This window comes from Cnephaeus nilssonii, assembly GCF_951640355.1.
Source record: "Cnephaeus nilssonii genome assembly, chromosome: 14".
Classification (NCBI taxonomy): domain Eukaryota; kingdom Metazoa; phylum Chordata; class Mammalia; order Chiroptera; family Vespertilionidae; genus Cnephaeus; species Cnephaeus nilssonii.
The window spans coordinates 21,866,217-21,938,305 of NC_137085.1; the positions used below are offsets into that span (position 1 = coordinate 21,866,217).

General features: G+C 41.2%; 2 protein-coding genes across 2 annotated transcripts; both read right to left on the reverse strand.

Moving 5' to 3' along the window:
- Positions 1-16,243: 16,243 nt before the first annotated feature.
- On the reverse strand, positions 16,244-58,747 carry TMEM38B (transmembrane protein 38B). Its single transcript, XM_079789569.1, has 6 exons — positions 58,497-58,747; positions 45,465-45,621; positions 36,284-36,468; positions 35,378-35,465; positions 30,723-30,840; positions 16,244-19,946 (listed from the first exon to the last, which is right to left on the reverse strand). Exons 1-6 carry the CDS (start codon positions 58,606-58,608, stop codon positions 19,755-19,757), a joined length of 852 nt encoding a protein of 283 aa, XP_079645695.1. The 5' UTR covers positions 58,609-58,747; the 3' UTR covers positions 16,244-19,754.
- On the reverse strand, positions 19,969-30,840 carry LOC307110441 (cap-specific mRNA (nucleoside-2'-O-)-methyltransferase 1-like). Its single transcript, XM_079789568.1, is given in 3 exon segments — positions 19,969-26,180; positions 26,182-26,535; positions 30,723-30,840. Coding segments are annotated over 3 exon segments (2,682 nt in total). The 5' UTR covers positions 30,767-30,840; the 3' UTR covers positions 19,969-23,896.
- Positions 58,748-72,089: the final 13,342 nt, after the last annotated feature.

Sequence of the window (72,089 nt, forward strand, 5' to 3'; positions counted from 1 at the left end):
AACCAGCTAGGGCTGTTTGGTTTTTTAATCCTCATCAGGGACATGCTTTCCGATTGATTTTAGAGAGAGGAAAGAAGAGGGAGAGAAACATCGATGTGAGAGAAAAGCATCAACTGGTTGCCTCCCTGACTGGGAATCGAACCCATAACTTCTGTGTATGGGACAACGGTCCAACCACTGAGCAACACCATCCAGGGCTATATTAATATTTTATATAAACTTTAAAATGCAATACTTTTTAAAGTAATAGATTTTTTCATAATGATAAAAGAATATTTTAAGAGGGTGTTGAGAAAATGTAGTTATCAGAATAGTGGCTTAAAACTCTGTCCCATGGAGACCTGAGGTTCAGAGGGGGTGACTCAAGGATAAAGGAGGAGGAGGAAGGAAAAGACTCCCAGTGTTCCTGCCCTACTTCAGAAAAAGTATTGCCATTTTTACCTATTTTATATATTTGGGGTTTGGGGTAAGACTATCTGGAAAATGATCACCATACCCTAATAAAACTGTTTGAAACACAGTGTATTCGAGTATTTATACTTGGTTTACTCAGGGCTGCTGTGATTTATAAGTAGGCTTTGTTGTTTATTTAATAATCACTAAAGAGTTGGCAGCTTTTAACAACCAGAATGTATTACTATCTCCCAAAACATTTTTTTTTCTTCTTCTTCTTGAATGCACCACAGGTTTCTCCTGCCACCTGGTGGCAACATATGTGTATTGCAGGGGCAATTGCTAAATTTAGCTGGTACCAGCTGCAGTCGCATATACAACTCACAAAGCAATGAAGATTGGTAGAGGACTTTGTTTTTTAACATCCATTACAAGTTACAAGGCATTTCTCCCTCCCCAATGCTATATTCACTGGTTCCTTAGACTCCTAGCATTCTGGAGCTGGATGTGTTTATGATAATTAATTATCTTCCATTTCGGATTGTCCTCTGTGAGGATTCAATAAATAGTTATTAACCCACTTATTGAATGATTTATTCAATTAAATAATTAACAAATGGGTGTGTGATGCTAACAAAGGCATACCTGTCCCACTGTGTTCACTGCCATCATCGTTATTAGTCACCTGGATTTTTGTAGTGGCTTTTAACTGTTCTCCTTATATCTGTCTCCCCTTCCATTTTACCTCACGGCACACTTCCCGCTCCTCTGCCCAGAGCTCTCCAGAGGAAGAGCCAAAGCCTTCATCATGGCTTACAAACGCCTGCATGACGGGGCCTCTGATCTCAGCTCCACCACTCACTGCGTCCCTCACCCACTGCAACCACACTGCGTCCTGGTATTGCACAACATGCCCTCCTCCAGCTCCTCCGGGACCTTGTCCCAGACACCTGCCCGCTCACCCCTCCCAGCCGTCAAATCTTTGCTCCCGTGACACTTTCTCACGGAGGACTCCCCTGATTCACCAAGTCCAACGTTTTCAACATGTTCCTCCTTCAGAATTCCCTCTCCTGCTTTATTGTTCCCACCATACTCACTACTTCGCAATAGATGACCGAGTTCACTTACCTTGCTTCCTTTCTGTCTCTCCCAATGTGAGAAAGGGGGTGTGGTGTTTTGTTTATTGCTGTTTCCCCGTAGCTGGCTCTCAGGATTTGTGGAATGAAATCCTGGGTCCTCAAGTAATTTGATTCTAGCACCGTGTCTCATTCAACTAAACCAGTGGTCGGCAAACTCATCAGTCAACAGAGCCAAGTATCAACAGTACAACGATTGAAATTTCTTTTGAGAGCCAAATTTTTTAAACTTAAAACTTCTCCTAACGCCACTTCTTCAAAATAGACTCGCCCGGGCCGTGGTATTTTGTGGAAGAGCCACACTCAAGGGGCCAAAGAGCCGCATGTGGCTCGCGAGCTGCAGTTTGCCGACCACGGAACTAAACGAATCCAGCAGCCACAGAGAATCTGAAACTCCAATCAATCACAACCCAAGTGAAACCTCTTAGCATTCTCCTTTCCACCCTTTATGTTTAGGTTCCAGAAGCTGCTTCCTCTCACGTTCACTTCCACGTCTCTCCCTGAACCGTCCCCAGGTTCCCTGTCCACGTAGGTTCCTCAGGTTTCCTCCCTCATGCTCCACTCCCCGCCCCCCCCCCCCCATCCTCACCAGAAGTCAGGGCTTTCCACCACCACTGAGCCACCAGGATGGCCGGGGCCCCGTCTCTCTTGATGGAGGCAAGTGGGCCAAGACCTCTAAGAAGCAAGGTTCTCTCTCTCTCTCTCTCTTCCTTTCTCTCTCTCTCTCTCTCTCTCTCTCTCTCTCTCTCTCTCCTCTCTCTCTCTCCTCTCTCTCTCTCTCTCTCTCTCTCTTTCTCTCTCTCTCTCTCTCTTTCTCTCTCTTTCTCTTTCTCTCTTTTTTTCTCTCTATCTCTTTCTCTCTCTGTGTGTGCTTTTCCCAAAGTGATCGTAATAAATACATTTTTTTAGTAATACTTTTGTCTATTGTTACATATGCAACCTCAGACAGCAAACAGGCCAAGGGCCCCAATATTTTCCCAAGGAGTCACCATGTTGCTTAGTTGAGACACGTGTGCTGTTCTTGTTAACGTCTCTATGACCAGTTGGGTGGAGGTTAAAGACTTCCCTTCCCTCTAAACTCTAATTTGAGAACCTTGACCTTTCTGGGGAGATTGGAGGCTGGGGGACTCGAGCATTATGGGTTCCCCGAGAAGAGGAACTGAGTCAAACCCTGACAGCCTCACCCCCCTACTGAGGTGCTCAGCTCGCTAGAGAAACCTATTGCAGGGAGCAGCCAGGCTACAAAGCTTTTGGTTCCAGAGAACTCGCCATCTCAGCTGGCAGCCCAGACTCTGGAGTTAGGAGAAGAGGCCTTTACCTGGAGAAAACCCAAGGGTGCAGGACCTGAACGTTTCTGCCCTTGAATCAGGAGGAATAGTCAGCAGGGACCTGGGCCACCACGAGGGGAGGAGGAAGACGTAGGATCATAGCTGAGCCACGCACCCAGGAATTCCTCTGAGAGCAAGTCTTCGCAGCAAAGGAAACTTGGGAAGCAATGATGGTGTCGGCCAATGGGCACGGTGGGGTCATCTGGTCCCAGTCAGGCCTGGGGGTCCTGATGCTAATCATGTGAGGCGCCTACAGCAGAGCTGCTGATAAAATAGCTCCCCTGTTCAAAATGGGCACAAGATCTGGAGCAGAGTGAAGCCTGCAAGATCAGGAGACAGAGCAGCCAGAACACTCCATTCATTCACTCAACAGACACTGGCTGAGGTGCCTTCTCTTGTCAGGGGCTCTCCCTCCTGGAGCTGACATCCTAGTCAAATGACACATCCACTTAGGACAAATCACCACCACAGAACATCCCTGGCTCCTCCATACACGCTGCATCCACACCTGCGGTTAACTCTTTTTTAAAAAAAATATATTTTTATTGATTTTTAGAGAGAGGGGAAGGAAAGGGATAAAGAGATAGAAACATCTGTGAGAGAGAAACATCATCGATCAGCCGCCTCCTGCATACCCCCCTCCTGGGGACCAAGCCTGCAACCTGGGCATGTGCCCTGACCGGGAATCAAGCAGGTGGCCTCTTGGTTCATGGCTTGACACTCAACCACTGAGTCACACCAGCAGCGCTGTGGTTAACTCTTAAGACAAGCTTCGGGGAGTTCAGTCCCCTTGTACTAGAAACAGATTTTAACCCTAGAAAAACTTTACCAACCAAATCAAAATCATAGTGCCTTGAAAAAGAAAAGAATGCCCATGGCTGATTTTATTATTGCTATTTCCTAGAACTCTTGGCAGTCCACTCGGAATTCCAGGATTCCACAGAGTGCGATTTAACATCCTCTGTCCTCAGTCGGACTGACCTTCCGGGAGAGAAGTGGGCACACCCTCTCCCCGCTAGGCAGCAGCAGTGTGAGATCTATCGAGTGGAGTGAGCCAGGCTTCATTACCAGAGCTCCGAGGCCCAACAGGGGCCTGCCGGAGGGTCCACGCAGACTTGTAAATAGATGCAGTAAAAGAGTAAATAATGAATCTGCAATTGGAGGGAAAAGCTCCCAAGCAGCCCTGGTGATGCAGAGATAACCATGTTAGAAAGCGTGCCTGCGCGGGTATGCCACCCAGCAACGGTAATGGCTTCATATACATTCATGAGCCTGGGTCTCCCAACCCTTCCTCTCTCAATCACAATCATAAAAGACAAAGGCACAGGGAGAGGGGAGAGGAAGATAGATAAACTTTAAGAGTCCGAATTGCAAACACAACCCAGAGTTTGTAAATTGCTTGGAGACCTTTGGAGGGAGACTCGAGGAAATGAAAAGTAGAACATACAGGAATATTGCTGTTCAGGGGAAAGTCTCTGCCCGGGGCATAAAATCTTGTCTGGAGAATGGTCGTGAGGCGCAACAGGGGCTCCACGTGAGATTGCTTTGTATCAAGGACGCGCCTCGTGCTTTACCCTGTTCTGTTCCGCCTGCCTCCTGTGGCCACCTCGGAGGCCGTTTCCTTGTGGACGTGCCAAGGCGCTGTGGTTTTAGTTATATTAAAAACCGGGGCCCGGGAGTCCCGGCTGCGCTTGCTGGCCGCTGCTACTCGCCCTCCCAGATGGACCCTCTGCCACAAAGGCAGGGGTCTCAGAGCTCAGACCCTGGAGCTTAAATCCCAGCTCAGCCGCTTTTTGTGTGACCTGCTCCTTCTTCCAGAAACGATGTAAGATCATCTGCAAAAAGGCTTTTCGATGTTGTGCAATTTGTTACCTGGTAGTTAGAGTAGGGGGGTTTATTGTTTTTAGAAATACACACACACACACACACACAGACTGCCAGTCACTTGAGGTGCAGCTACTGTTACAGGCTGGGGTCTGGGGTCCTCAAAGGCTAGCATGTAGCTAACTTCTGGAAGGCACGCAGCCTGCGGCCGACAAGAGTGCAAGATCCCCGGCCAGCAGGCTGTGTGTTTAGAGACCAAAGGCGGCCGAGAGCCAAGCAGCCGGCTCAGCTGAGCTGGGTCACCGGGCTCCGCGGCCCCTTGCCCGCGAGGGAGCCTGACCCCGGGCCCCACAAGCTGTTAGGGGGCTCCGGGCCGCTGCAGGAGCAGCTCTTCAGAAGCGAGGCGAGATGAAGGTCGTACCTATTGGTGTTCAGCGCCGCCCGGCTGCCGCGCTGAGGAGCCCTGGCGCGGGGCCAGCGGGATAATTGCATTTCACCTGCCCGCGCTCCCCCTGGCTCCCCCCGGAGAGCCGCATCTCTTCCAGGCTGCCGCGATCCGGAACGTAAATACTCTCTGGAAGGCGGTATTCCATGCCGGGGCAGCTGAGGTTTTGTTCCTTAAAAGGAAATCTTCTTGCAACGATACACTTACTCTCATTCCTTCGTTTCTTCAGCAAACATTTATTAAGCAGCTACTTAATCAGTGCTCCACACTGTGCTGAGCACCGGGAGGTGGCGGCGGGGCATGAACAAGGCAATAAAGGCAATACATTTTTTTTTGGGGGGGGGGGGGGGGTTCCCTTAAGAAGCTCGCGGTCTTGTTTGAAGTCCATCGATATAAAGTAGTATTCGCCATTAAAAGTGGAACATGGCTGGAGAACCACAAAGAAAGGTTTTAAATCTCCTTAGAAAAGCCAGGGAAGGTCCCCAGGGTCGGGGATGTTGGAGCTGAGCTGTGAACTGGAACCTCAGTTAGCAGATGATGAAGAAGAAACTGCAAGGAAGGGGAGAGACGCAAATGCAGACCAGGGGGTTAAGCAAGAGGTCAGAGTGAAGAGAATCAAAGGGAGATGGCAGGGGTGCCTGGTGCGAGAGGAGCGCTAGGAAGAAGGGAAGTCCCTGCTTGGGGGGTGAGGAGCCTGGGATTTCACGTCCGTGGGTTTGGAGGTTTTTCAGCAGTGGGACAGCTCATCTAGCCACGTTTTGGCAAAGTCACTCTGCGGCAGTGTGGAGAGAAGAGCGAGGGAAGGATCAGAAACAACAGTGTGGCCCTCGCTGTCATCCGAAACCCAGGGGGAGGCAGGAGGAGAGAGGAGCAGGGACAATAGCATCTGGAAGGGAAATCCACGGGTTCTCGGCATCTGGGATGAACAGAGAAACAGCAGAAGAACCTAGAAGAGTGGGGAACTGGGTGGACGGTGACACTGTTAAGCAGGATGCCACAGGAGGCAGAGGAGGGGCATGAAGGGCGCGGGTGGGGGTTACGGAAGGCGGGTGGAAGTGTGGGTCTGGGCTCGCCAACTCCCAAGGGTTCTCTGTAGTGACAGGAGGCTGCATTTTATCGACGAATTCATCTCTGGGGACTCTTTGTCAGTGGCCTTCAAATCTGAGCTTAAGAATCACCTAAAGGGCTTGTTAAATACCGTATTTTCCGGCGTATAAGACGACTTTTTAAGCCAGAAAAATCTTCTATACGCCCAGTCATCTTATACGCCGGAAAATACAGTACAGATTGCTGCACCCCACCCCCAGAGTTTCAGAGTTAGGAGGTCTGGGATACCCAGCCCCAAAATTTGTATTTCTAGCCAGTTCCCTGGGACGCTGATGCGGCTGACCTGGAGCCCACGCTATGGAAACCTTGGCTCTAAACTTGTGTTTGGGCTGTGCTCCTCCCTCTCCCCTTGAGCTGAGAGTTCCTCTGGGTGGGTAACTAAAGGGCTAATACAGGTGAAGATGATCACAAATATTCCCATTTACCAGCATAATTCCAAGGATTATTTCTAACCATCTATAATAATAAAAGCATAATATGCTCATTAGACCAGACGTCCTTCCAGACGACCTTCCGGAGGTGAGGTGAGGGTCGAGGCGGCGCCATGGAGGGCAGGGGCCGAGGCAGGGGCAGCCGGGGTGGCAGCGGGGACCAAGCCCCTTGCATGAATTTCATGCATCGGGCCTCTAGTTAAGAATAAGTGTTTGGATTCGATGGCCAATCTCCCATTTTTTCTTATTCAAATGAGAGTTGTGTGTGTGTTTTTAAATCTTAGCCCATAAAAATAGGTGACATTTTTTGAGGACCTACTGTATGCCAGGCACATGACCTTGCTAAGCATGATCCATACGCTGCTCCTTGCATTCTATTAATAACCCTATAAAGAGAATAGCATTATAACCCCCATTTCTCAGATGAGGCACTGAAATGGTGAAAATTAGCCCAAGGTGGAGCTGCTGTTAAATGGCAGATTTACGACAGAGTCTATGTTCAAATACTCTAATATACTGCTTCCTTTACCATCCCATATTTTGTTCTATGAAATAGGCTAGCTTACTCCAAGACAGGAATCTTCCACAACTTATCGTGTCATTAACCTACAGTGGTTTCCTGAATCTGTTTTCAAAAAACCTGCCAGCACATCGCTGGCAACCACAATGCAGTGTAATAATCATCTCTCAGCGTCTTAATAACCCTTGTGCAGTGAACAATCAAGAGAACAGAAGGGTCAAGTGGAAGGCAACGCCCTGTAGTGCTGTGAATGTGTTTGAGGATTCTCTGCGCTAATGCCTGGGGGATACATGGGCATCCTCAGCATATTAGAGTGTAAGAGCCTCTCACAACATCTGTTCCAACAACATCTCTAGACAGTACATGCAGTATCGTCCTTAGAAGACAATTTTCAGAAAGCCCTAAACAATTGTTAAGATGTTTTTGGCCACCTCCAAAGAGGAAAGCAGACAAAACAAGCAATTCATTATCAGACTCTCTCTATAGAATTTATTGGTTATTTAGAACCTAGTAGTTATTGAGCCCCTCAGTTACATGTCTAGGCTGTAAGATCAGAGGACATCAGAAATTTGTGGCCTGTGTCCTAGCATTATTTTACAGTAAGGAATTTGTCTGTACATTTGAAGATTTTTTTAAGCAGAACAACTGCTATAGCTATCAGTGACTTTGGCAAAGTCACTCTGGGGCAGTGTGGAGAGAAGAGGGGGAAACTAAAGATGAAAATTCAGAAACAACAGTGTGGCCCCCTCTCTGTCATCCCAAAACCAGTGGGAGCCTGAAAACAAGGTAGCATTATTTTTTTTAATGTTTTTATTTATTTTAGAGAGAAAGAGGAAGGAAGAGAGGGAGAGACATAGATGAGAAAGAACCATCGATTGGCTGCCTCTTGCACACCCCCTAGTGGGGATCAAGCCTGCAACCTGGGCATGTGCCCTGACCAAAAATTAAACTGGTAACCTCTTGGTGCACAGGACAATGAAGGTAGCGTTATTTTAATGCACAATCCTACAAGCTGGGAATTGTGAGTAGGGCTGCTTGAGAAAGTCACAGGTGCCAAGATACCTCTCTCTGAGCAGATTAAGCTCTTTGATGGGCATAGGTGAGTACCCTTCTAGAAACGAGGGTACTCACCTAAAAGAAGTGCTAAAGAAAATTTCAGGAGGACCACCCCCAAACTATCACAGAGCCAAGCTTGGCCCACAGAATCCCAGGCCCCCCAACAGGGACATCTGGAATTAAGTCTTACTGTCACAGGCAGAAAATTCCCAAGGCAAGCCCTGACATGTGACCTTCTCCACCTCTCTGTCCATATTACTAGCCTTCCGTCTCACCACTGGACCCTGGACCTGTGTCCCAGAATCCTAAGTACTTATTTCTTAAGAACCCAGGGCCTGGGCCCTGGCATTCATAACTCTCACCACCACCACCATCTCCACATCGCAACTGGCTAATGCCTCACTCCCTACTGGGTAGGACCGTTCAAACCGAATGCTGCCTCCTGCCCGCCCCCCAGTAAAATCTTGGCTTTAGCTCCTGCTGCCCTGCGCCAGACACCACACCACTGCCCCTTATGCAGATGCGCCTGACATGGCCAGTCCTCACTAAATTCATTTTCTCCGCTTCTTGGGCTTCTAGCCCAGTCTCTCTTGCAGTTCCATGTGGTCATATGATTCAGTTCTACCGAATGTGAGAAGTGGTGGCCCAGGTCTAGCCCAGGAAAACTCCCATGTGCCTCTTTCCCCTTCCAGCGACTGGGTGTTGATTTCCAGGGCATCACTGAGAGCCATTCATTGAAGATGGGAAAGCCTATCAGCCTGGGTCCCTGAATGAATGCCTGTGCACATCCCCACCAACTGGAAATGTCTTGGGCTGTTCACATAAGTGAAAATGAACTTGAATGTATTTGAGTCATTATACAAACTGCAGTTGGACTATCCAACTAATATAAATAGATCAAGTCCCAATCTACTAATACCCTTTAGAGAATCCTCCACAAGGACCCCCTATTCTATGGATGAGGTCCCTGGCCCTGTACTTAGTCCTCGCTTGACGGGTTTTTCTACCATGCGTGGCTGAGATCCCGGCATCTTATCTGTCCATCCCATCTAACTAAGCACAGCACTATGGGCTCAGGGATGGGAAAGCTAGGTTTAGGGCAAGGAGATGAGCGAGCACGTGCACTGCCCTGTGCCTGTCTCTCTCCGTCTGCTCACCCAGAGACGGCTTGACTGGCATCCCTCAGTGAGGACAGTGCGAGTCTATAACGTCAGTGTCACTCTGTGAAGAGAGGAGAGGGTGCAAAAAAAGAATGCCCACGTATTACCCCCTTTCCTTACTTTTCTAGAGCAGATTTTTTTTTTTAGAGCAGATTTCTTAAAAAAAAAAATGGTTCTTGTGACAGGATATATGGAAAGTGCCACTGTGGAAAATCGTATGGCAAATCTTAAAAAAATTAAAAATAGAATTATGATAGGATCCAGCAATTCCTCTTTAGGATATATACCCCCAAAATTGAAAGCAGGATTGCAAAGAGATATTTGTACACCCATGTTCATACAGCACTGTTCACAATAGCAAAATGTATAAGTAACCCAAGTGTCCACTGACTGATGAGTAAATAAGCAAAATATGGTATACATACATACAATGGAATATTATTTAGCCTTAAAAAGGTAGAAAACACCGGCATATGCTTCAACATGGACAAACCTTGACATTATGCTAAGAAAAATAAGCCATACACAAAAAATAGAAGGGTGGTTGCCAGGGGCTGGGGAATAGGGGGGTGGTGGGGGAAAATAGGGGCTATTGCTTAATGGATAGAGTTTCCGTTTTATAAGAAGAAAACAATTATGGAAATGGATGGTGGTGATAGCTGCACAACATTAGGAGTGTATTTAAAACCATGAATTATACAATTAAAAATGGCTATATACACTGTTTTTGATAATAAAAAAAAAAGAGGGAGTTCTCTCTGTCTGCCTGTCTCCACAGTCTTGGGGTGGTTTGTCATGTTCTCCCCTTTCTTATGGATCTAAGAGTTGTTGTTGATTTTTCAATCTCTTAGGATCCAATGGTGACTTCTAAGCTCTTTACATGTTGAACTGGAAATTGGAACTCCCTCTTTTTTTATTGTCAAAAACAGTGTATATGGCCATTTTTAATTATATAATTCATGGTTTTAAATACACTACTAATGTTGTGCAGCTATCACCACCATCCATTTCCATAATTGTTTTCTTCTTGTAAAAATGAAACTCTATCCACATTTTATACAGCCCATTATGTCTGGGTATCAAGAAAAAATTAGAAGGTAAACCAAAAGTCAAAAAACACAATTTGGCCTGGCTGGTGTGGCTCAGTGGTCGGGTAACAACCCCTGCACCAAGAGATCACCGGTTTGATTCCTGGTTATAGGCTCGATCCCCAGCGAGGAAAGAAAATCTGACCTAGAGAATACATAAAATAGAATCCCCAAAAACCAAAAAGCAAAGAGACTAAAGACTAAAAAAAAGAAACAGAATATCCAAGGACTGTGGGAAAACCACAAAAAGTATAAAATACATGTAATGGAAATACCAGGAGAGAAAAAAGAGAGAGAGAAAGAAAACTGAACAGCATATGGGATAATAATAATGACTGAGAATTTCCCCAAATTAATGTCAGACACCAAACCACAGATCCAAGAAACTCAGAACACCAAACAGGATAGATGCCAACTATTTTGGAAAATTTTTTGAAACTATTTACAAAAGCTGAGTATGTTCACACCCTCATGACCCAGCACTGTCACTTTCACTCATAAGAATATACAAAACAAAAACAAACAAAACAACACATATGCACCAAAGATATGCAAAAGGATATTTATAGCATCAGTATTTTGTAATAGCCCAAAATGAAAAACAATCTAAAATTTCCATCAATCCAATGGATAGATACACAAATTGAGATGTAGCCCAGCCACTGTGGCTCAGTGGTTGAGCACTGACCCATGAACCAAGAGGTCACCAGATTGATTCCCAGTCAGGGCACACGCAGGCTCAATCCCTAATAGGGGGCGTGCAGGAGGCAGCTGATCAATATTTTTCTCTCTCTCTATTCCCCCCCCTTTTCCTCTTTCTAAAATCAATAAAAACCTTTTTAAAAAATTAAGGTGTAGTTATACAATACAATACTAGCAATGAAAATGAGTGAACTACAAGCTACACTAAGTAACATCTATGAACCTCACGAACATAATACACAGAAAATAAACCAGACACACCAGGATAAACACGAGTATGCTCTCTTTGTGATCAACTGACAAACAAATTTTGCGCAATTTTCAGAATGCTATACATCAATTAAAAGTTTTCAATGTAAATCTGATAAATGCTGTTTTGAAGAAATGTTACTGTTTCTAATAGAGGTTACTTGCCTTACCAGTTTCCTCACATCCTTGCCTGAACTGAACTGATGTTTGTTTCCTTTAGGTCGTGGGGTGCCTTGTCAGTTTACATGTGTATTTTAATTTCTCTTCTACAGTGAGCTGTCAGCTGCATTGTGAATAGTCAAGAACTAAAAATGACCTTGAAGCAGATCTTTCTTCTTCTGCAAAGAATCTCTTGAATTCCTGTCCTCAGAGACTTATGAGCAAAACTAAGCATTAGCAAACCTAACAGCATTTTGAATGGCTTTCAGTATGATCCCTTGTGCAGTCACCAAGCAGGAGGCAGAAATAAGGGTTCCAGATGTGTGTGCTGGAAGGTAGTGTTAAGGGAAACAAAGCGAGTGCACTGCTAAGAGGTCTATTAGAAAATTAAAACATCTCAATGGTCTATGACCCAGGATGACTGTCCTTCAAACAGGTGTGAAAGAACTTCACCTTGGCAGCCTTGATGGCAGCTAGAGCAGAGCTAGCCCCTGTCGCCTTATTTCAGATAAGGTGATATTTGGGGGGAACTGTGCCAGCACAGAAAGCACTTGTCCTCCCTGGAGCTTTCTTAGGAGCCTCATCTCTTCCTAGAAAACGCTCAACCTTGTTCCTGCTGCCCACACCTCCTGCCCCAACATTTCTCAACTGCTTCGCCCCACCACCTATCGACTCAAATCTTTACCACTTCTGAGGGGCAACCATCAACTCAACTTGTGCCATTCCCACTGCCTTAGGGTGGCCTAGCATGCCATGGATTTGGTTCAAAGAGGGAGTGGAAATTAAAGTCTCTGGACAGTTTGGCTTCAACGTCTCCTTCACAGACAAACAAAATAGGTCCAGATAAATGGAAGCACGGAACAGAATGACAGATCTCAGAGGGGAGGGGAGTGGAGAGGATGGGAAGAGATCAACCAAAGGTAATATATGCATAGCCCATGGACACAGACAATAGTGTAGGGAAGGCCTGGGAGGGGGCAGGGGCTGGGTGGAAGGGGCCAAAAGGGGGGTGGGGGAGAAGTGGGAGACATCTGTAATTCTGTCAACAATGAATTTTTTTTTTTTAAAGTCTCCTTCACTGAGAGTTCATTATCAACATTGCTCAAGATATGGAGGCAGAACCAAACCTGAAGGCTCGTGAACACACAACCACACTGGAGGGAGAGAGAAGGGTTCAAAGGGATTTAATTACCACAAAAGTTGTCATAACACATGGACTGCAATCACAGGGAAGATAATGGGAGCTTCTGAGGACCTGTAGCCAACTGAGAACATGAAAGGCCAGACTGTGACTGATCACTGGCACAGGAGTGCAGTGACAGAAATGACAGAATTAGGAAACTAAGGAGAAAATAAACAAATGGGACTACATCAAAATAAAAAGCTTCTGCACAGCAAAAGAAACCATCAACAGAACAAGAAAGCCCACTGCATGGGAGAACATATTTGCCAATGTTATCTCCAACAAGGGTTTAATCTCCAAATTTAACAGTGAACTCATACAACTTAACAAAAGGAAGATAAACAATCCAATCAAAAAATGGGCAAAGGACCTAAATAGACACTTTTCGAAAGAGGACATACAGAAGGCCAACAGATATATGAGAACATGCTCAAAGTCAATAATCATCCAAGAGATGCAAATCAAAACAACGAGGTACCACCTCACACTTGTCAGAATGGCTATCATCAACAAATCAACCAACGACAAGTGCTAGAGAGGATGTGGAGAAAAAGGAACCCTCGTGCACTGCTGGTGGGAATGCAGACTGGTTCAGCCACTGTGGAACACAGTATGGCATCTCCTCAAAAAATTAAAAACGGAATTGCCATTTGACCCAGTAATCCCACTTCTATCCCAAGAAAACAGAAACACCAATCAGAAAGGATATATGCACCCCTATGATCATAGCAGCACAATTTACAATAGCTAAGATTTGGAAACAGCCTAAATGCCCATAAGCAGATGAGTGGATTAGAAAACTGTGGTACATCTACACAATGGAATACTATGTTGCTATAAAAAAGAAGGAATTCTTACCATCTGCAACAGCATGGATGGAACTGGAGAGCATTATGCTAAGTGAAATAAGCCAGTCAGTGAAAGAAAAATACCATATGATCTCACTCATTTATGGATAATAAAGAACATTATAAACTGACTAGAGGCCTGTTGCACAATATTCATGCAAAAATAGGCCTTCCTTTCCCTGGCTTTGCTCCTGGCCGCCTGGGAGCCGCCAAGTCCCCGCTCCCGGGCCACCCAGGAGCTGGCAAGTCCTCCGCTCCCGACCAGAGCACTGCTCCTGTAGCTCCCTCTGCCCCCCCCCTATCCCCCTCATAGCAGGCGTCCCGCCCTGCCGCTCTGCACCTGCATATGCAAATTAACCCACCATCTTTGTTGGATTAATTTGCATACTCATTCCTGATTGGCTGTGGGTGTAGCAGAGGTAAGGTCAATTTACATGTTTGTCTATTATTAGGTAAAATTTACAAAAATAGATATAAGCATCGAACAGACTGTCAAACTACAGCGGGAAGGCTGGGGAGGGTTGGCGGGGGAGGTAAGAGATCAACCGAAGGACTTGTATGCATGCATATAAGCATAGCCAATGAATGCAAGACACTGGGGAGTGGGGGGGGGGGGGGCGGCGGTGAGGGCATGTGCCGGTGGGTAGGGAAGGCCGGGGGAAGGTCAATGAGGAAAAAAGGAAGACATATGTATTACTATTTGTAATACTTTAAACAATAAAATAAAAAATTTTTTAAATGATAGATTAAAATATACCAGTCAGAAGGCCACACACAATAACTGGGCTCCTCTGTAATAATACCACCCCATCATCACACCATCATAACAACAATAATAAAACACAGCAACAGTGTCAAGAGGAGAATTCTGAACTTCCTGTCTTATTGGCTTGTGGGGTTCAAGTATTACACATGGGAAATGACTGGCACACATTATTTGTGCTCCAACCTGTATAGACCTCTGGTTTCACCCATAAATTGACTACTCTTCTCAGTGAAATAACGTGTTAAAAACATTTTTTTTTAAATTTCTTTATTGATTAAGGTGTCACATATTTGTCCTCATCCCCCCATTCCCATCCCACACCCCTCCCCATGGATGCCCCAACCCTCTGTTGAACTTAAGCATTGGTTAGGCTCATATGCATGCACACAAGACCTTTGGTTGATCTCTCCCCCCTCCCCCCACCCTCCCCTATCCTCCCTCTGAGGCCCGATAGTCCGATCGATGCCTCCTTGTTTCTGGTTCTGTTCTTGTTCATCAGTCTATGTTGTTCATCATTTCCCCTAGATGAGCGAAATCATGTGTCACTAGAGATATACTTATAAGAATTGAATGTGCGACGAGCAATAATAGTTATGCTGACAGGCAAATGAATCAGTCTGTAGTGAGTTTCTTTCTGGACCAACAGTTCTTTTGAGACCCAATATCAATGTCCACCAGTTCCCTATGAGTACATGTCGGCACTGACCCCTCAGCTCTGGATGGTGGACAAATGGTGGTAATGCAGGTCCGACTCCCTCTGGTTTGGTCTCGGCCGGACCCAGGGGCACGGCTTCACCCGGATCCAGGGGCCAAGGCCTCACCCAGACCCGGGGCCAGGCTCACCCGGATCCAGGGGCCCACGGCCTCACCCGGACCCGGGACCCAGGCTCACCCGGATCCAGGGGCCCACGGCCTCACCCGGACCCGGGGCCAGGCTCACCCGGATCCAGGGGCCCACGGCCTCACCCGGACCCGGGACCCAGGCCCACCCGGATCCAGGGGCCCACGGCCTCACCCGGACCCGGGACCCAGGCCCACCCGGATCCAGGGGCCCACGGCCTCACCCGGACCCGGGACCCAGGCTCACCCGGATCCAGGGGCCCACGGCCTCACCCGGACCCGGGACCCAGGCTCACCCGGATCCAGGGGCCCACGGCCTCACCTGGACCCGGGGCCAGGCTCACCCGGATCCAGGGGCCCACGGCCTCACCCAGACCCGGGGCCAGACTCACCCGGATCCAGGGGCCCACGGCCTCACCCGGACCCGGGACCCAGGCTCACCCGGATCCAGGGGCCCACGGCCTCACCTGGACCCGGGGCCAGGCTCACCCGGATCCAGGGGCCCACGGCCTCACCCGGACCCGGGACTTAAAAACATTTTAACATACATTATCTTCAAAACAGTCTTTTCAGATCAGCAGTCATGGCAAAGACTGCTATTTGTCCTCTAACATGAATTACTCTCTTCCTCAGTCACATAACTCCAAAATGTCAGGCTGCTCAAAATAAAGACTGCTAATGTTTCATGAATTTTTGTTAATCAAAGTTTACTACAAAATGTGTATGCATATTTCCTTAGGCTTGAGCCTTATATAATTCTTCCCAGATGGATACTTACATTTTTTAAGCTGAATCATTTTTCCAAGCATATTTTTAATCCTTTATATCTTTCCTGTCATCACAGGCTTTCATAACACCTAGCGTCCTTTGAAAATTTAATCAAGATGCTATGTACTTCCTCTCACAGCTCATTAAGATGTCAACATAACCATGCTGCTTATCAGCCCCTGTAGCAGATTCCTTTTATTTCATATTATTCTCAAGGAAGGTTCAGTCAACAGTCTATTTTTATTGAGATTGGGCTGAATGTTTAAGTCAAACTGCAGGATTACACAAAATATTTATAAAAATACATATATCCATTCTCAACTTGATTCTCTTTAAAAAATACAACTTTACAGAGGTAAAAATAAATTTGTCTGACAGAAGTCCCTTCCTTTCTCTCCCCTTCACTAAACCATTGTTTGCTGATAATAATCCCAACATATGAATTGCTTAATTTTTCTTGATCCCAATGAAATCTTAATTCTCTTTATTAAGTGTCATGAATTACCAGACAGCCTGCATGTAAATTAATCTAAGGTCTACTGATTTTCCTATCAGACCACTGCTCACCACACACATGCACTAATGAGATATATATTTGGACCACTACCTTTCCAACCAGTTCCATACCTACTCTGAGCTTAGAGAACTTACTTCATTTTTTAAAATTTTTCCGTTACCACATTCTTATTCACCATCTCTTAAATGAAATATCAGAGTTGTGACAAACCAAAGTCAAGCCTGACTACAAAAAGTCCCTAAATAGACACATACAGAAAAGTCCTAAATTCCTTTAATGGATAATATGTAGCACAAGCTCAGGAAAAGTTATCGATATATAAGGTGTACAATGATTTTCAAAAAGCAGAATCAAAAATTAGAGCTAAGTGACTTGCTGAGTGACAAAATTATTAATTTACATAACAGTATAGGGTTTCTCTTTTAAGTGTTTCTCCCTTGTTTCAGATTCCTCAGATGGGCAAACAATGTCATGACTTGGAGGTAGGCAAAAGTTTCTTAAGACAGAAAATAATAACTATGAATAAAATACTGGGAAATTAGATTGCTTCAAAATTAAAAATCCATGATCATTAAAAGGCATCATTATAAAAATGAATAGGTAAGCCACAGCCCAGAAAGAAAATAAGTGCAAAATACCTGTTTTACAAAGGATCAATATCCAAGATAAATAAAGAACTCATACAACTTAATAATAAAAAGACAAATCCAATAAAATATGGGCAAAAGATCTGTAGACACACTTTACAGAGGGAGATAACAAATGGTCAATGTGCACACACAAAAAAGTACTCTACATCATTAATCATCAGGAAAATGCAAATGAAAACCATAAAAATCACAATTACCCATTGAAAACAGACAAAATTAAAATGTTTGACAACCTCCCCCCACTACTCTCTTGGAGTCTTTAACAAACAAATGTAGCACAAGTGTAAAACTCAATTGTAATCAATTTGTGATTTGAAGTAATTTTAATGAAATGGTGTTAGGCCTTAAAGGAGTAAACAAAAAATACACTCAAACAAAAAATATACCCATTACACATATTTGGCTTCTCCAGCCTTTACCCTCAGCAAGGAAGAGTGACTAATTTAAAAAGTCAAAATTGGTATTAATTTGGCCACATTTTATTAGAATGTGAGATCACTGAGTTAAGCCAGCCAATGTTCTTGTCAGCTTCTGATCTCCTTTTAGGTAAGGAGATCTACCAGGTCTGGACTTTCTCAGGGCTACCAATAATAGGCTGTTAAGCTGGTCAAAAGGTCTCATTTATGCTACAAGTTGGGTAAGGAGTCTAACAATCTGCTTTGCAAATCTCAAGTATCTGGGCAGCAAGGGTAGATTCAGGGTGGGAGTTTCAGGCTTAAGCTATGTTCTCCAGAACATCTTTCTCCTAAGATCCTTGAACTGAAGGTTTTAGGAAGCTTGCATAGATTTTAAAAGTTTGTACCAATGTCCCATTTGGACAGTAATTATTTAGCACATACTCTATCAGTCAACACACCTGATGAGTTTTGAATGGGTAACTCAAGAAGACTACTTTTTAAATCATAAAATAATATAATACTTCATTGGTGCTAAATAACTTATTTTAATAGCTTTGTCTTTAACACAAGTGTAAAACAAGATTTCTGCCATTTCAATTACAGTCAACCCCAAACTTCAAAACTAAGTCAACAATTAGTAACACGTTAATTTTGAAAAGTACAAGAGTATCAAACGTAACAAAGAACTCATATTTTAATGCCTTTTGTAACAATATTAAAAATAAATTTCTTAGTATACAAAAGCTATCAAAGGTCCTATCCCATCCCCCAAAAAAGTTTTTTAGCAAGTAAAAGTATAGTCCCTGCTGGTGTTTGTATTTGTTAAAAATGTTTTTAAACTTTTAATTTGAATGTGATTTGAGTACTTCGCCATCCAAAAATACTGGATACATACTAATTCTTTGCAGGTAGGCAGGTTCATGGTCTGGATAGAAGAAATGTCAGTCACAGAATTTTAAAATCATAACTGGACTTTTAAACTATAAAATAAAGCAAGAAAATCTAAAAGAAACCAGATACAATGTCATCAGTTTTCATTCAAGTGGACTACCATCTGAGATTTTAGTTTCTGTTTCTTGGTTAGCTGGTTACTGCCAAAGGCACAAGGACAATTCTCATAAAAGCTGAGCATTTTCGCATAAGGGTAATTATTTTTAATTTAAAATAAAATTAATAATATATGTACATACAGATTAAAATACAACACAAACACATAGTCAGAGACATTTCAACTAGAAAACTGAAAAGTTCCCTTTAGAAAAGAGACATAAAGGGAAAATTTTTAAATTAAAATAATACTTTTTGTTAAATCATTAAGATGATATTACCATCAGTGTATTCAAACCAACTAAGATCAAAAGAACATGTGAAATGCTGAAAATAATTTATTCTACAGTTAAAACAAATGAGTTTTAAGGAGAGAGAAAAAAATAGTAGCTTCTCAAATGAAACTTACAAAGCAAAACATAGGACTAGTAATTTATTAAAATTATACCCCTGATTTTTTTTTGAGAAGAAACAGTATAAACAAGGGCATGAAATAGACTTCGAGACTCATGCTAATACTCTGTTCTTACTGAAAAAAAAAAAAACTATTAAAAAAAAACTAATGAAATTTCAGATATTTCCATTTAATGTGGGCAAAATATACAATGTTTATATCTGAGATATAAACTAGTAATTTACTTTCTTTGCAATATAAAGTGATTTAGGTAAAGTTTACTCTTCCCCGTGTTCAAAATTAAACAGGAATTGTTTTCCATATCTAGAAATTATAATGGTAATGTGAAATAGAAGTTTAATTTTGCTAAACTAAAGCTCAAATAAATTTTAAAATATCTAAAGAAAACAAAAAGAATTTAATTTTTGTAATTTTGCAATGATAATAGGTTCACTTTCTCTAACACTGAAAAAATCTAGCCTGCTTTTATCAATATAAAACTATAAGATAACCACAATATTTTTATATAACTTAGAAGAACAATTTCACATGATACACTCACAACACTGGAGAATTACAATCCAGAAAGGAATAGTCTCCCTGAAAAAGAAAGAAGTTCTTTCTTTTTGTCACCTCCATTCCTTATGTGTAATCTTTATTTCACATCATTTACAATAGAAATACTTATCACAGTCTGCTAGGTAGATAAGAAATTTTTTTGCCTTCTAAAACTCATCAAGTAAATTTACTCAGTCTTCTTAGTGCCCTTCTTTTTAACTTTATCTGAAATAACAGCTGTAGACTTTGTGGTCGATGTGCTTATTTCACTTTTCTTTTCACATGGTAAGAACTGCTGCCAGCCAAACAATATCCGACTTACTGTAGCCTCAAAAGGAGCAAAAGGCACAATAGGGGTCTCGGTAGTCATCATGATTATCTGGAAAAAAAGTTCAATTTTGAATTTAAATACAAATGTTTGCTCTCAAAGTAAAAGGGTTAAGTAATAAAGAAAATAGAGAAAATTTTCAAAATGTGTTCTTTTTTTATTGAGATGTAATCAACATTTAACATGCTAGTTTCAGGTGTACAACGTATGATTCCATATATGTACATACTGTGAAATGATTACAATTAGTCTAGTTAACATCCATCATCATACATAGTTACAAAAAAATTATTTCTTGTGATGAGAATTTTTAAGATCTACTCTCTTAGCAACTTTCAAATATGCAATATAGTTTTATTAACTATAGTCACCATGCCCAATAACTTACTTAATTTATAACTCGAAGTTTGTACCTTTTGACCCCCTTTACCTATTTGGCCCACCACCATACCCTGCCTCTGGCAACCACTAATCTCTCTTCTATCTATGAATTTGGTGTGTTTTCTTAATTTTTAGATTCTATATGTAAATGAGGTTAAACTGTATTTGTCTTTCTCTCATTTCACCTAACACAGTGGTCAGCAAACTCATTAGTCAACAGAGCCGCAGTTTGCTGACCACTGACCTAGCATAATGACCTCAAGGTCCATGCATGTTGGCACAAATGGCAAGATTTCACTCCTTTTTATGGTTGAATATTTCATTGTATACATATTCATCATATAGTCTTCATCCATCTTTTGATAGCCACTTAGGTTGTTGTCATATCTTGGCTACTGTAAACAATGCTGCAATGAACATGGGGTTGGCATATACTATTTTTGTTGTTGTGATTAAAATATATTTTTATTGATTTCAGAGAAGAAGAGAGAGGGAAAGAGAAACAGAAATATCAATGATGAGAGAAAATCATTGATCGGCTGTCTCCTGCCCACCCTCTCTCTACTCACTACTGGGATCCAGCCTGAAACCTGGGCATGTGCCCTGACCAGGAATCGAACGCTGACCTCCTGGCATATATCATTTTTACTTAGCATTTTCGTTTTCTTCTGATAAATACCAGAAGTAAAATGTTAAATCATATGGTAGTTCTATTTTTAATTTTCTGAGGAACTTCCACACTGTTATCCATAGTAGCTAAACCAATTTACATTCCCACCAACAATGAACAAGGTTCCCTGTTCTCCATATCCTCACCAAGACTTGTTATTTCTTGTCTTTTTTATAATAGCCATTCTAACAGGTGTGGGGTGATATCTTATTGTGGTTTTGATTTGCATTTCCCTGATATGATGTTGAGCATCTTTTCATGTACCTGTTGGCCATTTGTATCTCTTCTTTGTAAAGAAAAAAATCTATTTAGGTTCTTTGCCTAGCAAACAGCAACAGCTGAAATGCTAAAGAGCAGAGCAGAGACTTCAACAGACAGGTTGAAGTTCAAGGCTAGGCACGGTGAAACTGCCCAGAGATACACTTCAGGTTTAAATTGAGATCCCAAAAGGGTCACATTCTAGAAGGCAAATCTGAAACAGAACAGCACTAACAAAGACTAAAAATAGCCATCAAGAGGATTTAAATAATCTGTTTGCGCATTATACCTGGCTGCTAGAAAAATGTTGAATGTAGTCCCTGCCTTCAAGGACCTTACAGACTAGTCAGAGACAAGCAAGTAAATCAATAATTATAGAACAGTAAAGAGAAGTGCAGTAACAGAGGTTTGCCCAGAAACATTTAAGTACAAGATATAGATTTGGAAGTCATTACCATACAAGTAGAAGGTAAAGGCATGAATATGAATGTGCTCACCTTGGGAGAATATAGTGAAAAAAAAATCCAAATATAATGTTCACCTCCAAGTTTATTGGGCACTATCTAAGAAAAATTTCCCTACATTAAACTATTCTTTGGATTAAATTCTTAGTACAGTAAGAGGTACTAGTGAAATTATTGACTTCATGGACTGTGAATAAAAGATAAAAGAATTCAGCTTTAGCCAGTTTGGCTCAGTGCATATAGTGTCGGCTGTGGACTGAAGGGTCCTGGGTTCAATTTTGGTCAAGAGTACGTACCTTGGTTGCAGGCTTGATCCCCGGCCCTGGTCCGAGGAGTGTGTGGGAGGCAACCAATCAATATGTCTCATATCGATGTTCCTCTCTCTCTGTCTCTCCCGCTCCCTTCCACTCTCTCTAAAAATCAATGAAAAAGTAGCCTCAGGTAAGGATTAACAAAAAAACAAAAGAATTCAGATAAAAACAATGGCCTACTGTCAGAAAAACAGCATTTTTAAAAACAATATACAAAAGAGAAGAGTGCCGGGATCTAAAGTATTTCCTGAGAATGTGAACTATAGTAAGTATTTTTCAAATCCAGTGTTTTAATAGAAGCTCTACTCCCAGTAGAGTCATCACTCATCCAAGAAGTATTGCCAACATCAGGAGTTATTGCTGAAATAGACTCTGGAGGTTCAAGGACGGGCTTCTGTGAATTCAGACTCTTATTAGGCCTTGATTCAGCAAGGTGATACAAATATAATAGTGAAAAATGGAATGACCCCTTATTCTTTCACAAATAAAATATAAAACTATCTCCTTACTTAGCAAACTATTAAAAGAAAAAGCATATTACCTAAATTGAATAACATTTGACTTCAAGTGACAGGCTTATAATATTTACATATGGAAATGTAAAAGACTTAGAAGATACAAAGAAACCCTGAAAAAGAACAAAGTTGGGAGTACTTATATCACTTAAGGTGAAGACTTGTTTGTTTGTTTTTTAATATGTTTATCTTTAAAGATCCAAGATTTTGCAAGACACACATATACCCAGAACTGGGTGGAAATACAACATTTTAGCAGTGCTGTTGCCAACCCGGGGGAGGGGGGAGAAGCACAAGGGCTGGATGTTGGCTGGAGACACCCCCCCAACGCAAGGTGGAGCCAATTCCAACCTGACAGGGAGCCTCAGTGCCCTATCTCCATGGAAACCAGTGTAGCACTGGGATGGGGCCCTGGGGAGCCTATATGAACATCTCTGGCAGGTATTTCCCATTAAAAACAACCCCCAGTGCCATCCCCACCCAAAGCTACTGCCCAGCTTCCCCTCTTCCCCCTCAGCCAACACTGTAGAATGGCAAAAGTGACTGTACCCGCTATGGGGAAGAAGCGGGGAGGGTAGCAAGGTGGCTGTGGCAAATGAGGTACCCTCTGTTGCAGTGGGGACTGCTGCTGGGGCACAGAAAAAGGCAGGGCTTTGAGGGTGCTTCCTTCCCTTCTAGAGCTGCCCAAGATTTGGGTCAAAAGGGGATGGGGCCCAGGAAGGCTCTATCACCCCAGGAGGCAGTCACATCCACTACCAAAGACAGTGCTACCTGCATCCTGGTGTGTCAGGGACGTGGGTCACACCTCCCTTCCCGGCCTGTGGGACTGTCAGAGGCCTAGGCTGAGAACTCCAGGGAAGACCAAGACAGGGTGAGGGGACAAGACAAGAAAATCTTCTCCAACTTGGCATCAAAACGGAGCAAGTTCAAAGAAACAAAACCTTGATTTGTACAGCAGGTACTCCTGGCCAGCTCCCAACAGTGGGCTCACCCACTAAGGGTTGGCCCAGTAAAAAAGTTGGGCAAAGCTAAGGCATGGCCACCTTCAGGGCAGTCACAGAACTCAGAAAAGTGAGTCTACAGGATACAGGAGAGAACAGCAGAGCCAAAGCCCTGCTGCTCTGACGGGGCCTGACCGCACACCACGTAGGAGCAGCGTCTTTCAGGCCGAGTCCTGGCAGGGGAGGCAGGTCTCTGGGGAGGTAAGTCTAAAAGATGTCCCAGAAGGAACATGTGAGTGTCCTCTGACGGCCCATGACTGAGCTCTTCAGGGGAGATGGAGAGGAGACCATCCACCCCTCATGGCCAGGCTGTGCTCCCCTGTCCCTTTCGAGAGGGGCCCAGGTAGAGCACCCTAACTCTGAACAGCAGGGCGGTCAGTAGCAGTGGGCGTCCCGGGCCCTCAGGCGCTGTGCGTCTGGATGAAGGAGAGGACATCCTCCTTGGATAGCTTGTCCGGGCCCTGGGGCTTCTGGGAGTCATGTACACGGATGCCATCCCCCCATTCCCAGAAGAGCCGGCCATAGTAGCAGATGTGAAATGGGGCAATGGCATCTGCAGGGAGCTCATAGGTAGAGCTCTTGGTTTTCTTGTTGTAGAAGAACTTCCTCTTAGAGCTTTTGCTGAATCCCATCGTCCAGGGCTCATTCACTGTCCTGACGATGTAGAGGCCAGTGGGCACAAAGGGCCGGTCGTCCCGCCCTGTGTAGCTGAGCTTTGGGGTGCCGCTGGAGCCCTTGATGATCTTCATCTCCAACCTGACAAAAATCTTCTCCATTTCCTCCAACCTGTACACCTCCTTCACCCTGATGGGATTCATGCCAGGCCGACTAGGCTTGGAAACGGCTTTCACAAATTTCTCAGCAAGCTGAATTCGCTGGTTAAAGTGCTGCTCCCGCACGTCGCTGCCATTCAGCACAAGGACATCGAGGATGTGGATGGCACTGATCTTCCGCTGGGCCTTCCCCTCCCCTTTCAGCTCATGGACAATCTCCACAGAGAGCAGAGTGTCCCGGGGCAGCTCGGTCTTCAGGTCCAGCTTGACCCAGCGGTCTGACTGGCGGCCATCCCACGTGTAGATCTGTGACTTCCCCAGGCCCAGGAGGAACTTCTGCTCACTGCCAGACACCATGCAGCGGTAGTCGAGCACTGGGCGGATCTTCTCCAAGGTTTTGGAGGTGAGCAGCGTGGGCTTATAGCTGAAGATGTCGATCTCAGTGCCCTGGATCAGCTCCAAGAACTTAGACTTCGGGTCTGAGGAGGAAGGAGCCACACGAGCCTGGTCCGGGATCCCCCAAAGACGGAGGCACTGTTTCCGGATCTCTGCCTGCCGAGGCTCACTCAGGGTCGTGTCTTGAACAAAGGCATGGATTTTGGCCAGAGCTTTGATCTGCAGACTACAGTGGCTTTCATTGGACCGTATCATGTAGTCGGTAAATTCATGGTCTCCCTTGATCACCTCCAAGGGAACCACAAGGTTGACATCGGCCTCGGTGTTCCGCAGCTGGTTGAGTTTAATACTGACTGAGAAGAGGTACTCCCGCACGTCATCTATGCCCACCTTCAGGCCCTTGCACACCACATACCTCTCTGAGTTGGCAGGACGGCTGGTAATTGGCTTAAAGAGACATACTCGTTCAAAGCAGCAGTACAGCAGGTAGATGAGCCCCACGCTGAACGGTGTGAACAGGTCGAAGGTTTTACAGATGAAGTGGCCTCCTGTCCGGACAACAGAGAGCGCCATGAGGAACTGGCAGAGCAGCAGCTGCTTGCTGAGGATCTCCTGCAGGTTCTCCTGGCCCTCCACGGAGAAACGCCCATCGGCCATCAGAAAGTGGACACCCTTTCGACCTGTGTTATCCAGGACAAAGTTCCGGAAAGCAGTGATGTTCTCTGGGCGGGTGATGTCTCCATCTCCATCGATCCCACCCTCGCCGTAGTAAGGTTCAAAGAGTTCACTGGAGGCCGAGTAGAAGTCCTCCAGCTTAAAGTCATTAGGGCCCTTCAGAGTCATTCCAAAGCCCTTTGCGTGCCACTTCTTCCTCCACAGCACATACTCCGAGAAGCCACCGGGGCCTGCACAGACATCAGCAAAGTACAGAAGCTCCGCTTCCCGGTCCTTCACCAGTGGTTTCCCATAAGAGTCCCGTGGATTTGTAAAAATGCGATCAAACACAAAATCCATATTGGCCATCTTCATTGCCGCGCTGTTCAGGAAGAAGACTCCTTGGATCATCTCGTAGGGACTGGCGCGGGTCCGGGCTTGCCGCATCTCCTCCCTATCCAGGACATCAAACACACGCTTACACTGCAGCACACTGTGAAGCAGGTCTTCCCCACAAAACTCTGTTTCATCTTCAATAATCATCTTCCTCTTTCCCACAACCATCCAATCACTCATTTCTTCAGTGTCAGGAATTTCAGTGGTACATTCTGGGAACCATGATACCTGCTCACAGGCACTGGGCTCGGGCTCATCTCGCCAGTCCACATTCAACTCCTGTTCGAAGCCTTGCAACATCAGACCCAAGCCTCTTTGACCTTTCTGATTAGAGGCCTCAACGATGTCCTTCCGACTCTGGCTGTATTTACCCAATCCTTCACCTTCCCTGAAGCCCATCTTCGCCACAAGCTTCTGGGAGATGCTGTTGTACATGGAATAGCGGGAAGAAGTTCCCTCCACAAGAGTCTGCTTTGAATGCATCATCAGAGCTGCGTTGCTTCCCCTCAGTCGCACTGTCAGACCCACTGAGGCTTGTGGTAGACACTTTTGCTGCATGATTGATAGAGGAGGGAGGTTCATCATCAGATGTAGAGCTGAGGCTCAGGGCAAGCTCTGCAACTCTTTTCTTCTGTTTCTTGCTAGAGGCAATGCATTCTGGATCATTTCTCTTCTTCATTGTTACCGGAGGAGGAGGGGAGAGGGCAAGCTGCCAGGGAGCGGAGAGGGGGGTCAGGCCACCGCTGCCGCTGCTGCTACCGGGCCCAGCCCTGCTGCTGCCAGAACTGCCAGCTCCTCCCTCACTTTTCGTTTTCCAAGACCTGTTATAGATATAGTTATTAAGAAAGTTTGGTATTGGCTAAGGATAGACATATAAAGCAATGGAACAGCACAGAGTCCAGAAAGAGACCCACACCAATTGTAAGACCAATTTACTTTCAACAAAGGTGCCAAGATAATTCAATGAGAGAAAGGATAGTCTTTTCAACCAATAGTGCTAAAACAACTTTATATTCATACTAGAGGCCCAGTGTATGAAATTCGTGCACTCAGGGAGGGGAGTCCCCAGCCTGGCCTGTGCCCTCTCACAGGGTGGGAGCCCCACGATCTATCTCCCCAAAGAGGTAGGCCCCACCCACCCATCCGGGGCTCCTTGATGGATTGCCCCAGAGAGGTAGGCCGGAGCTGGGGGTCCCGCCTCTGTGCCAGGCGGAGCTGCCAGGACCCTCCTCCACGCCGCACATGCAGCGTCAAGTCCCCGCCCACCCACATGCGCCCGCTGCGCAAGCAGCCACCTGGTGATAGATTGTTATGGCGTGAGGGCATCACGGCATGAGGCCATGACAACACATAGGCTTTTATTAGTATAGATGAAAAAAATAACCTGACCCTTACCTCCTGCCAATTATAAAACTTAACTTGAGATGGCACACAATGCAATATACAGATCGTGTATCATAGAAATGTACACTTGAAACCTATATGATCCTATTAATAAATGTCACCCAATAAATTTAATAAAAATATTTTTAAAGAAATGGATCATAAACCTAAATGTAAAAACAGAAACAATAAAACTATAAGAAAAACAATGCAGGTGAAGAATCTTTACAACCTTGAGATATGGTAGAATATTTTAGCTAGGACACAAAAAAGCAGGACCATAAAGGGAAAATGATAAACGGAACTTCATCAAAATTAAAAACTTCAGCTCTTCTAATGACAGTGCTAAGGAAATAAAAAAAGTAAGCCACAAACTGGGAGAAAAAAAAAAAAATATATATATATATATATATTTAGGTCTGGTATCCTGAATGTATAGAAAACTATTACAACTCAATAATAAGATAATCCAATTTTTAAGTGGGCAAAAGATTTGAACAGACACTGCCCCAAAGATGATACATAAATGGTCAGTACGCACATGAAAAGATGCTCATTAGTCATCAGGAAAATGTAAATCAAAATAACAATGAGATGCCACATACCCACTAGGATGACTCTAATGAAAAAGACAAGCATTGGCAAAGATGTGGTGAATTAGAACTCTCATATATTGCTGATAGAAATGTAAAATGGTAAAGCCACTTTGGATAATTCCTCAAAGTTCCTCAAAAGATTAAATGTAGGATTACTATATGATCTAGTAACTCCATTCCTATATGATTTACCCAAGAGAAATATAACACATGTCCACACAAAAACTTGAACGTGGATGTTCATAGCCCATTTTCATATTGGCCAAAAGTAAAAGAACCCAAATAGCTATCAAATGATGGATAAATAAAATGTAGTACAATAAACCTTTGATTTTGCAGATCTCAATTTAACGGACTTCAAATTTAATGGACAAAATTTCTGGTCCAAATGTCATAGGTGAAAATGCTTTTAACCAAGATTTGCTTATAATTAAATTAATAGGTTATTTTGTTGTTGTTGTTATTAATTCACTGTTATTTTTTAAATATATTTTTATTGGTTTCAGAGAGGAAGGAAGAGGGAGAGATAGAAGCATCAATAATGAGAGAGAATCACTGATTGGCTGTCTCCTGTATGCCCCACCCTGTGAGTTGAGCCTGCAACACAGGCATATGCCCTGACCAGGAATCGAACCGTGACCTCCTGGTTCATAGATTGACACTCAACCACTGAGCCACACTGGCCAGGCAATTTAACAAATTTTAGCATACAGACCATATGTTAGAAAAAACACTGTAGTAATTTCACTGACATAAATAAATATTACGTATCTATAACCATAGTCTACATATTTAAATCCAAGAGTCACCTCGGTATACAATGTTTGGCAAATGATTAGCACATGATCACACCACATCATGCACTCTATAATTGGTTCTGTTGTTGCGTGGTATGACTTCCTGCAGCAGTTTTAACTTGTGCCTGCAGGCTGATGTTCCCATGCGCTCTAAGCCAAGTCCCAGCCGTGTTACTCACAGTGACTTATGAATACATGCATTTACTAGACCTGTCCGGTATAAATTTAAAATTACTATAATACAAACAGAAACCTTTTCTGTGAAAAGAAATTTTTCATACATACTTAATTTTAATTACACAAACATGTCTACATAAGTAAAAACAGGTAAACTAATTTGTCAATTTTTTAACATATGCATTTGTTATTATATAACGGACTTTCTCAGCTTTAAAGGACAACCCCTCACTTGAATCAGTCCATTATACTGAGATTTTACTGTATATCCATAGGATGGAATATCATTTGGCAATAAAAAGGAATAACGTACTGATATATACAACACTTATGAACCTCAAAATCCTTATGTTAAGTGAAAAAAAATCAGTCACAAGACCACATATTGTATGATTCCATTTACATAAAATATCAGAATGGGTAAATTTATAACAGAAAGTAGATTAGTAGTTTTCTACAGCTGGGGAATTAAAGGAAAATGTGAAGTGACTGCTAATGAGTATGAGGTTTCTTTTTGGTGTGACAAAAATGTTCTAATGTGGTGATGGCTGTACAACTCTGTGACTATAGTAAAAAACACTGAATTGTATACTTTCAATGGATTAATTGTATGGTATGTAAAATATTTCTCAGTAGAGCTGTTACAAAGAAATACATACAGCCCCAAATTTGAGGACTAGAAGAGGAAGGCACATGTGAAGAGATGTTGCTTCAGATATCAAGTAATGCATTACTTGAATTACCACCACAGATCACTTCCATTGCAGAGACTACTGAAGAAGGAATAAATGATCCCTATAGTGGCTTGGTTCTTTGTAAGACATAAATGTATGTAACATATACTGCTTCCTTTTAAGAATCCTGTAGATAGGTTTTAGTCAAAACTATCTAGGCAATGAAACAGCTATAAAATTTTTCTAGGCCTATCTAGTAAACTTATTTTAAAATCAATTGCCTAGCTGTGAATAGGAAACAATCCTATATAATAAAAAGATAATATGCAAATCTACTGAACAGCTGAATGACAGGTTGCTGTGACATGCACTGAACACCAGGGGGCAGACGCTCAACACAGGACCTGCCCCCTGGTGGTCAGTGTGCTTCCATAGGGGGAGCGCTACTCAGCCAGAAGCTGGGCTCAGGCTGGCAAAAGCAGCGGCAGTGGCAGAAGCCTCCCTTGCCTCTGTGGCAGTGCTAAGGATGTCTGACTGCTGGCTTAGGCCCACTAAGCGGGGAGGGGGAGCAGGCCTAAGCTGGCAGTCGGGCATCCTCCGAGGGCTCCCAGTTGTGAGAGGGCACAGGCTGAGCTGAGGGACACCCCCCCCCAAGTGCATGAATTTTGTGCACCAGGCCTCTAGTTAATAATGGTAAGAATAACAATAATCAGAATTAGCCTCATGATAGAGCTACAAGTAGAATTCATAGGATGTGTCAGATGCAGTAATAGAATGGCATACATCATCTCCAATCCTCTCAACAATCATACAATGAAAATGAGGAAATCAGGATTTAGAGACATTAAGTGACTTGCCCATTCAGGGATTAGAGAGTAAAGCTAGGTGTGAACTTAAGACAACCTGTCTCAAAAAAACTGTGATCTTATATCATACTATCTCCTATCTTCAAGAATGAATAAAGCTTCAAACCAGACCATAAACAATAGAAGAGACTGACCACAAATGCCTAATATGAAATTTCTAAATTTTAAAGTTCAAAAGAACCTCAGAGAACATCTATCCAAATGAGATGACACTGTCTCTGCAGTCTCTCATCAGCCTTGGCTATTTTCACTCCTCTCTGGCCTCTACTATATTCTGAGGCTATCTTCAAGTCTTTCCTGGTAGCCTCAGCATAAATCAAATGACGAATCAGGAGAGATAAGTTTCAGAAAGTCATGGATTTGCTGAGTAAATTCCCTAAAGTTCATCATTTTAGATTGTAATAACAATAAAAAATAAATGTTCCTGTTACTTGCCTCATATGCAGAATTCTGATTACACAGAATCTGTAATACTGATTTATTGCTATTGATTTATTGCTACTTTGAACTCTTACCTTTGTGACCACAAGAAACACAGTATAGAGGAACACAAGATCATGCCTTGATATTGACAGGTGCTCAGTGTGCTGGAATGTGAAGATAATTGACCCCAGCAGGGTTACCTTGGCAGGGCTGAAAACAAAACACACTTTAAGTCAGTAAGTAATTAACATGATCTATGTCTATATTTCTCAAAGAGTACTCTACAAAATACTAATTTAATGAGTTATTAATAGATAGAACACAAAAATGAGCCCTGTGAAATGCTAAGTTATATAAAACTAAATAAATACCTTTCTTCACAGCGTGAAGTATCAGAGATTTTAGAATGTTCATACATACTGTTACTCTCTGATAGAGTGCATTTATTTTTTTAAAATATATTTTATTGATTTTTTTTACAGAGAGGAAGGGAGAGGTAGAGAGAGCTAGAAACATCGATGAGAGAGAAACATCGATCAGCTGCCTCCTGCACACTCCCCACAGGGGATGTGCCCGCAACCAAGGTACATGCCCTTGACCAGAATCGAACCTGGGACCCTTCAGTCTGCAGGCCAACGCTCTATCCACTGAGCCAAACCGGTTTCGGCGAGTACATTTCTTTATGCGATATTTCTGGAACATATTGGACCACATAACACTTTCTTACAAAGGATCTGGAAGTCCCATGTTTGTCAGCATAATTTGGGACAAGTAGATTAGTCCTGAAAACCCTTATAATGCTACACAGATTTCTTGGATGGAATGGGGGAAGTAAAAGAAAGCCCCCATTTGTAGTATTTTCTCATTTCCATTGCGTAAATGTTCCCATCACAACCAACTTCAGGCTGCTGTGTAAAGAGAAGAGAGATACACAATTGGCTCTCATAAAACAATATGAGCTTGCTCCAGCACATAACTTAACTAACGCCAGCACAGAATATTTGCATTAGCTAATATATTAATAAATTAATGCTGAACAGTTCAAGTCTACTAATATAAGATGTTATACAAAAAGAAGCACTACTTTAATGTCATATGTTTGCCACATATCTAAAGCATATCTCAGCCCTAGCTAGTTTGGCTCTCTGGATAGAGCGTTGGCCTGGGGACTGAAGGGTCCCAGGTTCAATTCCAGTCAAGGGCATGTACCTTGGTTGCGGGCACATCCCCAGTGGGGAGTGTGCAGGAGGCAGCTGATCAATGCTTCTCTCTCATTGAGGTTTCTAACTCTCTATCCCTCTCCCTTCCTCTCTGTAAAAAATCAATTAAAAAAATAAAATAAAATAAAGCATATCTCAGTAACAGATCATTATCTGGCCCTTTATGATGACTAGAAAAAGATAAATAATAAACTTAGAATGTAAAAGCCCCTATTAGCCATTTTATGAAAAATTGGTAATTAATTTCATTATTACAAGCTAAGAATTGAGTTCAAAACAGGGTTAGGTTTGGGCAACAGGGGTTTGGACTTTGCTTAACAATGATCGGTCAGCATTCCTGTTTTGGAAAAGTAGTCTCTAAAACTTTTTACTGTGTATCCAGCCCTATTGGTAAAAAAGTATTTAAGACACTCCCTAAAATATATTTATCAATTCATTTGTAAATTATATAATGTACAACTGTTATTATAAAATGTACAGCAAATTGATATTTTAACAAGTTGAGATAAAAAACAAATGAAAGTAGGTTTGTCTTCATGTCATTTTGCTACTCTTTGTTTCTAATAATTTGGTGTCTGTACTATAGTGCCTCATCCTGGGCATCCTCTAGTGCACACACATTCCATTCTGGATTGGGTTCTCTTAAGAGCATATATCCAGAAGCAATGGATCTGAGGAAAAATGATTGTGGACAATAAACTGGGGCAGGAAATTGGAAAAGGGCTGGGCTTTAGGAAAAGTCAAAGAGGTTGGTTAGGAAGATCAGGAAGCATTTAGGAAATTCTTATAGTAATTTCCTGTGAAATAGTAAATAAGCTATCTGCTTCCAAAATACAGTGGTGGAATAGGCATAGAATAACCATTATAGGCATTCTCATTCCAAAACAGAAGAATAAAGTGGTCACTGGTCCTACAGAAGTTCAAAATCCAGCAGGGCAAATTCCATTAGGTTTTGAGGCCTGAGAGCAATCCTCAATGGCTTGAAGTTGTGTCCTCTAAGTCTGCAGTTCCAACCTCTGCACTCAGGGCTCTGGCCTTTACACCTGTGACTCCAGCCTGTGTGCCTGACCTCAGACCTCCAGGCCCACAGCCTCACCTTAAAATAACTCTTCCTTTTCCTTGAAGGGTAGCACATGTTTGCAGCTGTGCAGTTTTATCAGCCTGTTTCCTGCCTGTAGAATGTTAGGAGTCTGACAGCCTTCTTTTATTTCATCTTATCTCTGTCCCTTTCAGTCCAAGCTGGCAATGTTTCTGCTGAAATAACATTTTCAAAGACCTTGTGGGTCTCCTGTGTATGACACAGGAATCCATGCCATTAGTCAAAATGGTCCTTTACAAATCCCACCTCTAGTCCTGGTTTCTGTTGTGATAGCTGAATGGACCCATGTGTCCCATGCCTAATCTCTTTTAACACTAGCAAAAATTATCCAGCAACACCTTTGACTTTCTCTCCACTGCAGGCTTTTCTAAGAACAAGTCTACTAATTTAATCATCTTTTCCAGTCTAGATTGGCTGAGAATTTCCTAAATCATCAAGTCTTGGTTTCTTTATTTAGCAGTTATTTCCTCAAGTTAAATCTTTCCTCTTACACTTTATTATAAGCAGCAAGGAAAACGTAGTACAGAACTTCAACACTTTGCTTCTACATCTCCTCAGCTAACTAACCAAGTTCATTGCTTACATATGTTATGCTTTCCACAATTCAGCTAAGTTTTCTGCCACTATATACGGTAACTGTATCATCTCTTCAGTTTCTAATATCATGTTCCCCATTTCCTTCAGAGCCCTCACCAGCACCTCTAACATTCATATATCTACCAACATTCTGTTTATGACAATATATGTATTCTCTAAGACCAAATAGGTTTTCTCTGCTATGCAAAAGTATTTGGTAATATATATATGAAAACTTAAGTATATGCACACAATCACAAAATGTCATAATGGACAAAAATATCATAATTGCCTGACAAATTGTCAATCATTTCATTCATCTAATATTTATTGTCTACTATATGATAGATGCTTGGGATACAAAAGCAAAAAAAAAAAAAAAAAAATCCCTGTCCTTGGCATCTTGTATTCTTTGAAGGAAGTGGGGTGGGGAGGTGAAGCCAATGGGAGAGGAGAATAAACACAATGAGTAAGTAAATGATAGAATATGATAAATGCTATGTGAAAAAAAGAATAATAGAGGGAAATGCTCCCATTTTAAGCAGGGTAATCCTCACTGAGGTGAGCTTTGAGAAAATACTTTGAACAAAGTAGATAGGGAGGTAGCAACCTGAGAAAAAAGATTCTAGGCAAAGAGAAAAGCTAGTGTAAACCAGACCACACCAGGCTTTTTCAAGAACAGAGTGTAGTGAACAAGGGAGAGAAGAATAAGAGATGAAGTCAAAGCAAATTGGGTGTGGGGGAGAGAGATCTTGGAGGGCCTTACAGGCCATTCCAGGGAGTCACTGCAAGGTTTTGAACAGAGGAAGAACATAATTTGATTTTGGTTTTAAAGTCCCAAAAAATGGCTTATAAAAGTATTTCAAGGCATGCACTCAAAATGAGAAAAATTTCCCCTTAATTACACTAATGCCTTATTTATAACTTATCATCATCCAAAACCTTCTTTGTTCTATTTCTGAACTGCCTCAATTCAAGCTTTAAGGAGTACTTCCCAAGTTATATATCCTGGAATTTGTTGGTTCTCAAACATACCTCACCACCCATACTGCTTCTCCACCTTCATTTTTAATCCATTCTAATGAGCTTATTTTCACACGAAGTCTTTCCTTGCCTTGCTTATTATGGCCACTATTCGCTAAACCTTTCCCTTCCTGAATTGTGGGAACAGAAACTGTACTTCTCTGTTTCATTTTCAGGTACATTAGGGATACATTTGTGATTTATTTAATACTGGGTCAGTGTCATTAAAGAATATCTAACTATTAGATTTTCTTAAGTAGACACAAAAGGTAGTATGCATCCAACAAGTATAGAGTGTGTTATTTCCTCTAATCTTTTTCTTATTGTTATGTACAATTAAACTCGACTTTCATTTTTAAAGCAACTAATAGGGCTTTATGACAATGCTTTGATTTGTTCTCTTAAACTTGACATTTTACTAACAGAACTATGTAAATTTGAAATCTGGGTGATTTCATTAATGAAAATAGCAAGAGCCTGCAACTGATTCATTTCCATTTAGAGAAGTCTGTGTCTATGTAATTCACTCTCCATAAATTCATACTCCTCTCACAATTCCATAACAATCTAGAAATTTTTGTTTTATTTTATTTCCTAAGGAAAGGAACCCACAAATAAATGAATCAATATGTATTTTTAAAACTACATTTGAGAGAGCAGTCTTTTTGAAAGAATAAAGTTTCCTGTTTTTCTTCCCATTATCATCACTATTTATTTTTTTCACCTATATTGCATCCATATCTAGAATCCACAAAATGTTTTTAAAAATAAATTTGGTGGGATCTAAGGTTAAGAAGCCAGATTCTCAGTATAGTTTATACCAACTCACTAGGACATCTTCATCCATTCATCAGCTTGTGGTTTCCAACCTCCTTTTACCAATAGCTCAAAATTTGTGATAATGCTACCACCTGCACCTAAAAATAAGAAAATAAAACAAGAATATTTAGCCAAATTTTCTAGAGAAATATTTAAAACAAAGCCATAATTTTACTTCCTGACTTAAAATCCCAAGAGGACCTCCCAAAATGTAATTTTGGGGAAGAAAAAAAGTTGCCTTGTACATTACTGGTACTGACACTATTGCAATTCTTCCCTTTCAGCATATGGCAATTGTCTATTGTCCAATAATTAAATTAAAATTGGTCCTTAGGCACAGAGATGTGGCTAGAGGTTTGTTTCAGATTTGAAAAATAAAATCCTCTGTTTTACTATTTCCTTCCCTGGTATTAGTTTTAGGTGAAATACACTATAATAGGAGATTGGAGAAATTTGTTCAATTCCTACATACAAAAGAACTCAACAATAAAGGTAAATAATGCAAAGTAAACATGAACTCATAATCAATCATATTTACCATTTCCAGTTATTCAGAATTTAAAAAAAACACAATTTTTTTTATATGCAGCACATAATTTCTTATGTAAATTTGGTTTATTTATGATGGCACTACACCTTAATTAATTATGAATCCCTCCGGTTCTGGGGCTGCTAATGAGACCAATCATAAAAATTTTATATTGTAAGACAGTTGGGCTCAAAATAATGGCTGATGGCTAGTACTAGTGAAAAGTGCTAGTTTCAAATTAACTTTAGTAGTTAACAAGAACAAGACTTCCATCCTCCAAAAATGCATTATTAAAGTATATGGTCCTCATTAATATAACTAGAGAACTGTTCAGTAGTTGTAATACACCAATAACAGAACATTTATGAACATATATGTTAATATTACCTCGGGCCCATCCAATAGCTATCATGACTATCCAGCCATTTTTGTAATGGCTATTAGCATGTGTGACTCCACCTACTATTTTCCAAGTTCTGGTCACTTCCTTCATTCCTGCAGCCAAGAGTTGAACAGGTAGGAAAGAATAGCCCTGGGAAACTAGGTCACATGGGCAAAAAAAAACAATATACCTGAAATTAAAATTTAAATATTTTTATAAATGGAATCAGAACAGAAATAACAATACAGCTTGTCAGCAATAACAATTTGGCAAAACACAATGAACATAAATATAAATTCCATATAAACATGGAATTTTACTTTAAGAAGACTACAGATTGAGTAGAATCAATTTTTTAAAAATCCCATGAAATACATATAATAATCTGCCAAAAAGTCATGGTTCAAGGGAAATTTCATCTTGTTTGGACTTCTGAATACTCTATATATGAAAAAAGTATTTACTGAGTTCCTAATTTGTGCCTATACTCTTCTAGAAGCTCAGTACTGAATCCACTAAAAAAATAAATCAAATGTATAATCACTTTAGGGTAAGTAAGGGCTCCTCTAAGTAGAGTGCCTTTTTCTCTAGGAAAGCTGAGCAAGGACTGCATTTCAACGCCCTAACATCTTCACCTGCGCCCCTTTGTGCAGTACATAAACTGCAACCTATACAAGAAAGGTCATAGCTCTCAAGGATACAGATTTGTATTAAAGAAAAACATATTTTCATACAGCTGAAGAATATGAAGCTTGTTCTTCAATTCAGTTGAGTAAGATTAAGTTTTAACCAATTAAATTGTGATACTAGTTTAAGATAATTCACTCCTCCTCAGGTGAATTATTTTTTGAAGCTTCATTTGTTCTAAGCATCTGTTCAAACAGTTTAGCAGTAGTGTTAAATTGGAAAACACTCTACATTTCTCCTCCCATTCCTAAAAATACTCTCTAGCTGACAATTTTGTGTTTAAAGCAGAACGTATCTTCTTTCTAACGGAGTGGTATGGAATACACTGTATGAAAGAAGTATTATATTTCTTAAAAAAGAAGTTGATAATCTTATTGCAATTCATGATTCATAAAGTAAGAATTCCCAAAACTATGCATGGAATATGAAATCTATTTGCCAAAATACTGCTTCAGAGACCCTATACAAGATGCCATAGTGTGTTCAGCCTGGGGCATTCTTTCTTCTTTATCTCCACCTATCAATTCCTTCTAATTCTTCAAGGTCCCACTCAAATAGTACCATATACACTGACTCTGGGAGTTTTGTTTTATTTAATACTAGAGGCCCGGTGCACGAAATTTGTGCACGGAGGGGGGTTGTCCCTCAGCCCAGCCTGTACCCTCTCCAATCTGGGACCCCTCTGGGACCCACTGTGGGATCGGGCCTAAACGGGCAGTCGGACATCCCTTTCACAATCCAGGACTGCTGGCTCCCAACTGCTCACCTGCCTGCCTTCCTGATTGCCCCTAACTGCTTCTGCCTGCCAGCCTGATCACCCCCTAACCACTCTGCTGCCAGCCTGATTGATGCCTAACTGCTCCCCTGCCAGCCTGTTTGCCCCCAACTTCCCTCCTCTGCCAGCCCAGTCACCCCTAACTGCCCCCCCCTGCAGGGTTGATCGCCTCCAACTGCCCTCCCTTGCAGGCCGGGTGCCTCCCAACTGCCCTCCCCTGCTGGCCATCTTGTGGTGGCCATCTTGTGTCCACATGGGGGCAAGATCTTTGACCACATGGGGGAAGCCATATTGTGTGTTGGGATGATGGTCAATCTGCATATTACTCTTTTATTAGATAGGATTCTCAGACTAAATTCTAATGGCTCTGTACAACTAAAACAATTAGTTCCTATAACCAAACATAGGTCCCTCTTAATACATTTTTCCTTTATAATACACAGGGTGGGGCAAATGAAGGTTTACAGTTGTTCATATAGAAAATAATGCAATAATCTATATATATATATATAAGCCTAAGCGACTGAACGACCGAACGACTGGTTCCTATGACGCACACTGACCACCAGAGGACAGATGCTCAATGCACAGGATTGGGCTCCCTCCTGCCTGGATCAGGCCTGCGGGGATCGGGCTGAAACTGGCTATCCGACATCCCCCTGGGGTCCCGGATTGCGAGAAGGCACAGGCCAGGCCAAGGGACCCCCACCGGTGCACAAATCCGTGCACTGAGCCTCTAGTTATTAAATAATAATACAAGAATAAACTCTGTGTTTTGTGTACTCACAGCTGTAAACCTCCTTTTGCTATACCCTGTATAGAGGCTGCAATTCTCATTATAACAGACTTCAGATGGCAGGAATAATTCATCCTGTTATCCCCTCACCTAAATCTCAGCACAATGAAAAGTAGTCCTGAATTAAATCATTTATTAACAGTTAATCTTCAGGCAAAATACAAAATATATCAAATCAAAGAATAAGTTGATAATTAAAAAGTTTGAGAGAAAGGAATAACTACCTGAGATAGTAAAAATCTTTTTGAAAATAACTGGTATGTTTTAAAAATTTTACATGTTCATATAATATTTTGAAAGCCTCTATACACCTCTCTCTTTAAATCTAAAACACATTTCTAAGAAGTTAGATATTAGGGGGATAAATGAGTTACACTTAAATATGCAATTTTAAAATGTATTTTTAAATAAAATTATAATATTTTGGTATCCACTGTAGACCAGATTAAGAAAGGGGGATTTGGTTTCTAAACTAAAACATTCAAACAAACAACAAAAACAAAAATACAAATGACACCACTTTCATTCTCTACACTGAGACTATCTTCAACAAATGAGAAACCTATACTATTACAAGAGCAATCTTGGATCTTTTAGATTCAACTATGTAACATTATGACATACAATCCAAAATTTGTAATTATTGCTATTTTTAATAAATAAGTCTTTATTCCATTTAATCATGTATCTCTAAAGTATACCTATAATAAGCTAACATTTAAAACAGAAAATAGTTCTTATTTCAAGTGTTAAGTAGTCACAAGGCAAAAGAACAATTGTTTATGGTGCTCAGTACACTTACAAGTAAACATATCTGACTAAGGGTTCCTTAAACAACCATTCCTGCTCCATAACACAAGTTAGCTTTTTAAAATTTCTTTAACGAAACACTCAACCAATACTCATTAAGCAATCATTATGTCCCTCCTTTTGTAAAAATGATCATTTCACCTTTAACTAAAATTGTCACATCTAAAAAACTTTTAACTTGAGAAGTGCCTATAGAAAACATATCAGAAAAGAAGAAATGGAACATATTGAATAAGAAATGGAACAAAAGGGCAACTGATTTCTCATCCATTTTTTTCCTCATCCACTTTTAAGTCATTTCAATTAATGATGAGGAAAAAATGACAAAGAATAGTGCTAAGTAATAGAAGTTAATCTAAAACAGGATACAAACAGAATGCTAAGCCACTGATAAATGAAAGCTAAACCAATTTAAGTAAAGATTAAAATAGAAATTAGGTTAATACCAAGAGTTGAGCAGAAAGAAGCTTCCCATGATTAGCCACTGAGACTCTGATTTCATTCTACTATTAATTCCATACCTCTATAAAGATAGTATTACTTAACCCCGTGGTCGGCAAACTGCGGCTCGCGAGCCACATGCGGCTCTTTGGCCCCTTGAGTGTGGCTCTTCCACAAAATACCATGGCCTGGGCAAGTCTATTTTGAAGAAGTGGCGGTAGAAGAAGTTTAAGTTTAAAAAATTTGGCTCTCAAAAGAAATTTCAATTGTTGTACTGTTGATATTTGGCTCTGTTGACTAATGAGTTTGCCGACCACTGAACCAAGCCAAAACAGAACTATAAACTAAATACAGTTCGTATTAGCACAATAGGACACCTTTGTTTCTGCTCTTATTACTCTAAAAAAAATAATAACCTTATATGATTTGAAAAAGACTTGCAGAATGACAGACCTATAAAACTATATATTTTTTTGTATTTTTCCTCATAAAAATGCCGTTATGCAAATATGCAATATATAATAGATATTTGAAGTTTAAAGAAAACAAACAGGGATACAAAAATCAACACACAGAAAAATTACAACATGTTTATTTCCCCCAGAAACAATTTCAAAAGGAAAAATCCTATGAAAATGCATACTGTCCTCCCAACAGTTGTTTCCCTCTGCCAGTAGATGGTGCTAATCTCCAGATGTGAGCACCACCAGCTATTGTACTAAAAAAAGATGAGCTTTCCAATAAGTGCATTCATAGAATCTCTTAGTTTAACTTGTTAGAGTTTAAAGTACATTCCAAACATCACTTTATCTCTCAAGTTAAAATCAAATGAACAAAGATTATATGTTCTCAACATTAAAACCTTAAAAAATAATAAAATATAATGTGTCTTTAAGCAAGTATCATGTTTTATAATTAAGGGTCTATGAGAACAGAGATAATACTTGTATTTCCAGAATCCAAAACAATCTACTACATAAGCACAGACGAAAGAACTAGATAACCTACGTTTTGAATCCTGGTTCCTTGGGCAAGTTATTTAACCCTTTTTGCTTCACCTTAGCCTTAAATGAGAATAAAACAGTATCTATCTTAAAGGTTTCTTGTGAGGTTTATGAGAGATAATATATGTAAAGCACATAGAAAACTGTCTGGGACATAGTAAATATATATCAGTGGTTGCTATTGTTGTTGTTTTGTAATGACCAACAAAACTAGAATTGTTAAAATGCTCACCAGCAGAAGAATAAATAAAATATAGATATTAATATAATAAATTATGTAGCAGTGAGAAGGAATGTACTATAGCTACATACAAAATACAGATTAATCTTAGTAACATAATGTTCAGTGAAGAAAACAATCCCAGAGAACTATATACAGTCATGTGTCACTTAACAGTGGGAATATGTTCTGAGAAACAGAACAAATACCATATGATTTCATTTAATGTGTCGTTAGGCAATTCTGTTGTGCGAACATCATAGAGTGCATTTATTGTACAGGGGACATCAAAACTAATGGCAAGGGTTCTGAGAAGATGGTAGCAGCAGTAGCCGCATAGATTTTGATCTCTTCAAATCTCCACATAAAAACAGACAAGGCATCTAGACAACAAAACCAAAATCCCATCCATAACACCTAAAACAAACTATGCGGCAAGGTACCCTTTCAAATCCCAAAATGCAGAGACAATTCACCAACACCCACAAGGTCTGCACTGTTTGAAAGGAAAAACAAAACAATAAGGTGGCAACTAATGAACCTAATAACAACTCCAAAATACCTAATGTGTAGTCACTGCAAAGCATATCAGGCCAATTAGGAAAACACTGACAGTAGCTGAAACTAGGAGGGATTCTGGCACCTCTAATACTGCGTGAGACAAAAGGTCCATAATAAAAAGGTCTGAAAAGAGGTTTAATCAATTTAATCACCATGAACTTCCAAAACTGATCCACCCAGACTATATTCTAGACCAAGCCCACATTGAGAAGAAACTACTGGTGTAAAATCAAAACTGAGGAGAGTAGAACAACAGAAGAAAGAGGAGACCCAGACCAAACTGGGGCAGGAGAAAAGACCTAGGAAATCTCAGAATGCAGGCCAACCTCTTTAGAACACTGGATAAAGACAACAGAGGCAGAGCTCTACAAAGTCAGAACAACTTCCCTGAATTCCACCTCATGCTAAAAGTTAAATAAACCTAATTATCCATAAAAGTGACCAACAGAAAAGGATCAAGGTAAAATCCCATACAAATTTATTATAAGAAAAAAATAAATAAATCCTGCAGACAATAAATCCCTACAGAAATCACTCAAGAAAATATGTCCATAAAACATATCAAAACTGCAACCTACTATTTTAAAGCAAGCTAAAGACATTATGAAAGTGGTAACAGAGGGGGCAATGGTAAGATATGTACACATATAATACCTTAATAAAAAAATGAAAAGAAAAAAAAAGTGGTAACAATACATAAAAGAACAACATACATCACAATTCGAAAAACTGAGAACTGAAGATAAAATACTCATGAAGTAAGAAAAAAAATAATTTCACAAATGAGGGTCAAACTGGAAGAAAAATAAAAAGAAATAAATATAACAGTGTTTTCAAAACACAGAATACAAAAAAGGAAAATATTTTAAATTTTAAGATAAAAGGTTCACTAAAGAAAAGCAAAGGAAGGATAATATACCAATAACAGGAGTTCCTGAAGAAAAGGGAAGAGCACAAATACTAAAATAACTTTCTCAATTAAAAAATAAATGTGTAGCTACTAAAAAGACATATCACACACCTAAGAATACCGACCCAGAATAAACAATGCTAAGACATATTTTGTTTAAATTTTTAGGCTTTGAATATATGCACTCCTATGTTCACTGCAGCATTATTTACAATCGTATATAGTATGGAAAAGTATAGTATGGTTGCTAGTTCAAAGATACAAATAGCCCAAGTACTCATCAATAGGTGAGTGAATAAAAAAGCTGTGGTATATTTACACAATGGAATACTACTCACCCATTAAAAAGGAGGGAATCTTAACTTTTGCGACAGCATAGATGACCTGGAGTATATTATGCTAAAGGAAATAAGCCAGTCAGAGAAAGACAAATACCATATGATTTCATTTACATGTGGATCTAATGAACAAAACCAACAAGCAAAATAGAAACAGACTCGTAGATACAGAGAACAGACTGGTAGCTGTCAGAGGGGAGGGGGGAAAGGGATTGGATGGAAAAAGTAAAGGGATTTAAAAAAACACACAAAAAACTCATAGACAGACAACAGTATGATGATTACCAGAGGGAAAGGGGGCAGGGGAAGATAGGAGAGGGGAAAGGGGGAATAAATGGTAATGGAAGGAAATGACTTGGGGTGGTGAATATATAATTTTATTAACTGATGTCACCCCAATAAATTTAATTAAAATATTATTTGATTTTCCTGTGAGGGGGAAATCTTTTGGGCATCTAGAAAAAAAAAAGCATGTGACTTATAAGAAAAAGAAAATTAAATGATCATCAGATTTTTCAAGAAAACAGAGTAACATTTAAAGTATTCAAAGATAGAAAATGTGATCCAATGACTTTTATCCAGTAAAATTCACTTTCAAGTACAAAAGATAAAAACTTGTGAATATGTGAGAATTCAGGGACTACTGTTCTTGATGAATCAACTAGAGAATAAGCTTTAGACTACCAAAGTTACTAGAGAGACAAAGACATAAGGGTTGGTGATAAGCATTAAATACACAGTTAGATATGAAACTAAGACTAAATAAGGATTAAGAAGAGTATATAGTATGGAAAACTATAGTACGGTTGCTGGTTCAATTACCAGTCAGGGCACATGCCCGAGTTGCAGGCTTGATTCCCCAGTAGAGGGCATGCAGGAGGCAACCTTATTGATGTTTCTGTCTCACATCAATGCTTCTCCCTCTCTCACTCATAAAAAAAAAAAAAATCATAGTCTAAATGCACGTGACTAAGTCTAAAAAACCTAAGTCTAAATTTTCTCTTATGTTAAGGGGGATAATAAAAGATCTGAGAATAACAAATAATTAAACACTAAACTATTAATTCACTATATAAAAATGCATTTCTGCCCAGCGGCATGGCTAAGTGGTTGAGCATTGACCTATGAACCAGGAGGTCGTGGTTCTATTCCCGGTAGGGGCACATGCCCAAGGTTGTGGGCTTAATCCCCAGTGTGGGACATGCAGGAGGCAACTGATCAATGATTCTCTCTCATCATTGATGTTTCTTTCTCTCTCTCCCTCTCCCTTCCTTTCTCAAATCAATACAAAATATATATTTTAAAAATGCATTTCTTATTTTTCATGTGTAATATACCTTTTAGTTTAAACCAAGAAAGAATATTATTTTTAGAAAAGCAAGTTTATTTCATTGAAGCAATCAACTAGCCAAGATCTAAAATTCCTTGCTACTCAAATACAGAAATCCCTTAACTAACAACATACAAAAATCCATTCCTTTAGAAATGTAGTTACTGAACATACAACTGTACCTGCTACACTATCCTATATAATAAAAGTGTAATATGCAAATCGACTGAACGGCCGCAATGGAACAACCATCCAGACGACCATCCAGGACAATGCTATGACACACACTGGTGCCAGGCCAACCAAGGCAGGTGCGATGCGATTTGTCGGGGACCCGGCCATCGTCCCATGATCGCCCCACAGAGGAAGGCCCAGGCCACCGGCCAGCAGGGCGATCAATCGGGGGGCTCCATGATCGCCCCACAGAGGAAGGCCCAGGCCACCAACCAGCGGCGGGTGGGTGGGGCCTTCCTCTGTGAGGGAAACCTGGGTCCCGGGTGCCTGCAGCCAGAGGGAAGCCCGGGTCCGGGAGGGAAGCCAGTGCCAGCAGCTGGGGGAAGGAAGGTCTACTCTTACACAAATTTTGTGCATCTGGCCTCTAGTTAACAAAATAAATCCCTGCTCTGGTAGGCTGTTATTCTACTGGAGTGATACAAACCAACATAAAAAGAAATGAACAGATAATATGTCAGGTAGTAATCAGTCTAAGAAGAAAAATAAAGGATGATGTGATAGTCATGAAAGAGGAGGTGCTATTTCATTCTGTCTGAAAAAAAGAAAATATGAAGCTTCTGGGGAATGTTAGCAAGAGAGAAGATAGCAAGCACAAAGGCACTGAATTTGAGTTGTAAGAATCCAAAAACAATTTATACTCATTTTCTTCACTTCAAAACTAAATTCAAAACAAATCAATGTTAAATCTTATAAGGCTCCCAAAAATCCAACAGAGTATGACTTTGGCATACAGTTGGTCGCATTATTGATTTTCTCCTGTGGTATGTCCATGTGTAGGGGTTACGTTCATAAGATAAACTATTTGGGGCCAAATATTTGATGGTCTTTCATATTTGAAATGCTTCCACTAAAGATACATTAAGACAATGGTAACAGTAACTGCCTCTGGGAGAGAATAAGAGAGAAGGGTAAGAAAGAAACACACTTTGCACATAAAACCTTTGGGATTATTTGAGCTCCTTCCTTTGCATATGCATTAACTTTTCAATAACATAAAATACTTTTAAAGAAAAAAATTCCATTTACTAATAATTTACAAAACATTTTAAATATCTAATATTTCACCAAAAGGCAACTTACCAGATTGAAGATGCCAGTAATATATTAGTGTTGTTTGCAAGAAACCTCAATGGAGGCTCTGCAAGCAGTAAACAGGATAAAATTCCTCCACCAAAACAGTGGAGCATAGCAGTAAACCAACTTGAAATAGGATTCTTCCATGCCACTGCCGCTGCTCCTGAAATGGTAAAGTAAAAATGGTATGAGAGAGTTGTATATTAAATAACTCCCAAAGTACCAGTGGTACTAAAGAAATAACAACTTTTTAATTTCATAATTTTCAAAATGTATCATTACTCATGGGTGTGACAATCACAATCATCATGAATATCTTTTGTTCTTTAAATCAAGACTAAAAACATTTGTTAAGACATGGGTGATTTGGGGCAACATTAAAATACTCTGTTCAGACTCTTACCACCAGTTTCCTAGTAGCATAAACAATATCCACACCTACAATATCCTTTCATTCCCAACCCTACTGTAAGTACTCCCAGTTGAGATGTCAAAAAGATATATTAAGAAAAATGTATAATCTTAAGTACTTAAAAAAAAATGAAAGTCTAAATAAATAAACTAAGCTTTCAACACGACAGGCTAGAAATAGAATAAAATAAACCCAAAGGTGAAAGTTCATGAGGAACAGATATTTACATCATCACAAAATGTCTCTGAATGCTGAGGCTAGGACTTCCAGTACTATCTATAATAATAAAAGGATAATATGCTAATTAGACAGGATGTCCTTCCAGCATCATTCTGAACAAAGCCAGGGCCAGAGCAAAGCCCAGGTCCCAGGTGCCTGCCGGAGGTCAGAGGGAAGCAAGTCCAGGTGTTGGGTGCTAGAGGGAAGCCAGTGCCAGCAGCCGGGGGAAGGAAGACCCATTCTTGCACTAATTTTGTGCATCGGGCATCTAGTGTTGAATAAGAGTGGTGAAAGTGAACAACCCTGTCTTGCTCTTGATCTGAAGGGAAACACTTTTGGTTCCACACCCCCCAGCTCTGGCTGAGAATGATGTTGACTATGGGTTTGTCTTATATAATAGCCTTTATTATGTTAAGGTATGTTCCTCTCTAGTCCCACTTTGCTGAGTTTTTATCATAAACTAGAGGCCTGATGCATGAAATCTGTGCAAAGGGTTCAGCCCCCACAGCCACGGCAGCTGCCTCTGCCTTGGCCCCCGCCCACCACGGCTTCATCCGGAAGGACATCCAGTCTAATTAGCATATTATGCTTTTATTATTATAGATGGGTGCTGCATTTTGTCAAATACTTTTTCTGCATCTATTGATATGACCATATGATCTTTCCTTTTTTTTTAATCCTCACCCAAGGATTTTTTTCCATTGATTTTTCAGACAGAGTGGAGGGAGGGAGGAGAGGAGAGGGGAGAGAGAGAAACATCAATATAAGAAAGACACATTGTTTGGCTGACTCCAGCATGCACCCCGACCAGAAATCGAACCCAAGACCCTTTGGTCCATGAGCCAATTCTCTAACCACTGAGCAAACTGGCCATATGATCATTATCCTTAATTTTGCTTGTGATACATCACAATAACTGATTTGTGGATATTGTATCAACCTTGCATCCCCAGAAAAAATTCCACTTGATCATGGTGTATGATCTTTTTAAGAATTTATGGATTCAGTTTGCTAATATTTTGCTAAGGATTTTTGCATTTATGTTTATCAGGGATATTGGCCTATATTTTTTCTTTGTAGTGTCCATATCTGGTTTTGGAATTAGAATAATGTTGGCCTTGTAAAATGACCTTTGGAAGTCTTCCCCACTCTTGAATTTTTTTGGATAGCTAGAGAAGGATAGGTGTTAGTTTTTCTTTAAATTTTGGTAACATTCACCTGTGAAGCCATCTAGTCCAGGACATTTGTTTGCTGGGAGTTTTTTGATCACTGCTTTGGTTTCATTAGTTGTAGTCTGTTCAGATTTTGTTTCTTCTTGATTCAGTTTTGGAAGAATGTATGTAACTAGGAATTCATCCATTTCTTTCAGATTGTCCAATTTGTGGGCATATAGTTGTTCATATTTTCTTATAATCCTTTGTATTTCTCTGGTGTCCGTTGTTACTGACATTAATTTTTTTAGTTATTTGGGTCCTCTCTCTTTTTTTGATGAATGTGATTAAAGGTTTGTCAATCTTGTTTATGTTTTCAATGAATCAGCTCTTGGTTTCACTGATCTTTTGTATTGTTTTTGTAGACTCTATTTTGTTTATTTCTATTCTAATCTTTATTGTATCCTTCCTTCTCTTCACTTTGGGCTTTTTCCTGTTCCTTTAGTTATAAGGTTAGTTTATTTGATATTTTTATTATCTCTTGAGGTAGGCTAGTATTGCTATAAATTTCCCTCTTAGGGCTGCTTTCACTGTGTCCCATAGATTTTGGGTGGTTGTGTTTTCATTTTCATATCTCTCAAGGTATCTTTTAATGTCTTCCTTGATCTCCAATTCATTGTTCAGTAACATGTTATTTAGTCTCCATGTGAATGTGTTTTTCAGTTTTTTTTCTTGTAATTAATTTCTAGGAACATACAGATACACAGAATACCCAGAATAGGTGTGCAATAAACCAAATGTTAACTCTTATCTCTTGAGAAAAGCTTGGGATTAGGGAAGATGATCAAAGCGGCTTTAACTTTATTTTGATTATATTATTTAATTATATTTGAATTATTTAAAATAAAATGTTCATTTATTATCTGTATATTTAAACAAAATTCTAACACATTATGTCATATCCTATCTGAGGAATACGATGCACCTATTCTAAAGAAGTAGCAACTTTACATGACAAAAAGAAAAACATATGTATATAAATAACATGTACAGGAAGAAATCATTAATGGGGGAGGGAGGAACCAGAAAACCAAATATTTCTATAGGTACATACACATGTAAGTAATACATAAAATTAGGTCTGCAATAATATGCGACCAAACTATTAACTATTGGTACCTCTTAGGGGGAAGCCCATTTGTGCAAAAATGAACAACAAAGTAACTATGAAAATGTATATGCAAATTCAGTACAGTAACATCTTCCTACTTGTATTAACATGGGAATGCATTCGTATGTACTCAGGAGAACAAAACAAAAGAGATATAAATATTTAAATAGTGCAACCCACCATTCCACACAACAAAATGTGCCCGGGAATGAACATGAGTTGGCAGATGTGAATTTTCTGTGGTGTACACATCCTGTCAAGAGAAGTGATGTCAAGGTTTAATGATACCCATCTGGTGACAACTCAAGAAATGGTGACCTGTTCCAATCTGGAAGAAAAATTAGTTACAAGAAACTTACTAAAAGACAGGATGTCAATCTCCAGTGTAGCAATAAACCAAAGAATTTTTTAGTTATTTTGATGACACATGATCATGCTGTCTTTAAAGCTAATACCACTATTTCCCTAAATACATGTATGTTGTTATCTAACTAAATATGTGTTTAGGCACTGTTCAGTATTGCCGCATACAGTGATGACTGATTACAACATTGGTTAGTCAGCACAGTGTGATCTTCTGGTCAATGGACACTAGCTGCCATATTGAGCAATCCTCATGTTGAAAGGCAATATAGAGTACTTAATAGTATGGAGTCTATGCCCAGCCAGTGTGGCTCAGTAGTTGAGTGTCAACCCATGAACCAAGAGGTCAACGGTTCAATTTCTAGTCAAGGCACATGCCTGGTTGCAGGCTCAATCCCCAGTAGGTGGCGTATAGGAGGTGGCCAATCAATGTTTCTTTTTCATCAATGCTTCTATCTCTCTATCACTCTCTCTTCCTCTCTCTCTAAAAATCAATAAAAACATAATTTATGTTAAGAGTATGTCATCTAGAGCTTAATTACCCACAAATAAGTCCTGGTTCCAGCACTTACCCTTTGTAGTGAATGCATCAATTTGTTTGCTTTCCTATTTATTTATTTATTTATTTATTTCATATTACAATTAATTTCCCTTAATTGTATCACAGTGAGAAAGGCTGCTATGATTGCACACCAGTTTTGTGATCTTTTTATACGCCCTCTAACCTCAAATTTCAACTTTCATAAAATGGAAATAATACATAACTTATAAGGATTTAAGATGAGTGAATATACATAAAAACATGTATTTATTACCTAGTTCATGGCACAGACTCTGTTGATTTATCTGCTGAATGGATTGATCATTGACAGCAGAAAAAAAGAGGTATGCAAAATGCAACCCTTGGGCTGCTTCTTACTCAGTTCTCTGAGCCCAAGCTATAATTCTTTTGAGCTCTTATTGCAAAGCTGGGATGAGAAAGGCACATCATGGCACTGAAAAAGTACTCATAACACCAACCAGTCTTAAATCACTGAAACTAAGATCTTATTAGGGAAAAAAGAAAAGAACAGAGTTGAAGGGAGTGTTCCCCTCACATCAGTCCTAATTTTCAAAATTATGTCACCTGGAAAAATTTCTCTAACACTCTTTTCAGTACACACACTATGGTAACACATTTTACAGTAAGAGGAATTTATGATAAAGTTCTTTGGATACTATGTTTCTTTGTATATACCGTACTGGTATCAGAATTAGTTTAATGTGAAGTTAAAGTATGAAAATATAGAAAGTTAAACAGAAACATCTTGCATATCTTTAGAGCATACAAAAAATATTTGATAACAAAAAATAGTTTATGTGGTATTTTTAATTTCTTCACATTTTTAAAACAAATATGTATTTCTTACCTAAGGAGCAAGCATGTTAATTAGAATGCATTATTTTATTTTTAACATACTGACATTTAAAAGAGAAAATTCTTGCCCTGGTTGAGTGGATAAGTTAATTGGAGCATTGTCCCGTATACAAAAAGGCTGCAGGTTCAATTCCTAGTCAGGGCAGATACCTAGGTTGCAGCTTTGATCCATGGTCATGGCACTTACAGGAGGCAACTGACCAATGTTTCTCTCACCTCTCCCTCTCTTTCTTTCTCTCTTCCTCTCTCTCTAAAAATCAATAAAAACATAACCTCAGGTGAAGATTCAAAAAAATTTGTATTAATAAATAAAAATAAAAGGGAAAATTCTGTCCTATCTGGAATGTAAATATTTGTGATAATAATTCAATAGAATTATTTTCCCCAAAACTCTCAGCAAAATTTGTCACATTGGCATATGAATCTAATTCAAAGTATAAGATGTTTAAAGTACATACATATAATCACCTATGAACTTTAACATCAAAATATATTCATTATGAGAGGCTTTCGGTCAAAATGGCAGCATAGATAAATGTGGTACTCCCATCCTCCCACAACCACATAAAAAATACAACTAAACTACAGAACCACCACCATTGAGAACCACCTGAAATCTGGATGAACAGAAGTCCTACAACTAAGGGTATATTGAAGAAGATACACTGAGACTAGTATGAGGGTCAGAGAGAGAAATGGGCTATCCATATGTGGTAGATAAAAATTGGGAGGATTATCTCTACTCCAAGATGCCCCCTGAGGAGCAAGGGGTCCCAGCCCCACACCAGGCACCCCAGGCCAGTGTTCCAGTGCCAGGAAGATAAGTCTCTATAACTTCTGGCTGTAAAAAACAGCGGGGATTGTGGCTGAGTGACAGGGAGGGCTGTGAGAGTCCCAGGCAGTTCCTCTTAAATAGACTAATTCGGATCTACTCCCTCTGAGTTCTAGCATGGGGGCAGCAGCTTGAAAGACACCAGGGACACAGAGGGAAGAACTAAAGTATCTGCCATCAAGGCAAGAGCTGGAGAGGCAGCTTTCTCCCAGACAGAAGTGCTAACAGAGGCCATTGTTCCTTTTATGAACCCTTCCCCAACAGAGACGGCAGGAGGGTGCCATATCTGAGTCTCCATCAACCTGGCTAACACTGTTCACCCTGCCCTGTTGATTTCCTGAGTCCCCATCCCACCTAACTTGGGGGCTCACCCAAGCTGTTTTTCAGTGGCTTTTCCATACAAAAGGCATATCTTGGCTCATGCTTCAGACTTCCCTGAAATCTCTCAAACAAGTAGCACTTGGCCTTGGCATGCTCATACCCCTCGCTAATTGGCTATAGGCCTGGCACTACAGGCAGCCAACCTTTGTTCACAGATTGACCTCGCCTGGGCACCTCCAAGCCCAGAACAAATAGCAACCATCTGCAGACCACTTTGTAGCTTATACCAGGTAGGCCCTAGGTAAACACAGGCAGTAGCTGACCTTGACCTATACCACCTGGGAGGCCCCAGAGCCAGCATACCCAGTGGACAGCTTCTTGTCAAGGCACTACTCAACCACATCCACAAGAAACACACTCAAGAGGTGGACTTAGCAGGCACTGCTGAAGTAAGTCCTGCTCTGTGGGGTGGGCACCAGCACAACTGATCCTCCACAGTGGTGGCAGCCAGTCCTTGTGGCCAATCGATCTGGGGGTAAATCCCTCCCATTGATGTGCCAACAGCAATCAAGGCTCCAACTGCAACAGGAGGGTGTACACAGCCTACACAAGAGGGCGCACCTGGAATGCCTAGATGGGGTAAACGGGGAGCCAGTCCCAATGGACCCTATAGGACACCTACTATATTAGGCCACTCTATCAAGTCCAGGAGACACAGAAGCTCTACTTGATACATAGAAACAAACATAAGGAAGCTGTCAAAAGGAGGAGAAAAATAAACATGTACCAAATGAAAGAACAGAACAAATCTCCAGGAGAAAAAAATGGAGACAAGCAATCTACTAAATGCAGAGTTCAAAACAGTGGTTATAAGGATGCTCAATGAACTTAGGGGAAAAGTAGATGAACTTGGAAAGAAGTTCAACAGCATAAAAAAGGACATGGAAACCATATAAAAGAACCAGTCAGAAATGAAGAATACACTAACTGAAGTGAAGAATGATTTACAGGGAATAAACAGTAGAATGGATGAAGCTGAGAATCAAATTAGCAATTTGGAATACAAGGAAACAAAAAACACCCAATCAGAACAGCAAAAAGAAAAATGAATCCAAAAACATGAAAATAGTGTAAGGAGCCTCCGGGACAACTTCAAGTGTACCAACATTTGCATCATGGGGTGCCAGAAGGAGAAGAAAGAGAGGAAGAAGTTTAAAACCAATTTGAAAAAAATGACAGAAAACTTCCCTAACTCGGTGAAGGAAATAGACATAGAAATCCAGGAAGCACAGAGTCCCAACCAAGATGAACCCAAAGAGGCCAACACTAAGACACATCATAATTAAAATGTAAAAGGTTAAAGACAAAGAAAGAATCTTAAAAGCAGCAAAAGAAAATTAGTCAATTACCTACAAGGGCCATAAGAACGTCAGCTGATTTCTCAACAGAAACTTTGCAGGCCAGAAGGGATTGGCAAGAAATATTCAAAGTTATGAAAAGCAAGGACCTATAATTAAGATTACTCTACCCAGCAACGGTATCATTTAGAATCAAAGGACATATAAAGAACTTCCCAGAGAAGTAAAAGCTAAAGGAGTTCATCACCAAACCAGTATTACATGAAATATTAAAGGGTCTTATTTAAAAAGAAGAAAGAAAAAGAGCAAAAATATGAGCAATAAAATGGCAATAAATACATATCAACAGTTGAATCTTAAAAAAAGACAGACAAACAAAACAGTACAGAAACAGACTCATATATACAGAGAACATTTTGATGGCTGCCAGATGGAATGGAGATTTGGGGATTGGGTGTAAAAACTGAAGGGATTAACATGTACAAATTGGTAGTAACAGAATAGTCATGGGATATAAATATAAAAATACAGCATAGGGAATATAATCAATATTCTAACTATATATGGTATCAGATGGGTAGATTTATTGGGATGATCACTTATTAAGTTATTTAATGTCTAATCACTGGGGTGCATACCTGAAACTAATATAATATTGTATGTCAACTGCAATTGAAAAATAAAAAATGATTTAAAAAATATTTTCATTATGAAATGAAAGCTAAAATAATAAAGTCACATTCTATTCCCATAAATTCACTTAAAATCTACAAAATAATCTCAGGCTCTGCCCAAAATGAATCATTAGACTATGTATGAAAATGTTTCATTGACTTAATTATAACAAAGCTTGGAAAAATATTTTTCGGTACATTGCATACATGGCATTTTTATTTTATGTACTCAATCTATTTTAGTTCCACAGTGTGTGCCTATTTTAAAGAACTAATTGCACTGTAGCTATTTTCCAAACAGTTAACATTTAGCTTGCTGGTGACTGATGACTTCCAGAAAGAAGCAGTTCTAGCTTTCTTAAAGCCTCAACTCCAGGTGTTAAGTATTTTTAAATTGTATATTAGTGAACTTTTGCCCTAGTCTTTGCCTATAGATTTATCTCCTTAAAAAGAGAAAAATTAACAACATAATCTACCTCATATGCCTAAAGTATGCTTTTCATCAAAATTACTAAAAATAGTCATGTAGGCCCTAGCTGGTTTGGCTCAATGGATAGAGTGTCGGCCTGCAGACAGAAGGGTCCTGGGTTCGATTCCAATCAAGGGCACATGCCCTGGTTGCAGGCTCGACCCCCAATGGGGCTTGTGCAGGAGGCAGCCGATCAATGATTCTCTCTCATCAATGATATTTCTATCTCTCTTTCCCCTCTCCCTTCCTCTCTGAAATCAATAAAAATATATTTTTAAAAAATAGTCATGTAGGCAACAAATGCTTAGAGATTGTCTATGACACAGTAGATTCCAGGAGTTTGGGATCAGGTTTGAGTCATAGTGGGCCAAATAAAACCACCACCCACCCACCTGTGGTTATTTCCCTAGTTCCTTAATATATAACAAGAATAGATATATTTGGCAACTGGCACAATACCTAAATTGATCCTCAGATTCAAAGATCATTAGGGTAAGAATGGTCAAGTAGAAATCCTTAGAGATACTTTCAAAAAGCAATATCACAAAGATGGGTGCCATAACCAAAAACATGAAAAATGAAAAGATGATGATAGCTATCATGTGCCATTCAACTTGCCTGTTTGGTCTATAGAGAAGACGGATGAATTTGGAGAAGGACTGTGATTATCATAATCATAAATGTAGACAGGTAGTGACTCCAATTGCAGCCGGTATTCCAGATGCCATATTGTTACTGGAACAAAACAAAATAACCCCTGTAACCTGGTAAGCAAATGCTTTTTTCTCCATATTAATTTGCAAAGAATCCCAGAAACACTTTGCTTTTACCTGGCAAGATTAAGAGTACACTATCACAGTCTTGCTTCAGCTCTATGTCAACTCTCCTGCGCGCCAACAAAAGTTAGAACCTTAGAGGAGAGCTCTTTATAGAGTCAAAACTGAGGCTCCTGAGAAGGGGATACTGCCCAGCTGATGTTCTAGTTCAGCTCACTCACTGCACAAATAAATATCTCAAGCTACCCAGTCAGCGTTTGAACTAAATACTGGTCTCCAGACTTTATGAGCTCTTTCTACCACACTACACTCCCTGACCAATATTTTTCTGTCAGGTCGCTAAAATATTCTAACTTTCCTTTCAATTAAAACATGAAAGACAATCTAATTAAGATTCTCTATGGGGGGGGGGGGGCGCAATGGTAAGATATGTACAAATATAATACCTTAATAAAAAATAAATAATAAAAATTTAAAAAAGATTCTCTAAACACACAGAAGTAAATTGTGGGTTGTCATTTCTGAGACATCCTTTCCTACCCCACACTGGGCAGAATCCTTTTAAAGCATCATATAACAAAGAGGGTTTGGGGGGCATTATGAATGTTCTATTTTTATAGATGTTGATTACATAGACAGTCACTGTGAAAATTCATTGAGCTGTGCATTTATGGTTTTTGCACTTTTCTGTATGTTTTTATATGGGGATTCATAAAGATTGCAAAACTATGCTGCTGCCTTTCCAAAATGGTAGAACTTTACATTTAAAAGGGTGAATATAATGTAAGTTAACCCTTGAAAAAGCCTGACTTAGAAAAAATTCTTGCGGCAGCAGTGAAGGGTCTGACCGCCCCTGCCACTGACTGGCAGTTCTCTAGGGCCCCAAGTCAGCCACTCCGCCCCCAGTATAGCTCTGGGCCCTCAGTACCGGCCCCCAGTATAGCTCTGGGCCCTCAGTACCGGCCCTCAGTACCCGCCCTCAGTACCGGTGGTGGCTCCTGCCTTACCACGTGGAACAGACCTCTGACCATCGCTCATGGGTCTTTCCCCATCCCAACAGAATGCAAATCAAAAAGAAATAAAAACACAAACAAATTCATTAAATACCTTGATATCTGCTTAAGAAGCACAAGTCACATGGGAAAAGAAAAGGGGGAACCACCATATCTCCTTGGATGTGATGCTAGTGGAGAGATGAAAGATGGTGTGTCCCAGAGGGAGCTCAACTTCAGGGACCTGTTCATCGAAATCCAACTTACTGTCCAAGGTAACGTAAGGGACCTCCTCACCCATGACCTGCCCCAGCTGTGGGAGAGGCTGAAGATACAGAGAATCAACAAGTGGCTAATGGTCCAAACCAGCCATCTTCTCTCCGAGGATACTGGCGCCCATACAACTATCCTACTAACGCTCCCTCACCAGATGGCAAAGAGACCAAGGCAGGTGAAGTGCCATCTGAGAACCCTGCTCCAGCCACCTAGCAGAGCAGTGCTTCGTAACACCAGGCCCCCCAGAAACCTTCACCATCAGCAAGTGACCTACAGAAGTAATGACCGTTCAAACAGTAAAACAAAAAGCAGACCATGACCTTACCAACACCAAAGAAATATACAAGCAATAAAGAGGAAGACTAGCCCGATGCACGGAGATTTGTGCAAGAATAGGCAAAAAAAAAAAAAAAAGAAGAAGAAAAAAGAGGAAGACTAAAAACCAAGATGTGGACATTAGAATGTTTATGATTATTGTTTACGAAACTAACACAAAAGGGAGAATGTCAGCCAATGTTTCCAGCTATTTTTCTGGGAATGCCTGCAAAGAAGACAAAAAAGCAGCCTCCCCAGTTTCAGCAACCACTAGGTTTATATTTTTTTCATGGTTTTTACTGTTTCAGTAATCTGATTTGAAAGAAGAAATATTAATACCATATGGAGAGAACCCCAACCAAAGAAATCTGAAATATATAGTAAATGCTTTTTTTCCCCTTTTCTGTTCATTTTGGATGCTAGTGCTAAACTCCCAATGTGATTTAAAAAGAAATTTTATGCCCTTCTTATTTATTTCTAGGATAAGGGGAGGATAACATTTTTGCTTTCTTTTTTTTAAATATAGTTCTATTGATTTTAAAGAGGAAAGGAGAGGGAGAGAGAGACAGAAATATTAGTGAGAGAGAATCATTGATCTGCTGCCTCCTGCACACCCGCTAATGGGGGTGGAGTCAGCAACCTGGCATGTGCCCTGACTGAGAATCTGAATTGTGACCTGGTTCATAGGTCGATGCTCAACCACTGAGCCATGCCAGCCAGGCACATTTTTGCTTTCTTATACGACTCACTGAAAAGGTGCAGCATGAAATTCCTTAAAAATAAAAATTTTACCCTTAAAAAGAAAAAAAAATTATTCAAAACCTCAAAGATATTTGGCTTATGTGGGTATCATGTATCAAAATTTAGAATATTAGAAATTATAATAAAATAATTTAAAATAGTTCTTTATGTATTCATTTTAAAAATAATAAACTCACTAAATGTTAACATAAATACTGTATTTTTTCATGAAAAATAGCTATTTTCCAAAGTAAAAACCATTTAGAGAGAAAAGTCACACTTTTATATTTTACCAATCTCTTTAAGGTCTAGCTTCAAGTAGATAACAGCTGGAGTGGTGTATCTGCTTCTGCATTCAACGTTAGAGTACCACTGGTTATGTAGCCTCTGGAAAACTCCACTGTACACTTGTGAGAAAATGAGTGTGAAAAAGACAACATCTGCATATTACGAAAATAATTTTGACCTGCAAGTGTGAGGAACCCCTGGGGTTCCTGGACCACACTTTGAGAATCTCTGATTTAGCCTACACAATACCAACTACTGAATATGGCATGAGAAAACGTACTTCTTTTCAAATCAAGGAAGCAATATCTTATGCAGATTATCTGTCCTTAATACAATAAGATTCCCCTTTAACAGGTCAAAATTCCTACCAAACAATGATTTAGACTGGGCTATAAACTTCAGTGTAAATGAGAAATATGTGTGAGGTACAAGAGTTTTAAAAACCAGTAGTCTATAAGAGGTACAGCACCGCCCTAGCTGGTTTGGCTCAGCGGCTAGAGCGTCCGCCTGCGGAATGAAGGGTCCCAGGTTCGATTCCGGTCAAGGGCACATCCCCAGTAGGAGGTGTGCAGGAGGCAGCTGATGGATGTTTCCAACTCTCTATCCCTCTCCCTTCCTCTCTGTAAAAAATCAATAAAACATATTTTTTTTAAAAAAGAGGTACAGCATAATCCTCAAGACCCAAGCCCAAGTTCCAGACCTCCACCGCAATAAGGCAAGTAAAGCAATAAAGCTAACGGTAATGCTTTTGTTGGGGAGGGGGTGGGGGGGGACCTGCCTTCAATTTGTAAAACAAAACAAAACACGCCCCATCGTGAAGCCCAGGGAAGCAAAGCGCCGTAAAACGAGGCATGCCTGACTGGTGTGCCCAACTTGAGCTTTTGGTTGAAGTGTTTATACACTTTCCTAAAAGGAAAGCGATCCGAAACTATCCTTACTCCACGCAGCTAAGTCAGACTCGCTCTCCGGAGCTGTATCCCCAGGTGACTTGTAAACACTTTGCAAGGAAGCGGTGACTGAAGGGTCCCGGGTTCAGCTCCCGGAACTGATGCCCCCCATCCCATCCCAGGCACCAGTGCCGGGAGCCCTTCCCGGGCTGCGGACCCCAGCCCGCTCCTCCGGCCTCAGTTTCCCCGCCTGGACCGGAGGGGTCGGTGGAGCCGGCCCCTGGCCCCCCTCCAGCTCGACCAGAGGGCTCTCTAGCTTAGAGGCGGCTCGGCCGTCCTCACCTGAGGGGGCCGGTCCGCGGCGCCCCGCACTCACCCGGCTGACGCTTCAGCGCCATCACGGATACCAGGTAGTGGGCGATGTCAAAAAAGGGGAACATAGACATGCGAGAAAAGGAAATGGTCAGCTCATCCCACGAAGAGGCCATGACGACGACCTACCGCGGCGACCCAAGCAGCCGGGGTGACGGGTTCCCGGCTCACGCGGTAAGAGCTGGGGGCGGGGCAGCCTCGAGCGCGCTCTTCAGCGCGGCCTCCGGGAGCCCTGCGCGTGCGCCCTGGCACCCGCGTCCGGGCGCGGAGGGGCGGGGCCGAGGGTCTGGAGGGGCGGGGCCGAGGGGCGGGAGCCACTGCGTTCGCGGGCGATCGGCGGGTGGGCGGGGTGAGAGGGTTCCGGCTGTTTCCGCGGGGCCTGAGCTCATTCTCCTAATAAGGGTCCATCATCTTCTCCGTGCTGGGAGCTGTGCCAGGCCAAGGAGAATGAGCAGATGAATAAGACATAAATAGTGAATTTATTTAACATTGTTAATGTTAACATTTAGTGCATTTATTATTTTTTAAATGAATAAAGAACTATTTTAAATTTTCCTGTTACAATTTCTAATATGCTAAATATCGATATATGTAATCCACATACACAAAAACCTTGTGGGAACCTCCAGAAATATTTTCAAGTCAGCTTTTTTAAAGATTTAATTTACATACATTATATTCACCCATTTTCATCTATTGTTTCAAATGATGTTGGACACATGCAGTCTAAAGGGAAGACCCTCGGAGTTGGATTTATTTCTATAAATTGATGTCATTCACCTATATTTCTTGATCAACTACAGTTTTATATCTTCAGTAAATCACACCATGACTTACTGGAGCTATAAAAAAGAATATAATTAATATCCTGCCCTCAAGAAACTTGTATTCTCCCAAGAGAAATTCTTTTTTTATTTATTTAATTTGTACAGAGCAGGTAGTGAGAAGTATAGGAGCCATGCCTAGGCAGTTCCTAGGAGAGGAAGATTATTTCAGGGAAGTGGTTAGGTGAACTGGCCTTTAAAAGCTGGGGTAGAGATGGTGGGTGGAAGGTATTTGGCTAGACCACAAAGGGAGAATCAGGTTGGAAAAGAAGTCCTTAAAAGGCAGACCATAAATCAGGAGGTTTGGCTCCAGAGTCTTAAGTCCTTGATCACTAAATGTTAACAGTACAAGTCAGAGCCAGAATTCAGACTCAACCATTATGCTAAACTGGGTTTTAGGGGTGGGAGGTGCAATTAACCTTTTGCACTGGGATTGTGACTCGACACGGTTAGCATCGGTAGCAGCTCGAGAAAAAAGTAAGCGAGTGCAAAGGGTTAAGCAACAAAATTAGGAATAGATTGCTAAGAAAAGACAGGGAAGATGGAGGGTATTCACTGGCCCAAGCAAAAGGGAGTGGAGGCTGAGGACAATAGGAGCAGAGACCGAGTGGGGAAAAAACAATAGAAACAGAATAAGGATGTCTACTCAACTTGTCAAGGATATGGATATGGGGAATGAGTGAGTAGGATTATGGTTACATTCAGAGAACTGGAAACAGGAAGGAGGAAAAACACAAATTTCATTTGGTACATATTTTTATTTGATATGTCAACAAATTATGCTGGCCCAGGAAATTAGAATTGCATAATGAGCTGCTAGATAGGTATGAGCTGCATGGGAGTATGCACTGCAAGCATGACTTACCTTGTTTTGTATTGTTTTGTTTTGTTTTGTTTTTGATAGCTATTTAGCAAATGCTCTAGAGTCATAGCCCCATTTTGTACACTGTAGCGTTTTGCCCGCCGTCGGTGGCTGTGAAGCAAGGATCTCTTTCGGGAGGCTACTAGCCAATCACACGGCAGCAAATTAGGCCACTGAATAGTGGACATTCTCCCAGGTCTTAATTCACAGTGTGTCCAGCTTCCAACTAAAATAAGAGACTTGGAACTTGACCAGGTCTCTAGTCTACAAGTCTAGAAATTGTAACAGCTGTCTCCTAGAAGGCCAAGTTCGTGTTCATGAACGGATATAACAATTTCTGTGTAAAGTAGGTGGAAGGACAGCTGTCCTTTAGGCAAGTCAGTTACTATTTGATGAACTATTTTTAGAACAGCCTACCTCTCATGCTCCTGTTTATATACCCCCGCACAGAAGCATGGGCCAAGCATTCCATACATGATTCACCCCAGCATCATATTAAGGTTCACTGCTATGTCTATTGGTACCTCATATGACCCCTGTTCCATGACATATTCATCTACCAAAAACTAGGCTCAGAAAACAGATCATCTTTTATGTCCTTCAGAATGGCCAAAAGCTCAAAGATTCCCACTGGTGCCCAGGCAATTGTAGCATTTAGCTGACGGGGATAGGGAGCTGGGAAAGCGGACAAAGAGTGAAACTGAAAACTTGCTGCCAACTTCTGCAATACCTCAAACATATGGCATCCTTCCACTACCCCCTTCCCAGAAAGTCCAAAGACTAGCCCCTACTTGGCCTGGAGAACTGGCATAGATGAGTTGAGTTGCGGGAAAGAACACCATAGTGGAAAGTTAGTATCACCTACCAGTGCAGAGAGCTGGGTCTTCATGATCAGTGAAAGAGAGACAATACTGGTAAATACCTCCATATCTTTCTAAGAAGTCCCAATACACCAAACCATTAAATCTGATAACTATTTGATCTTTCCTATTAAAAACAAACAAACAAACATTTTATTGAGGTATGATCAACATACAAGAAGCTATACATATTTAATATATACTGCTTGATGCATTTAGGAATAAGTATACACCCATGAAATTGTCACCACTAACTATGCCACAAACATACCCATCACCTCTAAAAATTCTCCCGTCTTCTTTTTTTTTTAAATGTTTTTATTGATTTTTTAAGAGAGAGAGGAAGGAAGAGGAATAGAAGATAGAAACATCACTGATAGAGAAATATTGATTGGCTGCTTCCTGCCGCCCCCAACTGGATCGAGCCCACAACCTGGGCATGTGCCCTGACCAAGAATCGAATCAGCAACCTCTTGGTGCATGGGACAATGCTCAATCCACTGAGCATGCTGGCGGGGCCTCCCATCCTCTTTATTATTGTTTGTGTATGTGATAAGAACCCTTAATGTAAGACCTACCCTCTTAGCAAAATGTTAAGTATGCAACACATTATTGTTAACAATAGGCTCTAAATTGCAGTGTAGATCTCTAGGACTTATTTATCTTTTATAAGTAAAACTTTGTACCCTTTGATTCATAACTCCCTGTTTCCCTCTCCCTCTAGCCCCTGGCAACCACCATTCTACTCTCTGTTCCTGTGAGTGACTAGTTTACTAGTAGATTCCTTATGTTAACAATATCATGGAGTAATTGTCCTCTGTTTATTGTACTTAGGATAGTGCCCTCAAGACTTATCCATGGTGTTGCAAATAGCAGGATTTCTTTTCTTTTCTTTTCTTTAAGTTAAATAATACTCATTGTATCACATTCTTTATTCATTCATCTCTTGATGAATGGGGAGTTTTCAGCCATCATTCTTTAAATAAGCTTCCTGTCCCTTTCTCTTTCTTTTGCTTCTGAGACTTCCAACATGTGTATATTGGTTCTCTTAAAGATATGCCATGAATCCTGTAAGATTTCTTCACTCTTTTCCATTCTTCTTTTTTTTTGTTCCTCCAACTGGATAATTTTAAATGCCATGTCTTTGCGTTTGCTGATTCTTTCTTCTGCTTGATTGAGTCTGATATTGAAGCTCTTTATTGAAATTTCCAGTTCAGTCGCTGTATTCTTCAACTCTAGAATGTGTTCAGTTCTCTTTTTTTATGAAGTTCTATCTCTTTGTTGAACTTCTCATTTTGTTCATGTATTGTTTTCCAGGTTTCATTTAGTTGTCTCTCTGTGTACTCTTGTGCTCACTGAGCTTCTGTAAGATGATTATTTTGGATTCTTTGTCAGGCAATTCATAGATCTCCATTTTGGGGGGTTCAGTTATTGGAGCTTTATTTTATTTCCTTGGTGGTATTTGTTTCCTTGATCTTCACATTGGTGTTTGCACATTTGAAGAAAGCAGTCATTTTTCCCCGGTCTTTACAGATTGATTTTGTCAGGGAAAGTCTTCCACTGATCAGCCCAGCCAGAGATTCTGTGTGGATTAGATGGCAGGATCTATAGGTGTGCCTGCTGCCAGAGTCCACCAGCATCAAGGACAGTCTGTTACTGGGGTTTGCAGGCCAGCTGTTGAGATCTGAGCACTGGTTGGTGAGGGCCTCCACCTCTTTCCTTTATTCTCAGCTACTCCAGTTATCTATATTCTTTCAGTGTTCTGGGTGAGATGCGACAGAAGGGGACTCACAGGTAGCACCCTGAAAGGCTGGAGAAGTCAGGCACTCGCTTTGCTCTCTCTTCCCTCATGGAGGACTCATGTGCCAAGGGGATCTCTTTCAGCATTTTTCTGTGCTAGCTTGGGGGAGGTCGTGACATGTGCAAAGTGACAGTGTTCTTCTTACCCCTTCATTGCATCTTTTCTCATTTCTGTGTTCCACCTCTCACCTGGATTCCAGAGCTCTAATGAAGGTAATTTTGAGAAGGCTAAAAAGGGCTAATTCTAATGTAACCCTGATATTTGGGGGGCTAGCAATCTGGATCTGTGCTAGTAAGCCCATTGTACATTCTTGATAACCTATAGTTAAGTCACTACCTCCTTCCCAGATACTGGTCTTGCAGAACCTGTGACAGAGGCCATAAAACTGCAAACAGTGCACTGCCCTGGAAGGAGGGTTATTAACGCTGGCACCAGGCCAAACCATCAGATATGGCCTGGAGACCCCCAACATCTGGGGGCCTTCTTGCAAGGCCCACGAAAAGGACCGGAAGCATAATCCATATTTGCGGGACAAAGACCACAGGGAGATATAAAGAGAAACCCCCTGCATGTTTCTTCACTCAGATTTGGAAAGTTATTCCCTGAGCCCCCCGGCATATTAAAAAGTGTCCCTCCTTTTCTTTAAAGCGTCACTTGGTTTTTCTTTGGTCTTCTGCAACAATTTCTTTGATAGATGGTTGTTACATTGGTTTGGGGGTAGGAGAAGTAAAGACTAGAGCTTCTTCTTCTGCCAGCTAATTGATATTTTTCCTTTGATTTTTTTCTATTACCTTTTTCTGGCTTTAAACCAAAGTGTGACAATGTAGTATGATTCTTACGTTGCATTTGCATTTTTTTATTCCATATGTTGCATTTATAATTTCCATTGTGCTACCCTAGAAACTGATCCTAGTCAAAACAAAAAGGTATTAGGACTTTGTTTTGGTCTCCTGTGTATTCTAACCTGACATATAACTCCTTTCCCAGTCTTTGTCTTGTCTTTAGTGCACTTAGCTCAACAGCAGCATCTCTTAGAGACTGTACTCTACTATATAACTGTATTGGGCAGGATCATCCACATGGTATTCCACAGGCAAAGATTTGCTGGGTTCTGGCTTTAAAGCATGAGGTCTACACAATACACAGGGGGAAAATGCCAGAAGGAATTCAGTAAAATTTTTTCTAGTATAATTTACAAAAATATTTTACTTTATAGCATGTAAACATTTCCTATTCATCAGTGTTTTTGATAGCCAATTTTTTTATCTTCTACTTTAAAAAAATCTATATCACTTCAATTTTCATAAAGAACTCTATCTTTTTTGCAGAGCTATGTCTGTGATACTTGATTTGAATGAGGTCAAGACAGTTAGCTTGGCATAGTCTTAAGACTTCAGCCCACATTTACCCATAGCCCTTAGTTCATTATGAGAATTTGACAGAAGAATGTGGATAGAGCACTAAAAATCCAATAGGGAATAATTACAATGACAAAAAAAAAAAAAAAAAAAAGAAGAAGAAGAAGCCATTTGCAGCAAAATTAACACCAAGGTTAAGATATTTAAATATTCATTATTGTTTAGATTGCTCCATATTAAACTATTAGCAAAAGGAAGTCTGAACTTGCTTGGCCTATAATATTCAACCATTTAAGGAATAATTGAAAACTACCACTGGAAGCTTTTCAGACAAAAACCTATCTTGAATCAATTGTAAACTGAGTACTAATGTTTTTCTGTTAAGAAATTGTTTATTTAAACACATCTGAAATCTTCCACCTCTAACCCTCTGCCCTTCCAGTCTCTACCCTAAACAGGCTATGAGATTATAAGATTATTTTCTTTTTAGTTTTGTTTGTTTGAGTAGGGAACAGGCAGCACAGAAATAAGCTTTTGTGTTTTTCTCTTGAGGGAAACTGATTTTGCTGCATATTTGGGCTATTTTAGGGGTGCTGGTGAGGGAGAGGTGGTGAAATGAACCTGTGAGCTGAGAAGCCCTCACTCATTCTGTAATTTCAGGACAGTCAATCCTTTCAGCCTGTAAATCAGCTGTGAATTACAGATCAGATACAAGAATTCAGTGTGAGCTCCCAGAGGGAATGAGGACTTTGGAATAAGAGAAAGGCAAGTTCCTCTGCAAATTGTGACAGAGCCGGGTATGTGGCAATCTCCAGGGGAAATTTTTGCAACTGCTGGGGCTTCGTCACCCAAGGGTATGACCAGTTTAGAAACTAATTAGCTAAAGTGCTGAGTGCTAACCACCCAAGGCAGCAAGAACCTGATGCGTGAAAGGGTCTGACTCCAGAATGGGTGGGAGAGACCAATTCAGGGAGCATTTGTGGATGTCTTGACCAAGAAAGGAAGCAGCTGAATGGCAGAAATACACAAGAACAGTGACAGGAAAGTCAAGGGCTAAGAATGAGCTGGAGGTTATAAAAAGCACTTGTCTGGATTATTCCAGATGAACAATTTCACTCACCCACTTGAAAATTCGAACTAGTTTTTCCAGTTTCACAATGCATGATGGTGTGTTGTGTTTTTTGTTTTGTTTTGTTTTTTTAAAAGCTATTAATGTAAAATGTTAACATTTGGGTACAGTCTGAGAATGGAGTAGTGGGCCTCCTCAGAACCCCTCCAGCCTTATGTGAGGCAGCATGCTGGGGCTGGGGGTCAGGAAACACTTGGTTTGGAATCAGAAGCCCAATTATTAACTGGGTGATTCTTTTTGGATGAGCCACTGAAGGTCTCTAAGTCTCCATTTCAACACTTGAAAATGGGATCGAAAATATCAGTTTTATTTATCTGACAGTCGTTATGAGGATTAAGTTACATACGTATGTAACATATTTTGAATAAACATAAAGCTTTATGTGAACATAAGTTGCTTTTAAAATCATCTGTGAAAGATTGTGGAAGATGACTAGCACCAGGCAAAGAGAACAAGTAGAGAAACCGCCGTCGCCTGACGCGGGTGTTTTCTGATTGCTGTACCCGAACTACCTTTCCCCACCAGAGGAGAAATTCTGAAGGGCAATACGCAGTCTTAGCCACGTTTGTGCAGCCCGCAGCACCAAGCATCATCCTTAAAGGGTAGGAGGTGCCAATAAATGTCTGTGGAATTGGACCAACGGGCTGCAGCTTCCAGATGTATACATTGGTCAGCCAAGAGAGGAAATGTGAGTAAATCGGGAAGAAGGAAGAAGAGGAACCGTACTTACAAGAGGGAAGAACAGCCTAGCCACTGTGGTCCTCTTTGTGCCCTCACTTGCTGCTGCCTTTTCTCTATTCTACGCTGTCGAGAGCCCGAGAGCCCTGAGCGGCAGCTTTGTGTGGCTAACCACAGGGCGGCCCTTCATTTTGCATTTTTCTGGGCTAGGCTTACCAACTAAGTCCACAAAGTCTCTGCGCCTCTCCTCCTGGCCTGAGCCCTCTGCAGATCTAGTTCTGCTGTTTGGGTTCATGAAGCAGAAATTAGCATAATCCGATTAGGTTAGCTGCTGAGGGGCGTCTTGGGTCTGAAAAGCAGAGAAAAGAAAAGTGTCTCACAAAGAGGGGAGCCTGGAGCTGGGAAGGAGAGGGCACAATCGCGCCGGTGCTGCTGGCCTGAAAGCTTGCACCTGCACAAGCCTCTTGTAAATAAGGACTCTCAGATGGTATTAAACAGGGCGCTGAGGATTCAGGGGGAAGCTCAGGGTGGTAAGCGTGGGGAAGAGAAAGGCAAGACAGCAGCTCTGCATCCCATTAATTGATTTATCTGGATTGGCGAAGCGGGGGTGGCTGACAGAAGAGAAATGCCCGTTTGATTCCTACTCAGCATTGAGAGTGGGTCAGCCCCATAATCTGGTCTATCAAGATAAGCGTTTTAGAATCTCTGCAAGAGACTGATAAGGGGTTTACTTGTAGGGAACAAAGTTCATTGGATGTTTGATTTCAGTACTTTCTGCGTCTGTATCTTTCCTTTATTTCTGGAAAGAGAAGAAAAAAGCTAGGTGGTGGCCATTGTCTTAGGCCTTTGGGTAATGTGTGCTTCCTTAGAAACCACGGGAGGAAAACTCAACAATCAACTTGTAATAGGTGAAGCAGGGACATTTTTGACTGAGTGCACCTTTCTCTGTTGTGCAGTTTATGAGTAAAACTGGAACTCATTATTTTGAAAACCAAGAATGGAATGCCAATCTATGTGCGCAGTAAATGTTGACTTTCAAGCGATTGATTTATTTTGCCCTTCTTACATGGGAGAAAGGTCCAAAAACAGGAAGGAAAAATTAACACCAAGAAACAAAAATTCAGAACAACTTATCTCAAAACTTGGGTCCCCAGAAAGAGATAGCTGGGTAAAGGCGGGTTCAAAGTTTCCTCTGGTATCCCCAGTGCTACTGGAACCCAGCAAGGTGTGGCCATGAAGAGGGGCTGCCTGAGATGAGCTTTGGTTGCAGAGGGAGGGGAGGGGAGAACAAGTACCTCATCCTCTTTCTTCCTCCACCCTCTGTCCTGCCTCTGCCAACCAGAAGCCTGAGAGAGGGAAGACCAGGGTGATGGAGGCTGAGGTTTGCACAGGGCTGGTGTCTCACTGTTCCCTCCCCCAAATAAGGACCAGGTAATATATTTTAATGAAAGGCTTTTCAATATCAAAATTGATATGGGATATATGCTATGAAGATATTTTCTTGCATTGTTTGGCGTAAATCTTTACTTGGTCGTAGTGTAATTGTCTTTTCATATACTGCTAAGTTATGTTCTCCATCCATAGCTTGACTGTGATCTAAAATATCTATGAAAGTGTCAGACTTTTTAAAAAAAAACCTTTACTAAAAAAAGCAGAGCATCTTGTCTAAGGACACCTTGAATCACTTCCTTTTATGCCATTTAACCACTCTGTCTATGTAAGATGATGTATAAAAATACAACTGTTTTGACCCATAGCCCAAGGTCTGTCAGAGCTAATGAGCTTCTCGGGCCTTCCCCTGATCTGCTTCTTATCCTTTTTTTCTGAATATCAGGCCTCCAGATCCCCTTCTCACTTTTAAGGTCTCTACGTGCTTACTTCAGCTTCGAGCAGATAGGAATTATTTTCCTACCTGCCTCCCCAGACTCAATTTCTTCCCTAGGCTCCAAAGTTCTGTAGACAACCTAGCAGAGTCTCCTTTGTCCCTCTCGGAGAGGCTGAATGGCTCTGTTGAAGACGGCAGATGTTAGACCAGTGGGGTCAGACTGAGCCTGGGTTCAGCAACCTCCTCGGTACTTGAGTTTTGGCTAGTTTTTATACCATTCTTCTGGAAAGAATTCAGAGCCAAAACTCCAACTATAGGAGAACATCCTATATAATAAAAGCCCAGCGACTGAAACGGTGGAACGACCAGAATGACCAGAGACCAGAACGACCACAGCCCCTCGCCCCAGCTGGTCCTGCCCCCGCCATGGAGTGGTTAGGAGTGATCAGGCAGGCAGGTGAGTGGTTAGGGGCGATCAGGCAGGCAGGCAAGCAGTTAGGAGCCAGCAGTCCCAAATTGTAAGAGGGATGATCGGCAGTCAGACATCCCGTGAAAGGTCCTAGATTGTGAGAGGGTGCAGCCTGGGCTGAGGGACCTTCCCCCCCCCCCCATGCACAAATTTCATGCACCGGGCCTCTAGTTTAGTTATAAAATTGAAGCATCCATCTTATATAAAAACTGCTGTTTGAAATTTTAACCCCGCTATTTTGGCTTCTGTAAATGCTTGCTTGCTTAAATAATAAGGAAAATGAGACTACTCCCATTCCAGAGAGGTCGTGGACTATGCCCCAGACAGAGTTGTCAGTGCTGACACCAGGCCAGGCCTTGAGGTTTGGTCTCATGGCCCCTTCCCAGGACGTACGCCTTCTTTCCCAGAAGGTCCGGAAGTCTCATTCCAAATTTGGGAGACAAAAGAGCTAGGAAAAGTATAAATAGAAAAGGTTTCCTCCATGTGGGGGGGCCCAGAATTTGAAAGGCACATTTTTCTCTAGCCCTGCACTTAATAAAATGTAACTCCCTTTCTCTAAGCGTGGCTTGGTTTTTTTCCGGTCTTCTGTAACAAAATCACAGAGGTAGAAGAAGTAATTCCTAGAAGAAATGAGCTTATGAAACAAGTTATAGAGGTAAAGGAAGGGCCCTTGGAGTTTGGGAGTGAGGAAGCTAATGGTAACACACCTGGGGGAGGGGGAGGGGTAAAGAGGAAGGGGAAGGGAAAGACGCAGGCTGCTCTGGGAGGAAGAGCTTGCTGGGTCCTCTGTCCTAAGGGTTTTAAGGGCAGAGAAGTTAGGAGAGTTCCCAGGGGAAGATCTCAAGAGAAGATTCAGCAATTCTCCGGGTGTGTCCTTTCCGAGTCTATGTCTCCACTGATTGAATGGCCGGTGCCAGAGAAGGGGGTCATTATTCAATGCAACTAATCCTGAGGTCAGCTGTGGGGTTACTGGTCTGGTTTTGTTGCTTTTCTGGGCCTGGAGCTGAAATATAACTGAGGCTCAGATGTTATCTCTAAGGAGTAAAGGTCAGGGGGTCCAAACCACATGACCAAGGATATGCTAGGGGAGGAAGATCACCCTGGGGGCAAGGTCTCACCCTACAATTGTCTGTTCCTAGGTACCTGGGGCTTTCCACCCTGGTGACCTTCTGTACCTGGCCCATCGTCCTTGCTCTGGTTGTGTCTGGCTAACTGCCTACCACAGCTCTAGGCTCCAGGAGGACAGATCCCCCATCACAGAAACTGGGAAGGATAGACACTAGTATACTGGTGAAAAGACAGGGGAAACAGCACAGAGAAAAGACAGCTCTGGGGACTAGTATGCTCTTTGCCCTGTGTGTGAGTATATGATACACCTCCTTGAACATGCGACATAACAGATGTGAATATGGCACGGTGGAGATGGGGAAGGAAAACATAAAAAGAAGGGTTATTCATAGTCATCAAGAGCCTATGATGTGCCGGGAGGTAGATAAATGCCATCTTTGATATTTCTAGCAACCGCTTAATGGAGATATTTGCTCCAGTGTACACTTGGGGAAACTGTGGCTTAAAGGGGTCTAGGAGACACACCTAAGGTCATGTAGTGAGTGAGTAACAAGGCTGGCTCTGAAGCCATGTCTGCCTTTCAGCAGAGGCTACATTTCTTTCACTGTGTTCTTCTGCCCCCAAGAATAGCAGCCTCTGGTGAAAGAAGTGCTTGCTGCAGGTAGGCGATGACTGAGATGTAGGGGGCAGAGGGGGAGAATCACAGAAAAATTTGGTTGGTAGTCTGGGTGTTCTATCCTGAAGAATTACGTGATAAAGGGAAAATTATGCAAAGGAAGTGCTGGGGGTTCCATCCTCTCAGACATCAATTATGTTGCAAGGCACAGTGGAAGATGTGCCAACAGAAACGAGCCTTCCAAAAAGGAGGCTTTGTGTGTTTTTAGGGTTGTGCTTGTTTACCCAATAGCGTTACTGGGTAATATGCCTGGTCCATGAGGTTCCGTTAAAGTGGTTAGGGTCAATAGGCATTAAGAACTTTGATTTTTTTAAAAATCTGTCCGTGAAAAGCAGTGATTTTGAGTAAAAATGACTGGGGTCAAATTCTGGCTCTGCAGTGGAAACTTGGGCAAGTTAAATAACCTCCTACACTACAGTTTCCTTATCCGTGAAGTGAGGACAATACATCTAATCAACATAATCTTAACAATAGAACACTGTTATGAAGATTATGTGAGCTCATACACAGGAAGCTATTGGCACAGCCTGGCATACAGTAAGTACTCAGCGAATCTTGGCTCTATTGTTATAATTTTTATTTTACTTGTATTTACAATGTAAATAACTCTGAAGTAGATATCCATATGCATAATTCTTTGACCATAATTCTGATTATTTCTTTATGACAGGTTCCTAGAAGGATAATGACTTGGGTACTAGTATATGATCATATTGAATAATTCTATTTTTAAAGTTACCCAGAAAAGGCAATTCAATGGCTTGCTTCATTCGACCACCAGGGAATTCTTGAGCTCTGGAAATTCAATTCCTAGTGTATACGTTATTTGGCAGATTACAAACCTAACTAAGGTGTGTGTAAAAGTCTAGTGTTCATTAAGATCTCTTTCTGATAAATCGTTCACAATAAAGAGAAAATAAAATGGAAAGTGTCCCTGTTTATGGCAAACTCCAAGAGTCACAGAAATGCATGTTCAGTTTAGGAGATCTTGGCCCTGGCTTCCCGTAATCCTTCCACTGCATTCATTCCTTGGCATTTTGTAGCACCTGCCACTTTAAATCCCTCACTGTGCACTGCCATTGAGAGTTTAGATTTCCTCCTTATCTTTGACCTTTTAATTTAAGGATGTGGCTTTTAACTAACCTTTGGCCTGTGGGTCAGCAGTTAAGCTGTCCATTCTCCCAGACCCATGAAAAGATGCAAGATCCTTTGCCTTTTTAAGGACAAAGCCTGTTGTGCGTAACTTGTACATAGTTTGGTCATCTCAAGCCATGCTTGGGTGACGAAACCTCATGAGGCAGGTGCTGCAAGGGCCATGCTGAATGGATATTATGGGAAACAAACCTTAAAGAAGAGATTTAGACTTTGGGTTTCTCAGTAACATTCGGCCTGCCCAAGTTTCATGTCAATGTCATTTTTTAGGGTAGTGGTCGGCAAACTCATTAGTCAACAGAGCCAAATATCAACAGTACAACAATTGAAATGTCTTTGGAGAGCCAAATTTTTAAAACTTAAACTTCTTCTAACACCACTTCTTCAAAATAGACTCCCCAGGCCGTGGTATTTTGTGGAAGAGCCACACTCAAGGGGCCAAAGAGCCACATGTGGCTCGCGAGCCGCAGTTTGCCAACCATGTTTTTAGGGGAAGCTAGAGGAAGATACTTAACAGAGCCAGTCCTGACATAGCTTCCTCATTCTGAAAGCGAGGTCACTTACAGGGCTGTCTTATGGGTTAGATGTTAGAGAGAAGCTGTCACAGTGTCAAGGAGACCTTAGCTGGGAGCAGGGGGCAGACTATGCACAGGTACCTGAAACACAAGGCAGAGGAAATAAGGGCCATGAAGCACATAAGGGGATTCTAAGAAAGGGGAGATTAGACGGAGCGGTGGAAATCTAGGAGGACTTTGTGTAAGAGATGATGTTTAAGATGAGTCAAGCCTCCTGAAGGAGTGGTATTTCAGGTCAGCCATGAAAAATTTTAGCAAGTGGAATTTGGTGCAGATGGGGGTGAGTAAAACAAGTGAGAATGGGACGTTCATGCAAGAGG

Excerpts from the sequence above, each read along its gene's own strand:
- TMEM38B (XM_079789569.1), bottom strand. The coding sequence starts at position 58,608 with ATGGCCTCTTCGTGGGATGAGCTGACCATTTCCTTTTCTCGCATGTCT. Across the intron at positions 45,622-58,496 it reads GGCGCTGAAGCGTCAGCCGG|GAGCAGCGGCAGTGGCATGG; the intron begins GTGAGTGCGGGG and ends TTACCATTTCAG. Across the intron at positions 36,469-45,464 it reads TTACTGGCATCTTCAATCTG|GTATATTGTTTTTTTTTGCC; the intron begins GTAAGTTGCCTT and ends TTTTAATTTCAG.